This window comes from Bacillus rossius, chromosome 10, assembly GCF_032445375.1.
Source record: "Bacillus rossius redtenbacheri isolate Brsri chromosome 10, Brsri_v3, whole genome shotgun sequence".
In the NCBI taxonomy this organism is placed as follows: Eukaryota; Metazoa; Arthropoda; class Insecta; order Phasmatodea; family Bacillidae; genus Bacillus; species Bacillus rossius.
Window position 1 is genome coordinate 57,642,524 of NC_086337.1, and position 57,077 is coordinate 57,699,600.

General features: G+C 39.2%; 1 protein-coding gene across 4 annotated transcripts; it reads right to left on the reverse strand.

Moving 5' to 3' along the window:
• Positions 1 to 2,950: 2,950 nt before the first annotated feature.
• Positions 2,951 to 44,492, reverse strand: LOC134536260 (uncharacterized). 4 transcript variants are annotated; one of them, XM_063375970.1, is made up of 6 exons: positions 23,122 to 23,224; positions 18,409 to 18,537; positions 14,426 to 14,533; positions 12,522 to 12,725; positions 9,284 to 9,420; positions 2,951 to 4,461 (listed from the first exon to the last, which is right to left on the reverse strand). In XM_063375970.1, the coding sequence occupies exons 2-6, from the start codon at positions 18,532 to 18,534 to the stop codon at positions 4,404 to 4,406; spliced, it is 633 nt and encodes a 210-aa protein (XP_063232040.1). In that variant the 5' UTR covers positions 18,535 to 18,537; positions 23,122 to 23,224; the 3' UTR covers positions 2,951 to 4,403. The 4 variants fall into 4 exon arrangements, with proteins under 4 accessions (XP_063232040.1, XP_063232043.1, XP_063232042.1 ...); XM_063375971.1 differs by lacking the exon at positions 23,122 to 23,224 and adding an exon at positions 44,261 to 44,485 and having other exon boundaries at positions 2,957 to 4,461; XM_063375973.1 differs by lacking the exons at positions 9,284 to 9,420; positions 23,122 to 23,224 and adding an exon at positions 44,261 to 44,492.
• Positions 44,493 to 57,077: the final 12,585 nt, after the last annotated feature.

Below are 57,077 nucleotides of genomic sequence, written 5' to 3' on the forward strand. Positions count from 1 at the left end.
TGCAAGAGGGCTGCAAGAGGGCTGCAAGAGGGCTTCAAGAGGGCTGCAAGAGGGCTGCAAGAGGGCTGCAAGAGGGCTGCAAGAGGGCTGCAAGAGGGCTGCAAGAGGGCTGCAAGAGGGCTGCAAGAGGGCTGCAAGAGGGCCGCAAGAGGGCCGCAAGAGGGCCGCAAGAGGGCTGCAAGAAGGCCGCAAGAGGGCTGCAAGAGGGCTGCAAGAGGGCTGCAAGAGGGCTGCAAGAGGGCTGCAAGAGGGCTTCAAGAGGGCTGCAAGAGGGCTTCAAGAGGGCTGCAAGAGGGCTGCAAGAGGGCTGCAAGAGGGCTGCAAGAGGGCTGCAAGAGGGCTGCAAGAGGGCTGCAAGAGGGCTGCAAGAGGGCTGCAAGAGGGCTGCAAGAGGGCTGCAAGAGGGCTGCAAGAGGGCTGCAAGAGGGCTGCAAGAGGCTCACCATGATGACGTCGCCGACGACCTTGGAGCCGCGGTTGACGAGGTTCACGGAGGACCCGAACAACTCCCCCGGCAGGTCCAGGCGCACGGCGTTCCGGTCGAACTCAGGGATGTCGTCCGTGGTGTTGGCCGCGCGGTCCTGCAACACAGCGGCGTGGCAGACCAGTACAGTGGCAGACCAGAGCAGTGGCGTGGCAGACCAGTACAGTGGCAGAACAGAGCAGTGAACAGAGGGACTCAGGTCTTCAGCACAACTGAGCAGTGTCGCACTCGGCTTCAAGGTTGTTCACACCGACCCTCTGTAGTCTGCAGTGTAGGGTCCACACTGGGTGTGGGCAGCAAACTTTCCAAATCGTAACTGTGGTGCAAAGATAATTATATACGTAACCATACATTATGTCAATAAACGAATGTCCCAGTTATAAAATTTAATAGCATCAACTGCAAACGTTTTAGTGTGTTGGTTCAAGGTCACAATTACAAAGTAACTTAATCAGTTTTAGATAAGTGTTTTTTTTTTTGGCTTGTAACGTGGGAGAATGGTCAATGTATTCTAGAAGTTGCACCCTCTGCCTGTAGATGGCCTTTAATATTAAAAACGGTTCATACCATTTTATTGAAATTTGTTGTGCTTGTCGCCAGTCAAACCCAGCATGTTACTATATGTTAACTCCCTGGTCTTGATATGTGTAGTAACCACGTAATGCAAAATTCCAGGGGTCATGTAATAACAATTTTATAAATTATTAAAATAATATAAATAAGCTCATCACTGATCACTGACTGACTCTGTAACGCTTTATGAATTCTGTCTTCGTACGCTTACAGTGTAACCACATTTTCATTGCTCTTTGCTAACCTGTTCCTCCTAGCATTTCTGCCGAGTCCGTGGCACAGTGCCCAGAGCCACAGTGGAAGCATAGCGTCGTATTTTGATGAGGCCGATAGTTTCAGTAGCGAGCCGTGGCTTAGTTCGCCAAGTTTTGGCCGCGTATATATGTTAAATATAGTTCAAGTTGTTGGCCTCCATTTGCAAATATGAATCTACCAACCACTGTAGTGTCAATTTTCCAGCACCAATGATAGGATTAAATTAATCGCGAATATATATTGGGACACATTTGAACTGTAGCATGCTAATGTTGTTGCGAACTCTATTCAATTGAGCACTTTCATACGAATCGCTCTGCCAATATGGTTGCCATCCTGGTGTATATTGAATAGAATTCACATCAAGGAAGATTATTGAATGACCACAGACAATTAACACGCATTGTAGTTTTTTAATGAGGTCCTTTATTAAAAACAATTTTTCCGTCAAATATTTTGCTTTCGTAATACATCCATCAGAAATAATTTTAATTTACACAATATTTAAATAATTTTAATTTTTAATAAATACTTCGTGTATTTAAACTTAAAGTGTTTATTATACTTATAATTTTCAACAGCCGCCATAGACGTCTTACAATTAACTAGCTGTAAATGTCAAGCAACTCGTTCTGATCTCGTCAAGGTCTGGAAAGACGGTACTCTACCTTGGGCAATATCCATTTAAAATTACTGCCAACCGAGTTTTTATTTTAAAATAAATTGGGTATTTCTATGTTCACTGCAGAACCATATGTTGTCAAAATATAATTTCTCCGCACGATGCAGAAAACTGAAATACGTGAAAGTTTTTTCTATTCATGTAATGGATTGTAGGATATCGGTACCAAATAGCTACGTTTACAGTGTTCTTAAGGATGGATCTCTATAACCATGCTGGCTATATCACATTATTCTCATCACTAGTACTTGAAATCTATTCCTGCATATTTATCTCGATAGTTCTCCTACATCATATCTTAAGTTGCAAATTTTCTTACCAGACTTTTTGCTAATGCGATTTGCCACCCTAAAAACTGGAAAACTTTATACAAACACTAATAATGGCAAGTTTAAATTGAAGTGATAATTAAAAAATACGTATCTTCAACGAAAAAGAAAAGTGTCCGAAATTAAATTTGCTTTATTAATAACGCAACTATATTATTTACCGGAATCAAAAAATAATTCTATTAACTTCAAGCACTAAATTTCATAAATTTCATAGGCCCACGGCTTTTGTAGAATAATGCTTCCCGTGAATTATTCACGATTTTAATTAACATAAATACTTAGGTAGTATTACTTTAAAAATGGTAAAAATCCTCTATACTTAGGACAACTGCAATGATACTATTTTTTGTAGACACGACGTAAAAATTATACATTTTATTATTTAAAAAGTATCAATGCTTATAATTTTTGTGATATACAATAGTCATTACTGTCTCAAATGATCGAACAAATATAATTAATAACGACTACAAGATCTTTACAACTTAGAAAGAAGTTGTGTTATTTAACCTATGTTCTTACATATCTTTAGAAAGTTTATGATTGATTTGCAAAAAGGGTTCAATAAGTTAAATTAAATAATTTCAATACAAGGTTTCGCGATTAATAAACATAAACACTGCATGACAAGTTTTGAAAGTACTTTATTGTCACAAAGGATATTTACATTGTTTACCACAATAAAATAAAAGAACAAAGGTATATTCAAAACCTAAAAAAAGGTTGTTTCAAATTGTGGCAATATCACATATAAATCGTTTAGAAAAATACATATGAAACAAATTTATTTTCAATCAATCAAAATCTTTACGTACATAATATTTAGGTAGTTGGCAGTTGGTATGAATAACTTAAATTTTTTTTGTGGATTTGGCTAAGCACACCCAATTCAATCTATGTGCTAAGTAGGCCTGCTTTGAACAACTCGACACAGGAATACAAACGTCCAGAAAGTCAACCCCCCTGTTTTTAATAACAAGGCGCTTTAATTTAACCGTGACAGGTATGAATGTCAAAAGAGTTTGCTCAGCAAGGAAAACAAGTTTTTTTTAGCAGGGTAAAGTATATTAGTTAAATTTAATACATTATTTTGTTTCCAATACTTTTCAGTACACAATCTACAGAAATCAGAACATGAATAAATTATAATGGAAAAATAATAAAAATATAAATTTAGGCACTAAATTTAAACCCTTTTAGTTTTTAGTGGTATTTTGCATCAATTACATTTTAACTTAAATCTCAAAGTAATAAAGTATTTAGTAGTTTTTCAATATTTACAAAAAAAAAGTACAGTTTATAAATTAACTTTGCCCCCTTCCCTTCCCAAACAAAAAGCATTTTTAAGAACCTCTGGTATAAATAATAATCTTGACTGCTGTATTTCTTAAAGAATATTTTGCTGTGATAATAAACGAAAAAAAGGATTTTTTTTTTGTAATTGAAACCTGATGTAAGAGGAATGCGCATAATAAAGTTTTGACTGTGATTTATGTGTGTATGATATGTGGTTTGTGACCTTGGCTCCTGGAACAGGTTGTCACGTGGATGCAGTTAATGTGCCTGTCATGATCCTGAGTGGCAATATAATGATTTGAGGCCCTAAGCACTACCTTAAAATGCAAGCGTATCAAACTTTTTAGGGCTTATTTCTTGTTTTAAGAAAAGTTATAAAAGCCAAAAAAAAAAACGGCAGGTGAAAAATAAAAAAAATATAAACATATTTATTAAACAGTTAATCATCAATCACAATTGCTCAGTATTAGCAAAGTCTTTTAAATATAGATTACAGACAGGTTTTTACTTAACTATTTACAGACTTTTATTTTTTAAATTACTCCAAATTAAAGTCTTTTAAAGTTTTTGATTATCGCTTTGCGTGGGTGTGTCTCGCAGTCTTGTGACGTCATCACAACCGCCGCTGCGCTTTGTGAAACGAGCACAACTGCGCTTCGTGCCAAAGAGGTTCGAGCGCTGTCGACTGCGGGCGGCGGCATGGCTGACTCTGGTGGACTCCGGCCATGTCGGCGCGACACTGGGTGGCATACAGGACTCCCTCAGAGTGGACGGGCAGGTGTCATTGCCACGCGCCGAAAGTCTGGAAGGATGGCGCATCACCCAAAGAGGGAGACGCCCTGTGGACCAACACAAAAAAAAACATCCGAATGCGTCTATGATTATTCGAAACTAATACCTCAATAAACTAACTATGTAAACACAACGAATTCATTGAATTTAGCTCAAGATGTTTTGAAGGTATTTCATTATTCAATAAAATAAAATCTTTAGTCTTTAAAAAATTTAAGCCTGTAACATTTAAATGGTTATGTCTATATTTTGTAATTCGGTCTTCTTTTGTTGTCTTACGCTTAGATGTTTATGATATTAATTTAAAATAAAAAAATATAAAATAAGGCAATCCATATTTTTGTCAAAAATAATTTATTTGAGAAAAAATTATTTTTTAGAGTTCATTTTAATATTTCATTGCAGTCAATTATTTTTATTTCATAAATTTATTTTGTTTTGGCGATTTTGCAGTCAATTATTTTTATTTCTTAAACGATGGAATTTATTATGTTTTGTGCGATTTTTAAATTGAAGCACTGTTAGAAGAAAACGGTTCTAAAAAAACATACAAATACTTACGAGGTTCATATTGTTCATATGTACTTCTAATATATTTTTTCAACCACATGTGGTATTATATCCAATGGGGAAAAATGAATATTGCTGTATTTATTAATTTGTTTATGTCCCTTTGTTATTGGTGTTTATATGTTATCTTATTTAATCTATTCCTCTACTTCATAAATGTTTTCAAATTTTTGAAAACTGAATAATATATTCCTACGCAGTTAAGTGCATAAGTGCGTCTGGTTATAAAATCGAAATCGAACTGAACTACGAGACGTTGATGGACACAAATGTTTGATAGTTATTACCTTTTTGCTAGGTTGTATGTACAAATTAAAATTTAAAGGTAGGTTCTCAATTTAATTTACTAAACTCATCACTATTAAACGTTTTAATCAAGAATTATTTTCTTGGTAAAATTTTAAAAATAAATATGTACACATCCATGAACTTTCGCGATAGATTTCCAAATTAAATTGAATTTGTTGTTTAATTCACGAAGAGTTTGGCCAGTAAACCGGAACTACTTTTGAAATGTACACGCTGCCAACTGAAAATGGCTGTAACAAGACAAAACCAAAATTACAAGTATGGAGAATTTTGCTGACAATGACATCAGTAATGGTATCAACAGGAAAATTATCGCGACACTTATTATTTTAACTATAAAAACACTGAAATTGTTATTAATGAAAAAATCTTCAGCACAACAGACATAATATCGTTAAATAATAATCCTACAGAATTGAACAATGCTTACTTAGTATCAATAAAAATTAATATAATATTCATACTTCATTTAATACTAACCCACCCAGCTGCAAGGACAACATATAGTACAAACATAAGTCCCGTAAATACAGCACAGTCGGTTTATAACTGAACTATCATCTATCATCTGCAATGTATATACACACACATATTAATAGATATTGGTAGAAATTTTTATCAAAATATAATACAGAAAATTAGTGGAATTATTTATTTATTGCTATACTCTACTTAGGTTAATTTCGTAAAAAAGCGATAATTTACAAATTAGCACAGAAACTCATTTGTAAAAGTTAAACAAAGTAAACAGGAAGTTTACGGAAAAAAAGACAATATCAAGTGGACACGTTAATCGGCCAGAAATGTAATCTTCGCCACACACTTTATTTACATTTTGTACCAACGCACCAAGGAATAAGAAGTAAAACATTCGATGAGAAAGATATATCTTGTACGCAGATCTAACAAATTTGCTATATACAATGAGCTTATTGGACAATCTCGGACAACATTAGAGCTGTTTTGGTGAACAATATAACTAAAACAAGGTTTAATATTAAGTTTACAGAATTATCTATTCTACAGTCATATTTACAACGCTGTGATACAGTTTTGAACTCAGGGAACCTTATGCATGCAAAATCCCACTCAACGAGAACAAGACTACAAAACGTGCTATAAACTATGGGTAAAATAATCAAGCAATTGAGTGTGTAAATATGTCCGGTCAGGACAGATTTCACGACATGTTTGACTGTATTTCTTGTTTGAGTCGACTAGAAATTTTTTATAAATATAAAAAATAATTTCCTCGTTGTATAATTTGTTTCGCTGTTTTGATTATATCTGTATTAACAAATATTTAAGTAATTTTAACAAAAATGTCGACACTAGCTAATTTTTACTAACCTACTTTGTTTTCGACTATTGAAAATATCTTAACTCATTGAGCCAACTCTTGAAAAACGTGTAAATAGAGGGAGGAGAGAAATTAATCACTCTGGAAACAAACTGTTTTACATTCATCACGACTTTAACTGAAATTATAATTCCAACGGATTGGGTTGCGTAAAATACCGCAGAAGGACAAATGTGTCCACAAATGCACTGTCGTTTTACACCAGGTAAACGAAAACCGTGACTGAAAGAAAATAAATAATAATTACTTCGTGTGGTGCTACATAATAAACAAAAATAAATAAATGTTAGCAAACTTAAACATCTCTCCCAAATGACAGTAATTTTTTTCCGACCGCAATTCTACGCTCACTTTGCGGGCAATTATTACAGGTGAAGACTAGGGAATTTTGCGAATAGATAATTCATTTGTCCAACCATATTTCTTACGCTTTGAAGTATTTTATGTTTGGAAATCAACATTTATTTAAAAAGCAATGAGTTATCCAAAATGTCAATAAATCGAAACATAATAATTATTACTGTACAGTGTTTCACACAACTGAAAAAGAAAAAAAATTTGCATTATCAGAGAAAAAATAACAAATTATTGGCATTTTAAAGCATTACTAACTTAAATATTATGCGAAATGTGACGTGATTTCTGGGTAGCTAATAATAGGCTATTTTCTGTCATTTTTCAAGGCCAAATGAGCGGCAAAGTCGTAAAAGTGGGATCAAGAAGTACACAAAGTCATGCTGTACGTGGTATTAATGTAATATCTTGCCAATAATTTCCTTAATGAGTGTAAGACGAGTAATTAGCTACTCAAAGAAAAAAGTTATCAATAAATGTTAATTCTGTAAACCAGTAAGAATAACGGCATGGTAATAAATATATTGTTTTTTTAAACAACGGGATGTTACTAATTTTGAAAAGTATTACCTGAAAATGCAATTATAAAAAATAATAGAAAGTATCTTCAACGTGATTCATAACGGATGACAAAAGTAAATGTGAAATTTATGTTTTCTACTCAACTGCAAGGGAAAGCGACTTTCAACAAAATTTAAACAACGTGTTGGTTTTTGGGAAAATAAATTTCTGATCTTTCATTGTTCCCAGAACCAATATTGGATGTTTTGACTCCCGGGCTGAGACTAAGCTTGCACAACATTCCTGGTGTCTGGTCACAGTCGCTTTAAGTTGTTTTTAACTTTCCATTTGAACTATACGTTGAGTAGCGTCGATAGTCTAAGACATGGTTTCAAGTATGACGCAAGGAACACGTAAAGGATATTGTTTTGGCACCCAGGACAATGTGTTTCTGGGCAGAGGCTCTCTAGAGGCAGTCACGCGCGCGACGTCACGACCTCCGAGTCCAGGGGCGAGTTGGCTCGGCGGTTTCCTTCCTGGCGAGGCGAGGGATCCTCCCGCGACCAGCGCTGGTCGCTCGACCACTTTCCCGACGGCAGACACTTCCGGCCTCGCTTTCCCGGGCGGCGCGCCCATCAGTAGTGGGAGCAAGCGGGTTCTGCGGCATAGACGAGGGGGGGGGGGGCGCCCTCTTGGACCGTGATGTCATGACCGGAGTCAAGGTCAACGTCCTCCCAGGAGGTGGACCCCGGAACCCCACTCCGCCCAGCTGCGAGCACTACTTCCTCGTCGCCCTTACGCTTCACAGATGACTGATTACCATCCGATGGCGCGCGCACGAGTTCCTGCTATCAGCGCATTAAGGTATAACCTATCACATCAAGCTAGAATTCCACTAGCGTATAAAATTTAGCTGTCCGTGAGAGTAAAATGTTCCAGAATTTCCTAACCAAGAGCCGACAACGGACTGTATTCGTTGAACTTTTGTTTACTGGTCTTCCCTCATTGCTTTCTTTCTTGTGATCATTCTCGCCGTACACTAGGGCCTCGTTAACCCGAATCCACTGGGGCCGAAAATACGAGTTATCCGGAGAATGAGGAGAAAACGATAAAGAAAAATATGTATATGTACCTACAGAAAATACTTTTAACGGGGTTTAAAAATCATAATCGTCTCACTTTCACCTAATTACACATAATATGTATTTACACTGTACCCGATTTCAGCACAAACCAGCCGGTAATAAAAAAAGGCATTGTCCTTTTGCTGCCTCAGTTTCGTGCATCGCTTACAAGTAGCGCGATCTCGCATTTAGCAGCTCGTTTGGCGATGATTCACCCCGACTCTCGGAATAAACCTACAACTCAACAGTTTCTGCGCAGTTACATCAGCGGTGGAGTGCCCCATTAGCGAGTGAGTTCCAACAATGTGCTCACTGAGAATAGTCTTTTATCTCTGTGAAACATATTCATTTACTAACAACTTTTTTTTCCCCCAAATCTTTTCTGGGTTATTCGGACATCCGGATTAAAGAGCTCCAGGTTAACGAGGTTCTACTGTATTTACAATGACCTTGCTACCACCCGCTCTCGGTGGTGTTGCCGAACACGTGCAAGCTGGGAGAAGAACGCGAGCGAGACAGAAGACGATGAAACCCGACATCCAGCGTGCAAGAAGAGAAGGTGGGGTGCGCGGGAATGGGGCATGCATACTACCACCTACTACCATCGCTTGGACTACCCAACCCCTCGCGGTGTCTCCAGCCCACACTTACCAAGGGATCTGCTGGGGGTAGCCTTGCCCCAGGGACAGGCTGCTCTGTGCTTGCCCAAAAGCTAGATTGCTCTGTCCTTGCCCTAGAGCAAGGCTGTTCTGTCCTTGCACCTGAGCTAAATATCCCTGTCCTTGCACCTGGCAAAGTACAACACTGTTATCGTTTACTGTCCTTTCCTAATCGCACAAACACACATACATGTCACTTACCCTTCGGGTCAGACATGTCTCTGGAGACTGGCAGGCGGAATGCTTTGTCCTTTTGGTTTCGAACTTTCGTTAGTTTGCTATTGGTAGGGTTAAATGAATAATTTACACTAGCAGACTGCAAATTTGCAATATTGAATGAGACAGAGAGAGTAGCACATGAATATACAGGATTTTGGGAAGGAATAAATTAGTAGGAACCAGAATTGCACCTACTGTGAGATGAATCTTTAATGACTAAAATTCCTTTAAGTGCTGTAACTATCTGGTTACAGGAGCTGCGGTAAAGTTAGCTGAACCTCCTAAAATATTATTTTATATAATTGTTTAATAAGTAATATTATAGTTATAAAAATTTATAAATACTACTACTCAAAAGTTTTGAAGATTTTTACAACCACATTGTGTGCGAGAAGAGAGGGTAGGAGGCAAGAAACTTTTCTCAGGTGAATACATAATCTGGTGGAAGCAGCAATCATTTCATAGCTTCGTCAAGTGACCTTGTTATCCCATCTACACCCTTCCACCCTTCACAGGTTGTACTGGCGAATGTGCGAATGTGCGAATGCGTGAGGAGGACAGGAGAAGAGTGGCCACAAGCAAGTCTCTCGAACACTTTAAGCTAAATGGGATCGTCGGTGTTCATGGTCTGAGGCCGAGTGCAGTTGATGAGCATGCTGCCAGCCAGAGATCCGAGACATGTCTGCCTTCACACTCCCTTCCAGTATGCACACATTCACAATCAGCATTTAACACATGGCCACAAGAAAATGCTATGTTAAACATTTAATCAGTCAAATAAAATAAATCCTATCATAGGAAAAAAAACTATATTTTCTAGAATTAACGTTTGAATTTGATATAAATCTTCTTTAAATTTTTTAAGTAATTTGGCGAAAGGAAATAATGGCACATATTATTTTTGAATCTTAATTTTGACAATATACCTACAAAAGTAGCTTTTCATGTCAGAATGTCAGACACGTTATTATAAAGACTATGCCGAGAGAGATATTTTGCCATGAGTGATAAGAAATTATTAAGATTTAGAGCAATGAACAATTCACCAAAATTACTGGAGTTGTACGACTCAGAATTTCTGTGATAGATGGATTCAATTAAAAAACAACAAAGTAAACTTATATGAGAGTAGGATGCAATGAACATGATACTCTGTGATAAGAGGAAATACTTGGGCTAAAAAATTATCAACAAATAGTAGACAAAGTAAACAAGATGGCTGATAGAAGACACCTAGCATTTAATGGGTCTTGGAAAGTAGTTAATGCAAAGATATTAGGGTTGGTTATGTTTACTTGTAGAAAAAGCTGTCATGTCCTCAAAGTAGTTTTTACACTAAAGTTAAAAATTAAAGTTGCAGTGAACATCACCAGTTATACTCAGAATACTTGCAATGATGATACCTACAAGACTTCAGAGAATTCAACTTTCACACTAGGCTTACATGTTGAGATTGTGCTGGAAGTTTTTTACTGATAAGATTGTCAACTTCCTAACTTGCCTCACCTCCTAAGTGCTAAAGAGCCATCAATAATAATCTAAAATCTATGATTATCCAGCAGCTAGACAGAAAGACCAAGTTGACCAAATTTATTGAAACATTCTTTTTAAACATTGCTAGTGTACACTGTATGTAATAGAGAAACCTCAATAATGGACAAAAATGTGAATGCACAAACACACCAAAATTAAAACCAAAATAAGCTGACTTCAACTTATTTGGCTTGTTTCTGTGTTTTTGAAATAATTTTTTTTTATCCATTATCGAACTTTCTCTATGACATGCATTGTAAACATGCAATGCTGTACGTACTGAAGAATATCAATCTTCCATTATAGCAAGATTCATTCAAAAATATATTAAAGGAAATGTTAGTTTGTCTCCCACCACATTTATGTTATATTCAGAGGAAAGGTACAGGCATTGTTCTATGTCGGGCAGCTGCGCTTCGAGGCCTACGACAATAGGATCTACATAGTTGCAGTTGTCCAGAGTCTCTAGAGTTGCTCATTAATTGCATATTGCTGAAGGATGAGATAGGACTTTACATTCTCATGTATAGAGGTTTGTGGTGATCGGACCTTCAAGGCTATAGTGGGCTCCGGACCATTTGGCTAGAGACTCACTGCTCATGACAGGCTGTTGGGATCGTGCCTCCGACATTCGCCACACGAGCGTGACACCTCAGTGACATCGGCCGTCAAGGACTCTGCAACTAGCGGACTTATGATGCTAGAGAATGGCCCTGCCTCTAGTGAACTCTTGATGCCAGAGAAAGACCCTGCCTCTAGAAGACTGCTAGTGCCTCTAGAGGCCTGCTAGTGCTAGAGAGAGTCCCTGCCTATAGAGTACTCCTGATTACAGAGAAAGACCCTGCCTCTAGAGGACTCTTGATGCCAGAGAAAGACCCTGCCTCTAGAAGACTGCTAGTGACTAAAGAGACCTGCTGGTGCTAGAGAGAGTCACTGCCTCTAGAGTACTCCTGATTACAGAGAAAGACCTTGTTTTTAGATGACTCCTGATGCCAGAGTAAGACCCTGCCTCTAGAGGACCCCCGATTCCAGAGAAAGGCCCTGCCTCTAGAAGATTGCTAGTGCCTCTAGAGGACCCCTGATGCCAGAGAAAGGCCCTGCCTCTAGAAGACTGCCAGTGCCTATAGCGGACTCCTGATGCCAGAGAAAGGCCTTGCCTCTAGAGGACCCCTGATGCCAGAGAAAGTCCCTGCCTCTAGAAGATTGCTAGTGCCTCTAGATGACCCCTAATGCGAGAGGAAGTCCCTGCCTCTAGAAGACTGCCAGTACCTATAGCAGACTCCTGATGCCAGAAAAAGGCCTTGCCTCTAGAGGACCCCTGATGCCAGAGAAAGGCCCTGCCTCTAGAAGACTGCTGGTGCCTATAGCGGACTCCTGATGCCAGAGAAAGGCCCTGCCTCTAGAAGACTGCTAGTGCCTCTAGATGAATCCTAATGCCAGAGGACATGAAGCCGTGGTCCTGGAGGACCTCATCGTACCGCGCCGGCAGACAGTCCTGCAGACGCGGAGCCGGAGGACGACGGTGCCGGGCCCGAGGGGTAGCCGGCGAAACCCGCCGAAGCCGTCACCGACGCGCCGCCCCTCTCGCAGTCCGAGGCCAGCAGGTTCCTGTTCTTCTCGATGTTGAGGCGGTCCAGCTGCGCCACGAACCTGGTCTTCGCGTCGATCGCCTGGTTGATCTTCTGCAACACGAGCACGTCCTCACTCTTATTGTTGTCATCACGGCTACGGCATTGTCGGGGCTGTTTCCGAGAGATTCAACCCAAGGATATTAATTATATTTCTGAGGCTCTCTTAAATGTTAGTCATTTACTTTGTCCGGAACACCAAGAGAAGTATACTGCAAATTTAAATATTTTTTTTGTACTTTTAGAAAAGACTCCTTTGAAAACCAGTTTCCAAGAAATAGTTTTTAATACTAAAATTAATATATTGTAAATCCCTACACCCCATTTTTATTGCTCATATTTACATACACGAAATATGATTCTTAAAACAATACTGAATATTTACTGTCGCACTTACATAAATAATGGGTGTAAAGTTTTAAATTTTGATTGATGTTTTATACAAGAGTAAATATTTTCAAACACAAAAATATTATGATATTCAACTATTGGACTTTATTTTGTTTCATTATTCTTAATAATTTGCGCAGTTAATACTGGAAAGATATTCCGGTAACTTTTTATAGTCAACTTTAACAAATTTTGATACTTTGACTACACAAATCATACAGTTCCGGGCAAGAATCCAGCCCAGTTTTACTGCGAACATTTTTAGTTCGTAGCAACGCGGTTTATTTCAAGTGAATATACAATTTATCAAATATCTCTAATTTGTCATTATTATTCATTGAAGTTACATTTACAACAAATATTGATCTACTTATAATATTGAAATAACATATAACCTGACAACCAGTTAATTGTTTCTCTGAACGAAGGAAGTTTACCATTCAATTAATGTGCATGGCAGATTTTGTATATTTATTGTTTATTATAACGTTAAATTAAACCGTCTTTAACATAAATCAATTCCAGAATAAAATTATAAGTTTTTGATTTTACTTTTAAACGTATATACAAGTGTACTTTATTATTCACATTAATACGGCAGTGTGGAGTGCAAATTTAATTAGTAACTATTAATTACAATTATTCCTATAGGTTAGAAAGTTGTTAATTTGGATCATCGCAGAATACGTGAGGACCAGAGCTTCCCCCGTGTTCACGGTCAAGGCGGGAATGAAGTGTTCATGTGACTCCTGACCTAGCCACTCGCAAGGCAGGGCCCGTGTCTCCCAGTGGAGAAGCCTAAGATGTACATCAAGATCTGTCCCTGCCCCCGAACACGCCCGAATATTCACCTTAGGGCCAACCTCGAGATTTGTTTTATTTTTGCTCAGGAAAAATTAATTCAAATATTAAAAGTGGTCGGTTAGGTTAGCTACATTAAAAACACTTTAGAACACTATGGACGGTTAGTTAGGTTAGTATAGCTAGGGGCCAGAAAAATTCGCGGATTCAATGACCTCTAGGATAGCCTCAATAATCCTCTGCATTTCTCAAGTAAACACGCGTGTTCATTGGGTACCAAATTGTGAGGCGTCTCGACTGGGTAGTTTGTGATTTGACGATTCTTTGGTCGATGGTCTCTCATTGGCCCAGAGAGCTTCAGTTAAACTGCGAGCCAATAGCAGAACCAGCAGAATTGTGCACATGTTTGAATTTCAGCCTATCACGAAATGAATCCGCGAATTTTCCCGGTCTCTAAGTACAGCTACATTAAAATAAAAAGAGAAATAAAATAAACCCGAGGTTGGCCGAAGGTGAATATTCGGGCGTGTTCGGGCAGGGACAGAACTCATCGTGGTACTCACCCCGAAGATGAGGTCCAGGAGGTAGTTCTTGATGCCGAACTTGGCGCTCTTCACGTGCTCCACGGCCCTCGAGCTCCTGTCGGAGTCTGCGCCGTCCGCCAGTGACACCTGCGTGCAGGAACACCCCGTACACTCCGCGCCAGAGGCCCCGTCGTCGCCGCGCGAGATACACGTCCTCCGGGCAGACCGCTGCCCCAGGCTCCAGCGGAGGTGATCCGTCTTTTTCCCCGGCCAAGTTCGACCACGCCCGACCGCTCAAGTCGCGCATTTTCTGAATAGCTGCACGTTAAAAATTTTGTATCTTTGTTCTGCGTTTGGGTTTTATTTCAGAGATGCAAGTCTACTGTCAGCACACACCAGTCGCAGCCATCCAGAGCAGAAGCAAAACGCGTCCTGACTGGCCCGGCCAAACAGGGGCGATGGCTTCTCTCGGCGGACGGCCGCCAATCGCGAGGGAACAAACAATCTCCAGTGCGGGCATGCCTTGTTGCGGTCTAATGAGCGATCAGGTTCATTTCCTGAAAAATTACACGCGCCTGCTAAATTATTCCCCGAAGCGCTCGTATTCGCTGTAACCTGTAGGTACAGCTCGATTGTGCAGAGCGAAACTTTAAGGTTAGGTCTCACACGCCTTTCTTGATTATTTTTTTTGTTTATTGTTCATTACTTTTTTTAAGGTATATTTATAACCTTTTTAACACGATACCTCCTTTGCATTTGTTGTTTTGCCAACAGATATTACACTAATGGTATCACACAAAGCCGGCAAATGCAAGGGGGGTATAGTGATAGGTTTTTTTTAAGTAGCCCTTAAAAAAAAACGAAAAAAAATCAACATGGCGTGTGAGGTCGAGGCTAACACCCCCCCTCCCCCCCCCCCCCCCATTTTTTTCCATTCTCCACAAACACACGCGACCGAGGAGCCGCGGAGGTGAAAGTTGTTTGCGCGTGTGAGGGCGATGCTCGCGCAGGCTTGCTCAACGACGCGACGAGCCGACACTCTCCTCCACTCTCCTCCACTCTCCTCCACTCTCCTCCACTCTCCTCCACTCTCCTCCACTCCGTTCCACGCGGTTTCCCCTCAGGAACCCCGGCGATGCCCGCCGGAGTGAAGATTGCTTCGCCACAGACGGCTGCGTCGCCGCTTGCGAGACCGTCTAATTACCAGCGCGTGCTGCAAGGCCTCTTAGCAGTGCGTGAGCGCGGAGCGAGCCGGACGAACACCGATCGCAATATATTATTTACTAAATTTTGGTAAATATGTAGTTGGGCGATGTTTGCTATAAAAAAAAAACCGAATATACTTTTATTCTATGCTTTTTAACTTCCTCTTTTCATAACACCCGACGGAGATAAGAAATTCCAAATACTTTAGGACATTTGGAATTTTTTAATTTTCATCACAATACCTGTGCATTCATGCGGCCTTCATAGTTGTTTCTTGTTTACGAGTATCAATTTTTTTTTATTGGAGAATGTTGTCACGTGAACTTAGGTGAGTTTTTAAAGTTTCAAATTTTAATGTTTTATTTTTGTTATTTGTATATTGTTGCGCAAGTATAAAGTAAAAAAAAATTACGTGATATCCTACTGTTCATCCTTTGTCCCGGTTTGTTAGGTCAGGTCAGTTACATTATAAATACTTTACACCATTAAAATTAATTCATGTTATTTTTAATGTCCACTTAGTTTGAAAGTATTTATATAATGTAACTGACCTGACCTAATCGACCTTTTTAATTAATTAGGCATTCACGAACACACGGCAAAATAAAAATTGCTAAGGTCGAATGATTGCACAGGTCTTGTATTGCAAAATAATAACGGCGATATCTCCTAAAGTATTTATAATTTCTTATCTCCGCCTGGTTTTATGAAAAGACGAAGTTAAAAAGCATAAAATAAAAGTATTTTTGGAATTTAAATTTTTTTTAACAAATATTGCCCAACTACTTTTTTACATAAATTTTTATTGAAATTTCTTCGGGTGCGATGAGAGCAAAATTTCCAAGGCTGAATTTCAATGCAACGTTTTTTGTGAAAACATTGTTGTGAAACGTTTCTGATGCGAGGAGCACAGAGAATAGGTACTCACTCGTTTCTAATAATTGCGTTAAAATGGAAATTTCAATATTTTAAAGTAGTTTACCAATTTAATTGTATTGGTTAGATGAGATTATTGAAATAAAAAAATACTGTAGATTTGTGTAAACGCTGGGTTAGGTTATATTAGATACGTTACAAAAATTGTAAACAGCGTGTGAACGGATGGTTTCTTACGTTTCATATAGCTAAAATATCAACATTGGTGCAAATATCGAGAAAAAAAATTCAGAAATGTAACGGATATTTTTGGCTAGAATATTTTCATTTTGATTCTTTAAATTCATTCCTCAAATCCTATTAATATAAAAGGTATTTATTTTTTAGAAAATTGTTTTCTTTCTCTCTTTCTCCCTGCCGTTTTAAATATACTTACGAGTGGCAATTTTAATTCCCAAAGAAATTTCATTTTCCTCACGTGTACTGAGTTAAACGCACTATTTTTTATTCACTTTCGTTGTTTACACGGAAAAGTTTAATTTTCTTACTATGTTAGTTTTTGTTTTAAAACTATCAGTTCAAAGTGTTGGTATAATTGCACTGGCATTGCCTAAGATCTAAGATGCCACGTAAGTCTAATCAAATAAGAAATAAAGTGCGTTTATTGTACTAAAAATGAGAAATTTGTTATGAACCCTAGAAAATAAAATATTTTGAGTCGTTACACACAATAAAATTAGGTACTTCTTACCAAAGTTCGCGTAAATAATATCCTTACCTGCGTGTTGTGCATAACGGAATGACAGGGAAAAAATCCTTAAATTTCTTCATCTTTAGGTATGTCGTGAAATTAATGTATTCTTCTTCCTTGAGAACCATAAATAATTTCTTTAATTTTCCGTAATCAGTTTTTGCGTAAAATTACAGTAATTGCAGTTTTTAATTTTTCTTTCTTAAAAGGTAGAAATATGGAAACTCTCAGAAGAATTACGAAATATTTTACTCGTATTACTTAACCATAATACATATATGACAATTATTTTCACATGATCTTCTAACTGGTACTAAATTTTGTCCAAACATGGCAGTAAAAAATTTCGCATTTTTATATGGTCTTACTCAATTAAATTATCACAAAATATAATAATATAATAATATTATTATTTTTAATGTTCCTTATATGTTGCATTTATATTTTTTCTCTGAAAGAGAATTTTAAAACTGAAAATATAATTTGTAGTTCATTTTTCAATCAAATAAATGAAAAAGAAAGACGAAAGCAACCCAAGGTTTTTTCAATTAAAATTAAAAAAATTTATTTCTTGATTACTATTTTTAGCTTGTTAGAAAATTTCATCGCTGTCGCTGTTGAACAAATTACTTAAATTCAAAGATTACTTTATTTTCCTTTCCAGTTCATACAACATTTAAAGCACGTTAAAGTATATATATATTTTAAAGCGACATTCATTTATGAACATGCTGTATTCTCCCACAGTGCGAGCGAGAATAGTCCCCAGGCCCATGTGTCAGTGTAAGAGCGGTCCCTGCTGTGGGCCCGTATGTCAGCGGCGGTCCCTGCTATGGGCCTGTGTGTTAGCGGCGGTCCCTTCTGTGGGCCTGTGTGTTAGCGGCGGTCCCTGCTGTGGGCTCGTGTGTCAGCGGCGGTCCCTGCTATGGGCCTGTGTGTTAGCGGCGGTCCCTGCTATGGGCCTGTGTGTTAGCGGCGGTCCTGCTATGGGCCTGTGTGTTAGCGGCGGTCCCTGCTATGGGCCTGTGTGTTAGCGGCGGTCCTGCTATGGGCCTGTGTGTTAGCGGCGGTCCCTGCTGCGGGCCTGTGTGTTAGCGGCGGTCCCTGCTATGGGCCCGTGTGTCAGCGGCGGTCCCTGCTGCGGGCCCGTGTGTCAGTCGCGTCAGCGCGAAGGCGGGGCTAGGCTCACCTCAAGGCCGGGCTGAGGGGCCGCCGGCTCGGAGGCGCCCAGCTCCGCCGGGGCACTCGCCGTCAGCTGCAGCGAGGCCCAGGTCACTGCCAGGGTCACCAGCACTCGGGTCAGCAGCCTCGCCATGTCCTGCCACACACAGTCTGCATTACACTCCAGACACACTCCTTCAGTTGGAAGACAAACACTCAGTATTCAACATCAATACAAACACGTGTAAAAACTTATTATTTAGTTTAATAAATTACACGTGTTGATTTTAAATTAAATGAAAAAACAACACGTAAGTTGAATGTTAATTTAAAATATTTATAAATAATAATGTAACAATTTATATTGCAAAATAAATAATACTAACGTGAACATAAACTCACTTATATAAATTAACTTTCAAAAGTTTGTAAACACTATTATATTACTTATGTTCACAACATATATATTTTTTAGTTGTATGCAGCAGTATTCAATATCAATCAATAAAGTGTGTGATTCAGAAGCACATAATGTACATAATTTTAATTTGTGGGTAGACTTTTTTTTCTTTCTGCCAAGTTTTGTTACTAGGTGCACGCGCATCGAAAAAATTATTTCTCGTGGTTTTTTTAATGACGCGCTTAAATAAGTATAACATCAAAACTCACCACATAACTTGTATGCATGAGCCATCAGCAAGTAAACTTAATATGAAGTTCCATAACAATTTCGACAATTTGTAAGGAAATAATTCCAGCAAGAAGATGTATCGTACCCATTAATTCCTTACATATTTCCTCTAGAATAGGCACATAACTTGCCTGTGAATGCGTTTATTCTGTTTCCAACAATTATGTCATAGAAAATTTATTATAGTACTTTAAATATGGACAAAATAATAAATTGGTACATAATTTTATTTTAAATTCACTCTGAGAAAACTAGCCAATTTTCGCAGGTTTACATATAACTAATATTATTGTACTTAATTTAAAAGTAAAATGATATGTAAGATCACATGAAGTTTTGCTTTATCGCCTGCCAAAATGAAAAAAAATATCCCACAGTTATATTACTAAAGTAAATTCTTGCGTATTGTTGAATTTTTACAACTTTAAACTCGTGTGGATTTTTTGATATGATGTGGAAAATTTTTTAGATTGCAATAATATAAACTGTATAAATGTTTGCTGCATGTTTATATGTTACGAATCTTATCTCAGTATGCATTTTTTTAAAATGAAAATAAATGAAATTATCAGCAATGAATCAAATATTGCAGCATTAAACGTTTAAAATATTCATCATTATCTCAATTTCTTTTAGAATAGGAACAAAAATTATTATTTTTTCGCAAAAGCAGTTGCATTATGTCCTAATATTGCAACCCCAGCTGACTACCACAGAGTTGATTGACATGTGATGCTGTCTCTTGAACTTGACTTCCTGTGTTCATGCCCCATGTCCGGCTTAAGACATACTTTCTTAGTGCGCGATAATTTTCGATGTCAAGAACTTTTTAAAAAAACATTTCAGCCATATTATGCCATTTAATGAGAGGTGGCTTAAAAGGTAAATCCAACCTAATCTCACTGTAAAGGTTATCACAAACATTTCAGTCTTAATAAAGAATAGAGCCCTAAACACATCTCACCAGATTACTGTTGATTCAACCATTTATCAGAGACTTGGAAACATTAAGTTTCATTACTGCTTGCATAAAACAATGGAATTTAAAAGCAATATAACACAACGCGTTTTTATATGCAAATTACTTTCATTCTTCGTAGTGTTGACAAATAGCTTCCAAATTCGTTTAATTTTAAAAAAAAATTCAAAACAAGGGTTTTGAGAGTATTGATAAAATACATCTTCGCTGTTAAAGAATTTCATATAACAATTTACAATGAACGCTGGTTACAATTAATTTATCTAGGGATCTTCGGAAAACTCCAGTTATCGTTGTAATTTTACAGGTGCCGAGTTTTGCATGCTTTGAACATGAAACAAAAAAAAATATTTTATATAAATAAATAATTTAACAACGTGTTGAGTCTACCGCGAAAATCGTTTTTTTTTCTTTTACTTCTGTGTTACCTTGTTTACAAATAAACACAGAACTCAGACGTCGAAAATCTTGAGTAATTTCCACGGAGATCCCGTCATCTGAGATTACGAACATTTAGTTTCTTTCGGGTTATTTCTTCGTAGTCAAATCCGTAAATTGGCTGGAAATTCTAACAGCGTGGGAGCTTTTCGGTTCGATGCTGGTGACCTTCACAATGGTTGGCAGTCCCCACTGCAGGTGAATGTTAAATCAGCTAGCTGCCTGATAAGCCTTTTCCTGCCGGTGACTGGCTGGTGTTCAACCGCCAAGACTGCAGAAAAGTTGGTCCAGAGCAACCTCTGCCACACTGCTTCTTGCATCGCAATGAGCCTTGAGCGCTTCTTCCTCGTGACTGCATTTGATTGCGCGCGCGTTCACTGCGCCCAGCCTGGCGTGGCATGACCGGTCGCCAGCGCCCCTGGCGGGGCAAAGCCGCGTTACGGGACCGGACCCCTTCATTGCGTGGCGACGGGAGAGAAGGGAAAACACTCTCACTTGTGAGAGTGAGCGCGGGTGAGTTTCCTCGCGACTAACTCATGGGGAACGTGTGCCAAGGACTGGTTCTTAAAATACGTAACCGATGCAAGAAGTTGGAGCAAGTCAGAGGGAAAAAAAATCTGCATCAATTGAGAGTACCGGTTTACAGGATAAACAAGATCCGTTTACGAAAGAGCGCAAAGTGAAAGTTGTCAAACCTGATTACATTTTTTTTTTTAAGTGAGCACTATTTTTCCCCGTTGTCTAATATCATTGCCAAGAATTTAACTTAAGAAAGGATTTTTATCCTCCTACAGTTTTTAATTGTTATAATTGGAAGAATTCGTGAATCCGTAAATTTGCAAATTCGTGGTGTGTAAATAAATGATGATTACACTTAAATTCTTAAGTTGAAACTATCGTTTCTCACATTCAAAGAAATTAAACATAAAAATGTTCAGTTTATATTCACAAATGTCAGTTCCTGTTTTTTATTTTGGAACTTTATGTCGTATGTTTATAGATTTAGCTTGCAAGGGCCCCCCCCCCCCCCCTCTTTTCACGCTAAGCGTCCCTGCTGAAGTCGATGACGTTAATATTGTCTTAACTCATACTTAAAAAACTTATAACAAGTACAGCTGAGCAAATAATGACTGGCATAGCTAACTGGTCGTTTAAGAACACTGATTTGTGACCAAGTGGCTTGGTGACATCATCATTCTTAAGGTTTTGTTTCGTAAAATTTTCCATGCTAAGTCTCGCGTCATACACACTAATTCTTGATTAATTATACGCTCAATTTATGTGAGGTACACAGTAGCGATGCTAGAAAGATTATTCAAGACAATATTATTGGTTTTGAAAATGTTAAAATACTTATTTCTCTCGTCTGTTTGAATGAATGGTCTGTTGAGATAAAAATATTTTTGTCACGGCCAGTAATGACACATTCATTGTGAAAATCGAAGATTGTGTATAACATCTGCGTTGAAAATAACTACCAATCAGACGACTACAAAAACAGTGGTTTCTAAGCAATAAAATAAATCCTACAGCAAAATAGCTTCGTAACAAATTACTATCCATAGATTCTATATATTTGAGGACGTATCGTTAACAGCAGGGATTTTATGTCATATATGAACTCATACTTAATGACGTAGATGGTTATATCTCAACAGTTTTAGTTTACTACAGACATTATTCACATTTTCAAAAAAATCGCTCAGATCCATTTTTCGTAACGCTACACTAGTTTCTTTAACACCTCTGCACAGAAGCTGTCGTCATAGGCATCATGGTCTTAGAATACGGAATGCGTATAGCCTAAGTGTAGGCGCTTAGTAAACATCTCCGGAAAACCTTTAAGCAATCTCCGTACTCGAGTCGAAAAATGATTGGAATCTCTTTTTATTAGAACTAAACGGGCATTATTTTGTTTCATTCAATGAAACGTGAGTCGAAAATTAAAGCAAACAAGTAAAAAATAACGATTGTAAACTGGTTTAATTCCCAGGCGGCAAACTACTATGCAAAAAGTGTTAAAGAAACATGCAGCGTTGCGAAAAGTATTCCGAATTGAACGGTGATTGTGTGAAAATGTGAGTGAATTATGAAGTAAACTAAAACTGTAAATTTAAAACGTTTCTCACCCGTTTATTATTATAATTTTTTTTAATGACCAAGCGGATCTTTCTTTACGAATATACCTCGTATAAAAAAATCTCAAAATGTATTTAACAAGTACAGACTCGCAAGGCTTATCACCAGGGGCAGGCATTTATCGCGAAAAGATCCGAACACTTATTAGACTGCAACAAGGTATACCCGAACCTGTGGTTTCTTCCTTGTGATTGGCGGCCGTCTGCGAGTAAAGTCGTTGCTTTATCTGACCGAGCCATACCAGGACGCGTTTGCTTCCGCACTGAATCACAGCGATTGGTGTTGTTACAATCGGTATGTACCTGGGAGAAACTCACCCTATCACGAAACACAGACGATGCTACAGTTTTTTTAACTTTCATCTATTCTCGAAATCTTTTCGCGAAATCTGCATGGCCCCACTTATCACATGCCTTGATATGCACAATATCACACCTTGCCGCTGTCACCGGTATATAAGCTAGCTGAGCTCTGCGCCGGTGAACTTGACTTACTTGTCTGTGTATGCCCACGAGTCCTGCAGGGCTGGATGGTCACTGCACGCCGTGTGTGGACCGCCGCTGTCTACACGTCTCTGGCTTCAACTGTCTCGCCGCCGGCTTATTTCAAGCCCGGCTCCTAAATGTGGGTCGTCGGCTTCCCCCCCTCTCGCGGCTGTCGCTTGGGCGGCTCTGCGGCCGGGCACCGGCCGGGTCGGAGATGCGCGCGCACTGCGAGACGGAGCCGTGCCTCGGGGCGAGAGCCGTCTATGTCGCCCCGTCCGCCCGTTGCCCAACTCGTGCGCGCTGGCCTTATCCATCCACAGGACGGGCGCTGTGATGCTCTTTTTCTTTTCTTTTCGAAAACCAACCATGTATTAACTGTCGATCTTCTAAAGACGTCACGTGCTTGATCTTCATTTTTTAACTGCCTTCGATCTCCATAGATAGACTTAAGCAGGGACCGGAAAAATTCGCGGATTCCTTCGGCGATAGGCTAGAATTCAAATAATTATACCTTTATAATGATTTTGCTATTGGCTCACTGTTCATCTGGACGAATCACAACCAATTATAAAACCTCAACCAAAGAAGGGTCGAATCACAGACAAACCAGCTGAGACAACTCACAAGTCGGCAGCCAATGAACTTGCGTTATTTGTCCAAGTGTACAGGGGAATGTGCAGTCTATCCTGAAGGCCATCGAAACCGCGAATTTTTCCGGCCCCTAGACTTAAGTAAAAAATACCTACACTAAATTTGGACCTACTTTAGCAATAAATGATTACTATTCAGATTTTTTTTTCAATTTTCCGACCAGGAAATCGTTAAGTTTGCCACTTACACTTATAAAAAATTCTGAGTAACTGATACACTTAGCTTAATATAATACATATAACTTTTATATAATTTTTCAGAATTATTTTTTTGTGGTTAGGTGCAATCAGTTCTTCACTCTTGTTCTACTAAAGAAACATTATTCGAGATGACAGGATAGAGTTGGACTTGTCTGTAAATGTTTATTCTTGTTTATACACGAATTTTGCTTGTAAGCTTTTACTTTGTGTTTTATCTTTCAGGGACCAAAAATGTGCCGACACGGCATCAGCCACCCTTAAGAAAAGACACTAATTATTGTGGCTTTTATCTTCGCTTCAATTTAACTGCTACGGCTTCGCCCATTCGTTGACGTACAGTATTTACTTAAAGACTTCCATCAAACGGTCAATAAACATTAATTATTCCGAAAATAAAAATCTTAAATAATTTAGCTTTTATTGCTGTCTTGTATATTATTCATAAAAATGTATTGGCTGGGAACCAACTTTATTCCTAGGTCGCCTCAAAGCTTTTAGAATACAGGCACCCTTAATTAATCATAAGATATTTAGTCCAAACAATATATTCCATATTACAGACGCTAAAATAGGTGTAACCTAATATTCACAAATCAACATTCACACGTCCGAAAATTGCGTATTCGCACAACTTCAGAATTGTGATTTATAATAAGCAAACGTGTTTTCAATGTCTGACCTAATCCAACCAACCCTTCACCCTCTTAGAACTGCAAAATTGACCAAAAAGTACAATTTGAAAATTTATTTTTTTTGTGCAATTTTATGAATTTTATGTTAAAGCTTCAAAAGCTTATATTATTAACGTTTGTATAGTTTATGTTTGCTAGAAATTAGTTTTTATTCAGTAAACTTATTATTGCCTAGCTTCGTAAATATTATTAAACATTTTCTTTTTCACTGAAATGTTAAACTTATTTGCATAAAAGTGAGAATTCTATAGTAAAAAAGGTTATTAATAAATTGTTAAAAGGATAAAAAAAAGTTTAAGCTTTTTTTCTCTTTCAGAGAGCCTCTTACAAAAATTTGTTTACAGAAATTCAAGGACAACGCATTGGTGACCTTAACGGAAGATAAAGGAATTAACTTCTGCGTTCATTGAGATACGGCTGTTTTCATTGTTCGTTAACGGAACAAGAGTGAAACAATCCATGTTTTTTCGCAGGAAAAACTTAAATTAAATATATAAGAGTTATCAACAGCTAAATTTATGTTCGCAAAAAAATTTCGAAGTTAGCGGTAACGTAGGTATATTAAAAAACTTAAATGCTGCTTAATAGCTACATAGGCTAGTTTTATATTAATGTTTTATTGAAGTTATGTAAACGTATTTCTGATGTGAAAGATTCAAATCTTTTTGTACGACTTTTCTTATGTTTGGTTCTGTGGGTATAAAAAATATATTTAATCATTATGACTCTGTTAATGCATTGGAAAGCGTTTGCTTTATTAGAGATATGTTTTTCTGGTTGAATTAAAATATGTTTTGCTATAATAAACAAAACAAAAAGGAATAATGGACTTAAATAAACCGTTATGGCGTTGAATTCTAAACCATCGAGGGATCATAAAAAAGTTACAAATCTTATGAGAAAGGGTCCTGCTTTCCTGAATGACCAACTGGATAAAGAATATTTTTCCAAACAAGAGCGTGCGATCTCAACACACATGCTTGTCTGAAATGATTTGATGTAGGCTTTTGGACATACGCCATTGCTATGCTCATGTATGTCTGTAGAAGAAAACTACAAAATCACAAATGACAAAAACACAAATTAAGCAAAAAAATTGCTGTTGTCAGGATATAAACACCACTCAATACTCCAAAACAGGACACTAATACTCCACAACAGCAATTTTTTTGCTTAATTTGTGTTTTTGTCATTTGTGATTTTGTAGTTTTCTTCTACAGACATACATGAGCATAGCAATGGCGTATGTCCAAAAGCCTACATCAAGTCATGCACTCCCATTGCACAAATCTTTCAAAAATAATATTGTCTGAAATGACCGAGACGTCGAAGAGACGCTAAGTAAGCCCTCGTTCATTCATTTCCTCAACATTCTCATTGAAAACATTGTTTTTATTTGGTCTTCAAGCTGTATTTTTTTGTTTACACTTTAAAGATCATACTGATATAGAGGCTTAAATTGCACGGTAAATCAAACCATAAGAATTTTAAAGGACATTTTAAGCAACAGTCCGAAAGTTATCAGTTATGATAAAGTATTTAAGTTAAAGAATAACTTCGTTTCACGCAGGGGTTTTCTGTTTTGCGGTCGTGCGGACCGCCCTGCGCTGCGCCAGACGTCCCGGCGTGGAAAACAGTGGCTCGCCCAGGAAACTGTCCGGCAGACGTGCAACTCGTGTGACAAGTCTGTCCTTCGCACGCAAAGTATTGCCTGGAGGCCGGAAGAAGCAGGTGCCTCCACCTCGTGAGCGAAGGACGTCGATGAAGTGGTCAAGCAAGTTACAATACCACGGCACTGCCGACAATAGTAAAACATGCAACAGCTCAAAAAGAAAATTTTCTAATAATCACCCTTTCTTATTACACAAACAATTAATGTCCAGAATAGAAACAAAAAAGTCACAGTTTAGCCTTACGAGAGGTATAATATACAACCATCTTTACAGCTATGCCTCGATGTTAACCTTATTACTGTTAGAGAAATAATGTCATGGTTCTTATGAAGTTACGTAATAGAAAACTGTAGAACCAAATATATATTTGTTACATTTTATTTTATTGCTAAAATCAAGCGTTGTTATACGATATCATTGTCATCATTTTATAATTTTTACTTCCCAGTAAATTGTAATTAGCGGATATTCTGTAGATATATTTGTAATGGATATCACTCATATTGACAAATGAGAATTGAAATAAATTTTGCACTTATATATATACTTATATATATATATAAGTATATATATATATAAATGCAAAATTTATATATATATATATATATATATATATAAAACCTTGGCTAATAAATACGTTGGGAAGTTCGAAACTATCAAGACAACGGGACGTGAGGCTGAAAACTGTTAATTTTAAATTTTGAATTGTATTGAACAGCGTAGGAACTCACGCACGCACGCAAGATAAAGGAGGATTGTGTTCGTCAGCGGTGATACTGCCGGACCTGACACTGGGCAAGGTAACAGCGGTGTGCGCACAGAGAAAAATAAGTTTGTTTGAATCAAACAAATATTTGTTCATATATGGCGAAACAAATATTTACTTGGTGGAACAAAATATATTTTGTTAGTTTAACCAAACTCGGTAAGTAACAAAAAACATTTGTTACACTTAACCAAATATACATTTTAGTCGACAAATTCATTTTTTTTGGGTCAACAGAATTTTTCGTACTACAAAATATTTGTTTGAATTAACAAAATATGTTTATTTCGCCAGATGTAAACAAATATTTTGTTGGCGCAAACAAACCTTTCTCCCAGTGTTTGGCTCCCGAGGAACTGAGAGTCGAGCTCGGGGACGCACCACATCGCCGAACGTACAATAACGCCGAAAACCATAACGCCGAAAGCCAAATTGACTACAACGCCGGCAGCTAGAAAACTGCTGTGTACCACAACGCCGAATTACCACAACGCCGAAATACATTAACGCCGAAAAATGTCATTGCAGGACTTCCACAAAGATTAGGTTAGGTAAGGTTAGCACACAAATTAATTCAGTTGTTTTTTCATTATGCTCCTTCCCCCACACCGCAGCAACATTTTTCAGCGTTACTGTATTTCTGCGTTGTGGTACACAGCAGTTTTCTAGCTGTCGGCGTTGTAGTCAATTTGGCATTTCGTCGTTATGGTATTCGGCGTTATTGTACGTTCGGCGTTGTGGTATTTCGGCGTTGTGGTGACGACCCGTCGAGCTCCCCTACACCGGCAGCTGCAGGTCACTTTCACACCGCAGGGGTCGTTGACCTCTCCCGGGCGGTGCAACGCGCCGCTACCCGCCGACATCACACGCCTGCCGCGGGCTCTCAGAATCACGGGATATTTCGGCAAGCACGTGTTCGGGAAGATATTCCGACGGGCGGGTGAAGTCAAGTCGTAACTCGCTCGGCTGGATGCGTTGCTCGAATATTATTATCGTAAAACTAAAAGAAGGAAGAAAAAAAGGGGGTTAAAGTCTGTAAAGTCTGTTTACGGACGATAATCTTACGTGATAACGTCATAAGAAAACATTGATGAAAAATTGCATACTTTTTTTTTTTTATTTTCGAATTTTATTTACAGTTTTTTTGTAAATTTAATTATAAATAATTTGTTTAAATATGATCACGAAACAATTAGTTAAAAAGCCCGCCTTAACCTGTTTGATGTTATAGAAGATTTTCTCGCACGGTGGTTGGCCGGTACTTGCACGCTCGCCTCGGGCGGAACGTGACAATTTTTCGTGCGTGCAGCCGATTTATTAGACGTTAACACGTCAAAAAAAGATTTTTTTTTTTTTACTGTTGAACACACATATTCTCAATGGTGCGAGTGTAGACACTGGTGCTGTGGCCACTATCTTATTTTATTCATTTTATATACATATTTATGGCGAAGTGAAGGCATTTACAATTTTGTTACACTTATCCATTACTACAGCAAAAAATAATGTTACTTAAAAACTAAAATACTGGAATTCTCAAATACAAAATAGCTTAAACAATCATACTGATATAATAAACTTAGTCAAAAATTAGATTAGGTACTTATATTGACAGAAATAATTGAATAATAAGACAGATTTGGAATATAACAAACTCTAGATGATGTAATCCCTCCGGTACGAGGAACAAACTTCTGGCGGCGTCATGAGTTATTGCGGTATAATGATCGTTCAGATTTTTTTTCCTCGCAAAAAATACACGTCTGTTCTTATGGCCTCATAAGTGATAGGCTATTACGACTGACAGGTAGACAATTTTTTATACACTTTGTTCACGTCTTCTCTCCTAGCTGGCTCTTGTCGAAAAAAAAACAAACTCTTCAGCTGTTGACTGGGCTCATTAGGACGAGTCTGTTGTTCACAGAACGTCCGTGCCACGTCCGAGACTAACCATGACTCTTTCCAAACACTTCTTGCAGGTGGTAACAGTGGTAACACACCACGCCTCCTCGCGTTGGAGTCACCTCCGGCCGTCTGGATTCTGGTTTCCCATTGCTTCCAGTAATCTCGTCTGGGAAATTCCCTGGGATGGCGCATTATGACTAGAGACCTGTAAAATTCGCGACTTCAAATCCCTAAAGGATGGACTCCATGATCCTCTATGCACTCGTGCAAATTACATCTGCTGATTGGTTACCGACTCGTAACACCTGTTGACTGGAATGATCGTGATTCGCTAATTTTTCTGTTAAAGATATTTCATTGGACCAGAGTCCTTCAGATAAACTGTGGCCCAACAATCACTGAAGCAAAATAATGTCAAAAGTATTTGGACTCTATCCTATCGCGAAATGAATCCGCAAATTTTAATGGTCTCTAATTATGACGTCCCATTGCTGAGTTCCATATGCAGTTTCATTGGCCCGTGTTTTAGTTTATTGTGCCTATCCCAGCTCCCGCCAGGAGGACAACTCTATAAGAACGCCTGTTCCAGGATTACAACCAGAGTCCCCCACACAAATATAAATTAATATTACCTTAAATATTTCTGTCAGTGTTTTATTTTATTCGAGTAAGTATTTTGAATAGGTATTTTTTTCTGAAGTTTTCTTCATTTGGCTTGTTATGAAAAAAAATTATGACTGTGAATTATTATGATGCGTGCGTACCATGCAACGAAATTTTTGCAGGATGATAAAAAGGCTACATATAAAAAAATACTACATATAAATAAAAAGTACATGTGTGATTTAAATGATATTCTTTGGTGATTTATATTGAAGACTGGTTCATATAATTAAAAACATTTATTTATTAGGAAATTAGTGATATAAATTATGTCTAAAAAAATATTTCAAGTATATTTTCAGAGTGATTGGCGGCCGTCTGCAAAAGAAGCCAATTTGTTCATTTGCCAAAGCAATTGAGGAAGCGTTTGTTTCCACAAAACCTTTTCGTAACAGTGGGCGTTTACCCAAAAGAAACGCGAAAAATCCCGAAACACAGATGATGTTACAGTGTTTTAACACATAGCTGGTTTCGAAATCATTTCACAAAAAAAAAAAAAAAAAAAAAAAACATGCCCCTATAATCACGTATTTCAACATTTGCATTACTAAACAGCGTGTTTTATGTTATTTTGTGGACATTATTTTCAAGTTTGTTCTCTCTTTCATATATATGTATACACATATTATTTTTGGCGAATCATTCTAAAATTTCTAGTAACTTCATTTTACATGTATTACATACATTTAACTTGAAATGCTGGCTTCTCTGCAGTACATATGTACAAAAAAAAGCCTCTGTTTGTATTCAGAATTTTTTGTTGGAATATGTAATGCCTTACAAACTGTTCAAGAATTGAAAAATACACTTACGTCTTACTTTATGATAAATAAACTCGTCAAATATTCCTGGATCTCGTTAAAAAAATAATTAGTCATTATTAATTTAGTTGATTATCGATTTTTTAGTGACCAAATTTATATTAATTTATTAATGTTCAAATGAAACATTCTCTATATCTACGATACCCTTTTTGGTGTTTGTGGAACATAAAAAATGTCACAAAAAAATTTATTTATGTGTTATTATTTGCATTATTTTTAACGTACGCCATTGCTGGCAATGTCTCGTGTAGAAAAATATTTTTAATAAATTTTTACCATTGCAAGAATCATCCAAAGAGCGCGCGGAATAAAACTCAACCATTTGTGTTAGATTTTTTAGCTGAACCACAAGTTGTTCCAAATCATCTACTACTCGAAACTCTAATATACTGACAAGACCGCGATAATAGCGAGAACGCGACATCTGCAGCATAGTTCTGTGTATGATTGGATTCCTGGTAAATGCATTTACCAAGGAATGAAAATAACGCAGGAATATTTAAAATAATATTTTATATAAATCAAACCCAAGAGGAAAAATGGCTTGCAAATTGGAGCGGAACTCAGAGCAGAGTATCGCAAGCAAAGGGTCACTGGTCAGAAAGTCTGGAATGTACGTCATTGAACCAGGAACATATCTAATTTCCTATCCTGTATACAACTTATTTTGTGATGAATTAAAACAATTCCGATAACAATGTTTCTTATTAAAGAAACGCTATTATCTTTGAAAGATTTGTGCAATGGGAGTGCATGACTTGATGTAAGCTTTTGGACATACGCCATTGGTAACCACATGTATGTCTGTAGAAGAAAACTAAAAAAATACCCAAAAGACAAAAACACAAATTAAGCAAAAAATTGCTGTTGTCAATATTTTTGTGCTGTCATCATTTGTGGGGGGGTTTTCGTTCTCTTAGTCTTTTTTTTTTGACCATATTCCTGTTAAGGAATATTATGTAGTGTTTATATCCTGTTGACAAAAGCAATTTTTTGCTTAATTTGTATTTTTGTATTTTGGTTTTTTTTTAGTTTTCTTCTACATATATACATGTGCTTAGCAATGGCGTATGTCCAAAAGCTTACATCAAGTCAATAAACGCAAAATAAAATTTGTATTAAAGAATTATCGTATTATTAACAATTTTTTGGGGGGATATGAATATTTTAAGAGATTCCAGTTATTTGACTTTTAACTCAAATGTAATCTTTATAGAAAAAGTAGGTGACTTTATGACGTAGAGCGTTGTTACACTATGCAAGCTTCTATTGTTCTTAGAGTACACTTTCATTGCTATAACATTGCATTTACTTATACTTTATATTTTTTTTAATTATAAATGATTTTGTTTTGTAGAAGAGAAAGCATTCTTTCAGGGTAATTTTAGGTGAAATTGTTCGTAATAAACACGCGGCCTTTCCCGCGAGAGGCTTTCTTCTCGGGAGAGAACTCGGCAGACGGGGGACTGCACGCCTAGCAGAGTCTGCGCGTGCGGCCCAGAGGCGCTAAGAGGCGAGAAGTGACGAACGAACAGAAGCGAGAGTGCCTGCCCACGCACCTGGCCGCGTGTTTTGTCGTTGGCGCCTCGGGCGACCGGCAACTCGCCAGAAGTCTGCGCTCGCCGTCGGTGTTTGTCGCGTGGATTATCACTACAGTCCCGGAAATTTCGCGGATTCCACTGGCCTCAGGGTAGAATTCAAAGTTATAGGTGTGCTCGACCCATGTTTACTTTCCCATTGGTTTATTTCTTAGCGAGAACATTTATATCATTGTTATTTGGCACTACCTGATTCCCTTACTTCTCTCCTAGCTGGGCATCATTGGCTCACGGTCGTAGAGGGGCGTGTCCAGACAACTGCGGTCCAATCATGAACACAGTGCGACAATGTGGAGGTTTGCATTCTAGCTTGCGACTAAATGAATGCGCGAAAATTCCGTGGCTCTAATTATCATTCCTGAACGAGCATCTCCCAAGGCCAGGCCCTTGTATATACAAGACAGTCGGAGGAAACGAGTCGTGTTTACCTCGGACATGCGCCACAACAAACACACACTTCCATTCGCCAAAACATCTCCAGACCACTTGCGCGTAAAAAACAATCATGTCCATCGTCTGTGTTTCGTGGCTTGGTAAGTTTTGTTTTCAGGCACGTTTCAGCTGACGACACGTGAGTGAAACGAATGCTGCGAGAAAAGCAAACACGACCTCTTATTGGCCTGGTCAAATAAGAAAACCTACTTTTTTTTTTGACGTGATAACGTCTTATAAATCGATGAACGCCGGCTGCACGCACGAAAAATTATCACGTTCCCGCTCGAGACAAGCGTGCAAGAACCGGCCAACCACCGTGCGAGAAAATCATCTATAATATCAAACAGGTTTAAGGCGGGCTTTTTAACTAATTGTTCGTCATTATGTTTAAAGAAATTTATTTAAATTAAATTTGCAAAAAACTGTAAATAATATTTGATAATTAAAGAGTATGCAATTTTTCATCAATGTTTTCTTATGACGTTATCACGTAAAATTATCGTCCGTAAACTGACTTTGCAGACAACCCCCTTTTTTGTGTATATATATATCTTTATATATTTCTTGTGTGCGTGTGTATGTCACTGAACTCCTCCTAGACGGCTGGACCAACTTTGAAGAAATTTTTTGTGTGAGTTCATGGGGATTCGAGGATGGTTTAGATTCACAATTGGATATTTTATCTCGATTCTGAGTTAAGAAAAAACTAAAAAAACACGCTTTAAAAACAAAAAAACTAAGCATTGTTGATAATTAGCCTCCATGGCAACGGGCTTTTGCATTGTTGTTGCCTTCTGCGTAAACATGGGAAATGTTTTTGGTAACGGCAGTGGCGTGCCCAAGAGGAGGGGTATGTATAATGAGAAGAAACAAAATGTCCAGCGTAGAAATACTTACCGCCATATCCATATCTCACAAAAAGTACATTTGGGCAGGACAATGTCTGTCGGGTCCGCTAGAAAGATATATAGAGATATATATGTATAAATATATATAGATATAGATATAAATAGAAAGATAGAGAGAGTTATAGAGATATACATAGAGGGATAGAGAATTAGAGAGATAAAGAGAGATGCTTAGTATACGTTTAAAAAATTACAAAAAAAAAATTGATTGAGGCATTGCAACGCATGCCGGGCATTATCTTGTATATATATATATATATATATATGTGTATATATATATATATATATATATATATATGTTTCTATCTGTATCACAAATTATCTCGCTATCTTATTCCCTACATATCTTTCAATGTATCTGTACATGTCCCTCGCTCTGTGTATATCCCTATTCCTATATAATGTACCTCTTTCTATCTCTCTTTACATTTCTGTGTGTCTCTATCTCTCTATGTATATATTTTCCTTCTATTTCATTATATTTACAAAACAAGAAAAAAAAGTAAAAAATTTTTTTTACCTATCTATTTTTTTAACTATATTTTTACCTGTCACAGGTGTGATATAGGTATATAAAAACACGCGTGTATTTGAAAGCAAAGATGTTTCTAAATTTTTAAGCAATCGGTGTAGAACTTCTGAGATTTAAGATTTAGAACAAACTAACATAAATGTTTTTATTTATATGGACGTGTTTTTCCTTCAACGTAAAAATGATTACAGCAGATTTTTTTTACACGATCTCAGTTCTAGGTATGGAATTCGTTGTAGGTCTAAGCAATAACTTTGAAGCCATATAATTTGATGAAATTCTAACTCATTATTATTTATATTTATTACTAGCGGAAATACCCGACGCCAGTTCAATGGCCTGCGCACATAATCGGCATGAGTATTAATGAGTAGTCCAATGTTTCTGTATTTCCCGTCTCGAGGCGAACACCTGAACGTATTTTTCGTCGAAGATTGTTTTCACGAGTAAGTAAAACCCACGTTCACAACTAGTTGCCCTTTGCGGCTCCGTCCTTGACTCGTGCGCACGAGTGAGTAGGTGCATCGCTGCTCATAGGGGTCACTTTCTACCTTCAGGCTCTGCGAGACACGCTCGTAACCGCAGTGCGGGTGACGCAATCTCACTGAACATCACGCATTGCACCTCAAGCGGTTGCACATTCACGTTACCCTCCAATAGGATTATGAAAACAACCACTGGTAAATAAGCCACGTGAAATTATGTTGGCTGCAATGCTGACAACAAGTTTTAAAGAAAATATGGCGTCACTCGTCAAACATGGTCAACATAGCCTACGTAATGAACGGCACAATGATGCTCTAACTGTTGCAAAATTTTGTTGGATTTACGATTTGAAAAAAGCTAATCTAATTGAAATTGTAAGGTAAAATACTCCAGACTGACTTTTGTTAGGTACTTAATGTGAGTGGTGAAAATATTTCGTGTCATATTAATCCGCAAATCCTGTGTCTTCTCATTAACAATAACTAAAATATGTAAAATATTTTTTTTTACCCAATACTACTGTTTCAAAGCCAAGCAGGGATTTTCAAAAAAAACAGCAACATCTTTAGCACTGGCCTAGTCTAGTACAAAAAGTTAACAGTAAGTAACCAGTAAGTAAGTTATAGTCAAAAACACAGCCATAGCATGTCGAGGTCTATTCTTTCGTCAAATTATTGCCATAAATACAACTTTATCTTGTAATGGTGAGCAAATAATTTTTTTATTCAATTAGCATAAATTAAATATGTAATGGATATAGGCAATACTTTATTCATTCTTACTTTTAACATAGGATGATTTTGGATTTTTTCTGTGTGTTTGTGTACTCATGTTTCTTGTCCATTCTTGTCCTTTAACGTTTAGCATATTTATATATGTTCATCATTAATTGAAATTTAATTTGATTATTTTACTAAAAAATAACGAATTTTATACATGTAGTTGTATAAATATTGAATACTAATTATTTATTTAAAAAAAAATATTTGAAGAAATTTAACTTAAGCGACCGTATATATAACTTTTATTTCTACTACTTTTACTACGTCAAGTATAACATCTAGCGCGCGTCCATATGTATACGTACCCATTTGTGATTTTCTTTTAACTACTATACATTATTAATAAAGTAATATAATTGGGAAACATTTACGCTAGCTTAATTGCATTTAAATCTGAGTGATGAGTTTTCTCACCAGATATTTACTAAGCGTTATTTTCCAGCTGAAAATGGATACGCAAATGAACACTTTCGTGATATTTAAAACTTTAATATATTTTATAGTGAACCACTTTTGTGATAATTTTTAATGGAAATCATCATGAAAGTGAAGCGTCGTGATTAATTCAAAGGACAGGCCCTCAGACGACAGTAGGAACCATTGGTCATAGCCCAGGGATGCGCTCAGATCACTTCCTGAGAGGCCGAGTTGCGCAGTGCGCCCTTCCCTCGCCCGAGTGCCTGTCAGTGCCTGTCAGTGCCTGTCAGTGCCTGTCAGTGCCTGTCAGTGCCTGTCAGTGCCTGTCAGTGCCTGTCAGTGCCTGTCAGTGCCTGTCAGTGCCTGTCAGTGCCTGTCAGTGCCTGTCAGTGCCTGTCAGTGCCTGTCAGTGCCTGTCAGTGCCTGTCAGTGCCTGTCAGTGCCTGTCAGTGCCTGTCAGTGCCTGTCAGTGCCTGTCAGTGCCTGTCAGTGCCTGTCAGTGCCTGTCAGTGCCTGTCAGTGCCTGTCAGTGCCTGTCAGTGCCTGTCAGTGCCTGTCAGTGCCTGTCAGTGCCTGTCAGTGCCTGTCAGTGCCTGTCAGTGCCTGTCAGTGCCTGTCAGTGCCTGTCAGTGCCTGTCAGTGCCTGTCAGTGCCTGTCAGTGCCTGTCAGTGCCTGTCAGTGCCTGTCAGTGCCTGTCAGTGCCTGTCAGTGCCTGTCAGTGCCTGTCAGTGCCTGTCAGTGCCTGTCAGTGCCTGTCAGTGCCTGTCAGTGCCTGTCAGTGCCTGTCAGTGCCTGTCAGTGCCTGTCAGTGCCTGTCAGTGCCTGTCAGTGCCTGTCAGTGCCTGTCAGTGCCTGTCAGTGCCTGTCAGTGCCTGTCAGTGCCTGTCAGTGCCTGTCAGTGCCTGTCAGTGCCTGTCAGTGCCTGTCAGTGCCTGTCAGTGCCTGTCAGTGCCTGTCAGTGCCTGTCAGTGCCTGTCAGTGCCTGTCAGTGCCTGTCAGTGCCTGTCAGTGCCTGTCAGTGCCTGTCAGTGCCTGTCAGTGCCTGTCAGTGCCTGTCAGTGCCTGTCAGTGCCTGTCAGTGCCTGTCAGTGCCTGTCAGTGCCTGTCAGTGCCTGTCAGTGCCTGTCAGTGCCTGTCAGTGCCTGTCAGTGCCTGTCAGTGCCTGTCAGTGCCTGTCAGTGCCTGTCTGTGCCTGTCTGTGCCTGTCTGTGCCCCTCAGAGTCTGTCAGTGCCTGTCAGTGCCTGTCAGTGCCTGTCAGTGCCTGTCAGTGCCTGTCAGTGCCTGTCAGTGCCTGTCAGTGCCTGTCTGTGCCTGTCTGTGCCTGTCTGTGCCCCTCAGAGTCTGTCAGTGCCTGTCAGTGCCTGTCAGTGCCTGTCAGTGCCTGTCAGTGCCTGTCAGTGCCTGTCAGTGCCTGTCAGTGCCTGTCAGTGCCTGTCTGTGCCTGTCTGTGCCTGTCTGTGCCCCTCAGAGTCTGTCAGTGCCTGTCAGTGCCTGTCAGTGCCTGTCAGTGCCTGTCAGTGCCTGTCAGTGCCTGTCAGTGCCTGTCAGTGCCTGTCAGTGCCTGTCTGTGCCTGTCAGTGCCTGTCAGTGCCTGTCAGTGCCTGTCAGTGCCTGTCAGTGCCTGTCAGTGCCTGTCAGTGCCTGTCAGTGCCTGTCAGTGCCTGTCAGTGCCTGTCAGTGCGTGTCAGTGCCTGTCAGTGCCTGTCTGTGCCTGTCTGTGCCTGTCTGTGCCTGTCTGTGCCCCTCAGAGTCTGTCTGTGCCTGTCAGTGCCTGTCAGTGCCTGTCAGTGCCTGTCAGTGCCTGTCAGTGCCTGTCAGTGCCTGTCAGTGCCTGTCAGTGCCTGTCAGTGCCTGTCAGTGCCTGTCTGTGCCTGTCTGTGCCTGTCTGTGCCCCTCAGAGTCTGTCCCGCCGGAGCGGCTCCAGCTGTAGACGCCCTAGCGGTCTCTCCCGGTTCAGACTGGGGCTCAGTCAGACAACAACACCCCAGCAGCTGCCACTGCGGGCCTCCAGGTCCGACTGACGGGAAGCCTACGATTCACTCGTCCTTCTGGACATACCCGAATACTCACGTTGGCAAGCCTTCTTTCAACAGACGAGAGAGCCAAACGCACGATCGTGCATCTTAGGTTTTTTATTTTTTTATTCATTGTAAATAAATATACAACTCATGATAAATAATGGTCAATTAGGTTAGGTTAGCTACATTATAAATACTTTAAAACATTGTGGACGGTTGATTTGGTTAGGATAGCTACATTAAAAATAATGTGAAATCATGTAAAAGGTTTCCTAGCGCTGGATAGCTACATATTAAAAAGTTATTTGCTAAGCAACCATAAAATGATTTTACAGTATTTTTTATGTAGCTATACAATACTTACCTAATATAACCAACCATCCACAATGTTTTAAAGTATTTATAATTACTTCTTGCTAATTTTAAGAATGACATCTTATAAGTTAAACCCGCGCATTTGGAGAATAAATGACCGCGAATTTTTTTTCCCCTCTAAATAAATACACCTGTTGTGGTACGGAAAAAAAAGCGAGCATGAACTTGGGGGACATCGTGTTTGGCTATCTCGTCTGTGAAAAGAAGGCTTGCCAACGTGAGTATTCGGGTGTGTCCAGAAGGATGAGTGAATCGTAGGCTTCCCCCGACTGACGGGCCCGGGCATCGAGCCACGTGCGCTCACAGAGTTCCAGGCCGCGGGTCAACAGCCACTGCGCCCCTCCAGAGGTTCGCTCCTCCACTCGTGCCCTGGCCGGGTGAAAGTGACTCGCTGCCTGTGAAAGTCCATAGCGTTCTCAGACCGTCTCCCAGCGATATCAGCCTCTGCTCCAGGCTCGTTCTCATCCGCCATGTTGAATCGAGTGTCTAGTATGAAACTTTGTCGGATTTTCTTTCTTCTCTAGTTCTAGGCGCTGATTGGCCGCGGAGTGAGTGGTCGGTGTGGCCACTCACCGCCAGGGTTGCGAGCGCCCCTGGTCATGAACCCAGCGATGGATAAAAACATAATAGCTGGAGACCTGAAAAATTCGCGGGTTCATTTCGTGCTATGCTAAAATTCAAATAATCATACCTTAGTGCTGCTTCTGTCATTGGTTCAATGTTAACCTGGAGGACCGAGGGCCAATTAGAGACCCTCACTCATAGAAGTGTCGAATCACAGGCCACCCAGTCGAGACGACTCACAAGTCAACAGCCAATGAACAGTTGGCATTTGCCCGAGTGTGTAATAGATATTGGAGTCTATCCTGGATGTCATTGAACCCGCGAATTTTTCCGGTCTCTAATAATAGCGGACTATGGGTCCAAGTTTCCCAACCCTCCCGCATTGTAGAGTCTCTTCTACTCTGCCCATCTCTTCATCTATACCATCCTCTGAGACCTGTACACTCCTACGCAATCACTGCATTCCCTTACATCCCGCACGTCTGTGCCCAGGGTTTTCCCTGTGGCTATGCAGGTTTTACCTGGGCCCAAAGTAGGGGAGTTATTCATATCGCTGACATGGCTGGCCAATCCCTGCGAAAAGGCACACGATGCATGCGACCCTTCCCTGAACGGCTGGGAAACCCCTGCATGACTAGGCGTATAGGCTTCGGCCTGGGATGCCCCTAGGTACCTACCTAACCCGGAGGGACCTCCTACATGTAAACAAAGTTTTCAGTTAGGTTGGGGAAAATAACTGGCTGTTTATATTTCCTTATCGCTACTATCGTCTGCGGGTTTGCCTTCGGAATTCATCACGATAGCTCGCTTGCATGCAAGGTTTCGTCCGAAATTCTCTCAACAGATATTTGTTGAAAACTCACGAAGTTGTTCATTATTATGATACATCCTTTGAACGGTTCATGCTTAGGATAATTTTTATTTAATACGATTTCTTGGACATACGCCATTGCAGACTTGTCAATATGCTCGAAATTATAGAAAACACGTCAGACGTTTTTATACAAAAAAAAAAAAATTATATGTCGCGGACCCAAACTGCCCCTTTTAATTGGATTATTATTATTATTTAGGAATTCACGATTTGTGTATGTTGTAATTATATCTGCTGAGTATTTAAAGTAGGCTACTTCATTTATTCGAAGACATGTTAAGTGAACCAGCAAAATATTCAGTTTTCTTTCAACATATGTATACGTAAAGAAATCGCCCGTGGGTCCGTAGCGAAAGTGTTTGTGTGATGTGGCAATCGCCTTGACTCGCCACAACGTAACGCAATGTTGCGAAGTTCGCCTGAATAATCGATCACACAGAGAACCTTTTTTTCCTTCTTCTAATGGCTCGTGTAATCCTGTGCTGGAATCGTCTTGTCTTTACGACTGCGACCTTAGCCCCCACCGGTGAAACTCTATGCACTTTTTTTTAATGCATTACTTTCTAAAAGGCTTAGCTAATACCTGGCGGTGTCGCGGAGTGGCGATAAATACGCACCTGCAGCATCATTAGCCATTAAGAAACCATATCGCACCGTCGCAACAGAAGGAAAAAAATTGCGGGTCGTAGCGTTAATTTTTTTTCTTTCGCTTGAGCAATACGTGACTCGGCGTGTCATTAAATCTTTAAATGATGCCAGTGGCTTACTTACTCGAGTTACCACATGCTTACAGCAGAGTTCATGGAGGGGGAGGGGAACGTGAAGAGAAGGATTTCTAACGAAGCCACAGACAGCTCCATCCTTTGAACTTTGGTAATCCGCTGGCTATAAATCTTCCAAGAGAAAGCTCTTGTTATTTACAATGGGTTAAAATACTACGCGGTCAATCTAACGCGAAATGTTTGTAACCATTGTCTTTACATCTGTCACGAATAAAGTAGCGTTCTTAAAACAGCATTAAAATATGGCCCTTGGATTTCTAAACTAACGAGAATTCAAATAATATATTATATTTCTAGGTGGACTTCGAATCTTTCTAAATTTTTAGTTATTTTGCATGTTTAAAAACAATTAATTTAACAGGCTTGGAACATGTTTGGCCAATAATATAAAGGAACAAATATTTCAACCAAACATTTGAGCAACGCAGTTTAAAGGAATGAAATAATTGAATGAGTCTCAAGAGAGCAGTTACAAAAGTGTTTCAAACGTGCAAGTATTCTAAAATTGGTTCTTTGAATAAATTTTCCGTACTGAGCAAGTCAACTATTTTTGCACCGTATTTGAGTTTTGATACAGCTTCTCAGACAATCTGTTTATTATTTGAACAAAAACTTCCAAAACAATAAATATATAATGGAAATTATTTCTCAAAACCGTTGTATCTTGTGAACTTTGTGTGCAAATGATGATAGCCCATGGTAATGCATGCAGTTTTCCAATCAACTGAAGACAATTTGCTGAGATGTGACTTGCCAAAGGCTTATTCTTCTACCAGTTTCCTTGTCCATTGGGTCGTTTCTCCGCGTCTGGAAACTTCCATGCCGTCGATACGTAAAGAGATTGAATAAAGTAATAATGAAACGTCTTTGATAAAAAACGAAAGTGACTTGAAAAAAAAACACAGTTTGTTCCCAATTTTCAACCAGGCATTTTATTAAAATACTATTTCATCTTGTTGAAATTCATTAAAATTCGTTATATTCACTGAATTACTCCTACCAAATACAATACACCGAGAGGTAAGATGTTACACGTCAAAAAATTCCTGTCACCACTCGGTTTTTGAATTTTTGACGTGACAACGTCTAATAAATCGATGAACGCCGGCTGCACGCACGAAACAGTGTCCCGTTAAACACATTGTCCCGTTACGCTGTGTCCCGTTACGCTCATTGTACGATTGCGCCGGATCTATCTCTCTTCCACTCGATTGGAACAACCATAGATTTGACTTTTTCGAGGCACATTAAACTTGAAACACTCCCATTCGTTTCCTACTTTTCCTATCATCGTCCTATCCTGAACAGTATAACACAGATTGGAAGAAGTTAAATAGCAAACATGTATAAAAGTTATAGTTAAAATAATCTCTTCGTTAAAGTAATAAACTTATTTAAATTAATGAGTGAAAATAAAAGTAAATTTATCAATTAAAATGTAGATTTCATTTCACTCCTTCTTTGTATCGATGCTAAATAGTGATAATTCAATAAAAATTATTCAATTTTATTTACAAAAGTATGGAATCATTTCATCAATGTTTTGTTATAAAGTTGTCACGTTAAACTATTGTCCGTAAACCGACTTTACGGACAACCAATTTTTTTTTTTTGCAGTCGCGTCTGTCGTCGGCGCGAAAGTCGCGGTGTCGCGAGGCAGCTGCCGTGTCACAGGAAGGTCATCGCCGCCTGTGTACTGGTGTTTACCTGGGAGTAGCTCTTGGGGCGAGTGCTTGTGCAATCTCTTCTCTCGCCCGTGTCCATGCAGACGAAGCCGGACATCCCACAGCGAGAGTCGCGCCAGTAGCGGCAAACACACCAACTAGTCTTGTACTTTATTTTCCATCAATTTGCTTAACCACGCCTTTTCAATTTACGATCAAGAGACGTTGAGGCCGGACCCCATCAGAGTCCCAAATCCCACTGCAAGCATCAACTCTTCTTTGTCTATGGTTTTTGTGTGAAAGTGCACTGTCTTTGCCACACACAGCCGTAGCCTATCTATGAGTCGTGACGTCACAAGACGTCAGTTCATTCCTACCCGCTAACATGAAAGGCAAACTTCTTCATGTCCTTAAATGTTTGTGTGTAGAATCTTAAATTACCATCTCGTGACCATACACGGTCACAACGTTCACGAAGAAGTCTATTCAGAAATCATATTATTTACATATATATATATATTTTTAATTTGTGAGAAACAGATTCACATACACAAATTAAATACCATCGTTGACCGATGTGTGTGGAACCATTCATTTAGATAACGTACATACGTCCATGATATATAGAAATGACCGTAAACTGTTATCACACAAATTTAAATCTCTTCTGTTTGAAATGTGAGCATAAATATACAGATTTTCACATAAAAACAACCACAAAAAATGTTTAAACAAACATAGCATTTCGAAAATGATTTACTACCTAAAAAAAAGGTATTCTGAAAAGAATATGGAAAGTTTAGGTGAAAATAAAAATGTAATATGGGATTCCCAAGTAAGCAGATTCACTTTTCACAGGTACTCTTAACTAAAATTGTAAGGAAAGAAAGTATTTACCGCTTTCACTTAACCTCATGCAACTATTACAGCTAGCTGTCATGACCCGGGGTTGGCTAATTGGATTTGGATTTCAGTATTTTAAATATTTTTAATGCTCAGACATTTCGATTTTGATCTTCCATAGTTTCCCAAAGTCACGCCAGGCAAATAATGAAATGGCTTATTACTGTAGGAAATGAAATGTTTTTGTCTACAGTTTTCCTGACTTGTATTAGTCGTTGCCTCTTTGTGACTATCAGCATAGAGAAACTTAATATCCAAAATAAAATAAAAAAGCCCGCACAGACGGCAAGCCATAGTTTTACTCGATTAAACAAAAACCAACTATCTTGGATTTTGGAGGTCGCAGTGGTGGATTGTATCGTATCCGTATTGCAGCAGGCACCTTAAAGGTTGAGAAGTCAACTGAGAGGTAGAATGTGGTAGGTCAATTACTATTAGACGCTGAAGATGCCTGCTGCAATGCAGAGTGAAACTTACCGTATTATTTACCAATATTACACGCCTCAAATTGGAAAGCCCAGTTTTTTCTCCTCACAGTAATCTACTTTATGTACAAACAATGGTAAGGGTAAATGATGATATGTAGAGACCTGTAAAATTCGCGATTTTAAATCCCTAAAGGATAGACTCCATGATCCTCTATGCACTCGTGCAAATTACATCTGCTGATTGGTTACCGACTCGTAACACCTGTTGACTGGAATGATCGTGATTCGCTAGTTCTTCTGTTAAAGATTTTTCATTGGCCCAGAGTCCTTCAGATAAACTGTGGCCCAATCACTGAAGCAAAATAATGTCAAAAGTATTTGGACTTTATCCTATCGCGAAATGAATCCGCGAATTTTACAGGTCTCTAATGATATGTCGTTTTTAGCTCATTACTGTGCGTCGTGGCACACGTTTATGTTACGAAATAGTTCACTATAAAAAACACCGATCATATTTTTTATTAGGATTTTATACTTGTGACAGTACATACATTCGTTTTGAATACAACGCGAATTACCAACAAACAAGAGGGCAGAAGATAATTATTGTAATTACTTTCTCTCTTATTCCCAACCAAATTTTCCGTTAGCTCCAAAGCATGTGTTTTCACTTCACCAGATTTAAATTGATTTGTTACTGGTTGTATTTCGCAAATAATTTCCAGTGTTGGTAAAACAAAGCTAAAAATACGCCCTTGACAGCCGTGACGTCACTATGCTCTTACTGAGGCAGCGTGATTCTGCAATGGCTTGCCATTACCTTCCGCGGGAAGAAAGTGACAGGGAAATGACAAACACACAGTCCTGGGCCCAGGGTGAAGGCCACCAGCCAGACGCTGGCCACTAGACCAAGCGGGCTGGTCAGATGGCCCAGGCGGATCTGTTGAAACGGAAGTTACGAACACACCCCGCTTGGAAGCTGGAGCGCCCAGTGAAAGGTACTCACCACACGTGAGGCGACGACGGTAACACGGATGGATCTCTGGCACTCTCCCGCGCCGGAAATTCGAGAACGCTTTTATTTTTTTTTCCCCACCGGGAATTCTGAGAGTTGTACTTTTACGACCCGTTTTCGAACGTAAGTTATATATTTTTCCCTTCCACGCGAGCCCGCACCGTCCAAAAGCAAGCGCGCCCGGAAACAGAAGAGCGGCGAGTCGCGACGCGCCGTGGTTGGTCGAGAGAAGGGGGGGGTATATATCGAGACAAGTGAGCGTCGGGGGGTTGGGCGACTGTGGCGCCTCGCGGCGGCCGGCCGGGGAAGCGGACCCGGACGCGCGGACAGCTGACAGTCGAGCGGAGGATAACGGAACTACCTCTCGCTTTCACCGGCTCTTCCTGCGTCGCCCCCGGAGCTGTCTCTGGGGAAGCCTTCATTTCACAGACGAGAGAGACACACCTGAAGTTACCCGAAGTTCATGCTCGCTTTTTTTTCCGTTCTATCTCATTGCATAAACCGGTGTGGCATTAAATTTTGCGGTCGATTAGGATAGGTTAGCTACATTATAAGTACTTTAAAACATTGTGGATGGTTGGTTATATTAGGTAAGTATAGCTACATTAAAAATACTGTAAAATCATTTCATGGTTGCTTAGCAAATAACTTTTTGATATGTAGCTATCCAGGACTAGGAAACCGTTTACATGATTTCACAGTATCTTTAATGTAGCTATCCTAACCAAATCAACCGTCCACATTGTTTTAAAAGTATTTATGATGTAGCTAACCTAACCTAATTGACCATTAGTTATCATGAGTTGTCCAAAATAAACATTCACGGACACAACGTTTCTTCAATTAGGTATTTTGCTCTAAAAACGATAATTACAAATAAATACAGTTGCCTTGTTTATGGTCTTTCCTTTTATCAACACCGCCATATTTATTTACAATGAACAAAAAAAAACCTAAGATGCAAAATCGGGCGTTTGGCTCTCTCGTCTGTGAAAAGAAGGCTTCCCATCAGATGTACGTCTTTCCGTGGGAGTGATCTCGCGAATGGCGTGGCACGGTGTGGCCATGCGCGGTGGATGGACACAACACCAAAGTTCTCACAGACTAAGAGAAAAAAAAGGGGATTATCTGTAAAGTCGGGTTACGGACGATAATTTCACGTGATAATGTCCTTTTATAAACAGTTGACAAAACAGTTCGCGTGTAGGTTGTGTGCTGCCGCTGTCTCTCTTCTACTCGGACGCATCGGCCGATGGGGTGGAAGAGAGATAGATGCGTCACAAGCCGATCGTGCCTCTACATCGCTTGTTCCGCGCTCTCGCTTGCACGCTCGGCTCAGGCGGAACGTGACAATGAGTCATGTTTTTTTCGTGCGTGCAGCCGGGTGTTCATTGATTCATAAGACTTTATCACGTCAAAAAAAACTTTAAAGTATTAACTGTTTGGTAAGACTCATCAAGACAGGCAGTATTTCAATAAAAATTCACTATCGAAAATCAGGCCCAATCCGTTGTTCAGAATTTTTTCAAGTCCTTTTCACTTTTATCGAAGCTGTTTAGTTACACAGTTTAAACCTTAGAGCTCTGCAAATAGAATGATCCGAGAGTCCACGTAGCAGCGAATTCTAGCGGCGGGCTCGGAAACTACGTGTGTTTCGCGTCCAAAAATGTAGTTGGAAAAACAATTTTCGTACGTTTTTTACACGCTCGGCATTATTTTAAAGAATTGTTCGTTAAATTTCAGTGTCCGAGTTTCATATTATATTATAAGTTTATTTTCAACGTGAAGAAAACATTAATTTGCTTGTTACCAAGGTTAGTGGTTACACATATCTGGAAAGTATAATAGACTAGTTCACAAATTTTTTTATCAAAAGAGTTTGCATGGTCCTTTCTACAAAATTTTTTTTAGTTAAGTCTTGGTTTCACACGCCATAATAGTTTTTCGTTTTTTTTTTCACTTACTTTAATTTAAGAACATTTTATAATTTTTTTTTACTAGATACCTCCTTGCATTTGGTGTTCTCTAACAAATATGATCAACGGATAGTCACTTAGTGTAACATAATAGGAGTAAGATAGCGTTCAGTGTTTGTAATTATCATCGCTTGCGTGTCATTTTACAACCACGACACTACGATATTAACCTCAGTAAATATCTGACAATAATATTTGAAGCAGAACTACAAATATACGTGAGAGGTATAGAGTCGAAACTTCATAAATAGTCCTTGCATAAAATAATGGTGAAAACACGAAAAAATAGGTTGTCTGTAAAGTCGGTTTACGGACGATAGTTTAACGTGACAACGTCATAACAAAACATTGATGAAATGATTGCATACTTTTATGAATCAAATTGAATCATTTTTATTTTAATAATAAAAGAATAAATACTTAAAATTATACTAGTAATCAAATTTTTTTAAATGCATGAATAATTAACTTTTATTGCCGAAATTGTTGTAATAAGCAATGAAAACCACATTAAATTTTCACTTCACTTTATAAACAGTCGACGAAACAGTTCACGTGTAGATGACTTGTAATTAATTTTAAAAACTGGCGTTTAGCTATAAAGTTTAAATATAATTATGAACAAGTTTTCATATAAATAAAATGTAATCAAATATCTATCATCAATTATATGAATTACCATAATTTTTTAGTCAATTGTAACATAACCTATTATTACTGCACTCGCCGACAGATGCTACTTTTTTTGATAATGAAAGAATAAATACTTTAAATTATACTAGAAATTAGATTCATTTTCTTATGTACATTTTACGTAGAAATTATTTCATATTACACATTTATAAACAAAGTTTTAAGTTTTCACTTCTGTCGGTGCGGTGCAAGCGCACAATGAGCGTAACGGGACACAGCGAAACGGAACAATGAGCTTAACGGGACACAGCGTAACGGAACAATGTGCGTAACGGGAACCTTTTTCGTGCGTGCAGCCGGCGTTCATCGATTTATTAGACGTTGTCACGTCAAAAAAAATAGCGTGTTGCAAGATGAGATTTTTCTATAAATGCATTTTATCTTCTGGGCCGAGGTCATGACCGGGGGAAAAAACGTTGCACCTGATGTTTCGGCATGCCTTGTTGAAGCCATCCTGTATATAGTTACGCTCATCACTGACCTGATGATAGCGTAACGCTGTGAGACAGCTTTATTTGGTGATATCTCTTGTTTTCCAACTTATACGTTCGTTTAAAAACGAAAAACCGCATAAGCAAGAGGCCAGAGATTACGGATCAGTGATTTTTTTTTGACGTGATAACTTCTTATAAATCGATGAACGCCGGCTGCACGCACGAAAAAAAATTGTCACGTTCCGCCTGAGAGCGTGCAAGAACCGGCCAACCACCGTGCGAGAAAATCTCCTATAATATCAAAACAGGTTAAGGCGGGCTTTTAAACTAATTGTTCGTGATTATATTCAAACAAATTATTTAAAATTAAATTTGCAAAAACCCGTAAATAATATTTGAAAATTGAAAAAAGTATGCAATTTTTCATCAATGTTTTCTTATGACGTTATTACGTAAAATTTTCGTCCGTAAACCGACTTTACTGACAAGCCCCCTTTTTTGTATAGAGACGTGTGATGCCTGCGTGAAAGTCAGGGAAAACATTGCGGTGTGTTTCGCTCCGACAATCCGGCCACACTCGTGCCTGGCTCGTGTGAGAGGCTGGTAGGGGGGGGGGGAAGGATTGCAAAAGAAGGGACTGCTGGTGTGTTATGCTCGTTTCCTGCCTCATGTCCTGCCACAGGAAGATGCCCGCGAGGAGACAATGGCGACTGCGGCGCCGGTGGGGAGGGACTTGTTCGTTCCAACAGAGAATGTCCTGAAGCTGATGGCATTTCTTCTGAAGCCTTCGTCTCACTCGAAGACGACAACCACTTCCGGATCAGAATTACTTTTGCAAACCGTTACTGAACCCACTGAAACAGAATAAATTTAATTATGTAGAGTGCATTATTTTTTTTTTTAATTTGTACTTCTTTAGGAGCGTTACGAAAAAAAATAATTATGAAAGTGAATTTTTACGTTGCGCACGCATAATGCAACAATGATTGGCACGATGACAAAAGGCTACATAAAATAAAAATGAAATATATAATTTTAAATCATAAATTATTGTGACCAATATTGAATACTGGTCCATATAATTTAAATATATATATATATTCACAATATATGTATATATATACATATATTGTGAATATCAGTGATAGAAAATTTGTTTATAACTTTTTCAAATGTATTTTTATTAGTGAGTTTGTGTTCCCGTATGTATGATTTATTTTCATTGGAAATTATTTTATGATTATTTAAAAAATAACCAAATTTAATTAACTAGAATAAACATTCAGTAAATATTTTAATTTAAATCTATCATGATTATTTTATCAAATGTAATAAATAATTTTATGCACATATTTATATTAAAATATAATACTGAGTATTTATTTCATTACTTTTTTTCTCAATGAATATGTTACTTTTCTTTGTCTTGAATAAAATTTTGTCGTCTGTAAAGTTGATTTACGGACGATAGTTTAACGTTACAACGTCATAATATAAAACATTGATGAAATGATTGCATACTTTTATGAATACAATTAAATCATTTTTATTGAATTATCAATATTTTGTATGAGTACAAAGAAGGAGTGAAATGAAATCTACAATTTAATTGATAAATTTACTTTTATTTGCACTCATTAATTCAAATATGTTTATTAGGTACTTTAACGAAGAGATTATTTTAACTATAACTTTTATACATGTTTGCTATTTAACTTCTTCCAATCTGTGTTATTCTGTTAATGATAGGACGATGATAGGACAAGAAGGAAACGAATGGAAGTGTTTCAAGTTTAATGTGCCTCGAAAAAATTCAAATCGATGGTTGTTCCAATCCAGTGGAAGAGAGATAGATGCGGCGCGAGCGTACAATGAGCGTAATGGGACACAGCGTAACGGGACAATGTGCGTAACGGGACAATGTGCGTAACGGGACACTTTTTCGTGCGTGCAGCCGGCGTTCATCGATCTATTAGACGATGTCACGTCAAAAATGATTATAACTTACACCGTACGTATTAATTACACACGCCCTTTTTTTGTTAAGGTACTCATAGCGTTACGATGGTGTATTGTCGGATCACTCGCCAAGTCGGTTTCCTCACGAATGAAACACCCTCGAAACGTTTCCATAGACAAGAGTAGAGCAATAAAGTAGTTGAATGTTCTTCCTGCTTCGACCTGGCTAACCACGGACACGTCAGGCGGTCCAGAGATGGCCAGGCTCTTTGGGCGCACCTTCCCTTGTGACGCACACTCCACTTCTCGGCCTTGCGTCACGTGACAGCTGCCCGCGACAGGACTGGCGGGAGTGATGACCCGGGATAGCATTTCCCAGGGCCGGTCGGTCCAGCTTTCGCTGTTACGTGTTCTCCCAGCGTCCGTGTCCGTGTACAGCTCCGGTGCTAGCCTGGACAGCTAGGCCTCCACCGGACCACGGGTTCACTGGGTCCCAGTGTGATGTGGGCGCCAGCAGTGCTGATAAAGTCTCAGGGCTCAGGACACAGCCAACTGTCCTGGTCAGCTGAGTGGAGGTTACAAGGGCTGAGGCGGCGACTATGCTGGGTTGGTGGTCCCAGCCGCTGGTCTAATACCCTACCGATCAACAACAGGGAGCGATCCCTAAAAGTTCTGTTCCTTTAAAAGCTCTGGAATGTTATTGTAAGTGAACTGGAAGTGAACTAGGTTAGGTTAGACTAGGTTAGGTTAGACTAGGTAAGGTTAGGCTAGGCTAGGATAGTCTACGTTAAGTTAGGTTAGGTTATATTACGCTAGGTTAGGTTAGGTAAGGTTAGGTTTGATTTTGGTATTTCGGCGTTAAGGGGCCCGCCTCGTCAGGGGTGTGTGTGTGTTAGCGAGGCGGGATGATAAGCGCGACGCTCGCTGGTGCTTCTAGCGCGGTGTCTCCTCTGGACTGGCGCGCAGTCTTCTAGTCGTGCACATGAGCGGTGACCGTAACATGATATTGCGGAGAAATTAAGATAAAGGTGTAATGCGAGTCCCTCAAGTGCTTTCAAGAATCTGTGCTGGTTGTTTTATGCCTAAAAATTACTCTGAAAACACGCGTTTTAGGCATTTTAACGCTTATAAAAATACAGTTTAAAAACTTAATCCGAAATTAAAAGTACTTTTCGGTCCTCAGCGAACTCTTAAATGCTATTCGTTAATAGGCCCCACTTGGATATATTGAGTAGTTTTGAAATCGCGTTGTTTTTCCTGAAGCTCTGCACACCGTATGTGTGTCCATGTAGGCGGGCCCCTTAAGGTACATTTAAGAAACACACACAAATTCATTCAGTTGTTATTTCGGCGTTGTGGTACACAGCAGTTTTCTAGCTGTCGGCGTTGTGGTCAATTTTGACATTCGGCGTAATGGTATTTCGGCGTTGTGGTAACGACCCATCCCACCCTACCCTATTAGGGCGCATATGTGGGAGGGTAACGTGGGAATGCCGGCCGTAAGGTCGGAATAATCTGTCCGTGTCCGTGCGTCGGCGGCGAAGGAGGTGGGTTTCTCAACCCCCCCATTCGCGCCTTCCGGCACGGACCCACCAATCACCGGCTTCAAGACACCAGCTCTATGCGTTCATTGGGTGGGCGTCGAAGGGCGTGGATTCGACCCGAACACTTCTGTGCGCTAAGCCGCACGCCCAAGAGCTTTTGCTGTGACGTCTCACACCTCCTGGATAGCAATGTTGCAAGGAAAGGACGAGGAATAATCTGCGTAGAGGGTTGACCGGGTAACACCCCTTCCTCTCTCTCTCTCTCTCTCTCTCTCTCTCTCTCCCTAGCGGAGAGCTGATCCAAAGGCCAAGTACTCGCAATCGATTACAACACGACCGGGTCGCGAGACCGGCTTCACAGAACCACTTGGCTTCACTTTCACTGACACCCGCACACTCCCTGCACCAACTTTTCAACGACCGTCACCCCTGAAACTCCACACCGAACCCATAGAGTGTGTCACGTCTAGCGAAAAACTGCCATAACCCAGTCACCACTTTCAGACCTAATACGGCGTTACGATAGCTGTATTAAATTTTTTTTAACAATGTCATCGTGGTTTGATATGACTTTGGCCAAACATCAGTTTTAAAACAGACCACCTAAAACATGTCTGGCCATGAAATTTTCTTAGAAATTCATCTTTGACGAAGCACGATGAACTTCGAAAGTTTGCATTATCCCATAACTTTAAAACTTTTAGATTAGAAATCGTGTCCAGAGCTTACATACAGAGGAATTTGGTTTTGACAAGACATCGACAAGTGGAGTTATGGTACTTTCTGTGCTTCTCAAACTAAAAAACTTCGAGGGTTCAATAGTGGGACTAAATCAGTACACAAGGTTCGCTGGTCACCATGAATGACAAAGTGTTTGTTGTTGTTGACGAAGGGGGAATGTTTGGTATTTCCCAAAGTGTTAGTGGTGTCTCTGGAGGTAATGCGCGGGGATTCAGCCTGACTCCTGGAATTTCCCGCCTGATTCCGTTCGCTGAACTCAACTTGTTTTCGAAACACTCCCGTTCACTGCTTGAGGAATTCAGGTTACAGGAGTTTGTTTGCCCGTGTGTTCTCAAGACGCAGGGCTGACGAAACTGGCCGAGCGCTCCAAGGCGGGTCGGAGGACCCAGTGTCGAGTGTTGCCTCAGGGACCACTTCCCCCTCCTGGTGGTTTCTACCCCCGGGCTGTCCTGACGGCATCACCGTCCTCATTAGAGCCCAAACTCTCTATCTAACAATCGCGCTTTCACACCCTTTGCAACATCTCCATAATTTTACCTTCTTTTTTTTCTCAAGATCCGTACATGTTTAGGTTGCTCTGCATATGTGTTCGAGCCATTGTTATCCTCACAAGACTTTTACGTTGTTTGCAAATATGTAACGTGCATAAAGAAACCAGCTGAGTTAAAAAATTCAATAACTTTACAATTCAACTTTATGATTCCTCAAAAAAAAATTAAGTTCAATAAAGTTACATTTAATACAGCTAACAAAATAATTTTCCTTGTTTATTAAATATTGAATGGAAACATTGTATGCAATAGGTATTTGGAGCAAGTATTTATGCAAAGTCAGAATTTAAACCAAATAAGATAAGAAAATTTGCAACAAACAGTCTAGAGCAATTCTTGGTTCTCGTAAAAGAAATTTCCAATAAAACATGCCGCCTAAATTAGTTTAGTATAAAGATTCTTAGTAGCTTAAAATTTTCTCTAGGTAACTCTTAAATGCTCTTAAAGGCTCTTAGAGGTACATGTGTGGCTTTAGAGTGGCTCGTGTTTTATAAAGCCACTCAAATATCACTTACAGGGTATTCGAAGTCTCTTAATAGGCTTTTAAAAATTTTAAATTGTCTCTTCAAGGCTCTTAGAAGCTCTAGAGTGTTTATTAGGCTCTTTAGAGCTGCTAGAGGTTCTAAAATAACACTCTGAGGCTTAAAGTGCTCTTAAAAGCTCTTATTAGTTCTACATTTTTTACTTGTAGGCATTATAATATCATTAGCTATAATCTTAGAGGCTCAAAAAAGCTCTTAGACACTCAATAGTGGCTCTTAGAGGCACTCAGATGCTGAAGAGTTGAAATTAATATCTCTATGATGGTGCTGAGGCACTCTAGAGAGCCTTTGAGAGACTTAAGTCTGCTTCTGTGGGGCTCTAATTGGCACTGAGAGGTTCTGTAGTGGCTCTGAATTGGTTCTAAGTACTATAAATAAGCCCTTAGAGACTCTAGAGTGGCTCTTTGTGCTCTGAATACCTCTCAGACACTCTATGTTGGAAATGAGAGGCTCAAAATAGACAATTATAAGCTTTTCGAGACTTATAGAGGTTTATAGAGGCTCTATAATGGATCTTAGGGGCTTCTTAGAAACTATAAGGTAAATATTAGATGCTCATAAAAACTTTAGAGTGACTCTTAGAGGCTCTGAGTGGTCATAGGACACTTAGTGACTCATTGAGGCTTTAATGTGATTCTTAGGGATTCTAAAGTACCTCTTAGAGGCTCTTAGAGACTATAGAAAGTTCTTTAAATGCTCAAAAGTGAAATTTAGTTACTCTTAGAGGCTTAATAGTGTCATTTTTAGCTCTAGAATGCTCTTAGAGTCTCTAGACCGGATTTCAGAGACTCTGTAGTGATTCTTATTGGCTCTAGAGTGGCTATTAATAACTCTAGAGTTACACTTAGTAGCTCTTAGATTTTATAGTATGGCTCTTAGAGGATGAAGAGTGGGAATAAGAGGTTTCTCAGAGGTTCTACGGTGGCGCTTAGATGCTCTTAAAGGCCATAGGTTGGCCTTCAAATGCTCTTAGATGCTAAAGATTTACTCTAAGATGTTTAGAGTGTTTCTTAGAAGCTCTTAGAATCTCTTTAAAAATCTTGAGTTTTAATATGGTAGATATACCTATCTGCTGGGCAGCAACTGATGCAAGTGGCAACTAGAGATGATGTAACTCGTGTTTTTGGCAGGCAGGCCCAATCGCCTGCATCCAGGTTGCTCATGCGATTCCCCGGGTGGGATATCTGACACCCGCCCCTGACTGGCATGGTCTTCAGGTGTGTCTGTGGCGTGTCTCCATGCCAACAACCTCCATGCATCCATGCCTCTCGCCTCCTTGCCACCATGTATCTATGCCTTCATGCCTCCATCCACTCATGCCTCTATGCTTCCTCACGTCCATACCTCAACACCTCTATGCCTCCAAGCCTCGATGCTTCCATGCCTCCATGCATACACACCTCCATGCCTCTATGCCCCCATGCATCCACTCCTCTTTAAAGCCATACATCGTTGACTACATGCTTCCACACCTCCATGCCTCCATGTCTCCATGCATCCGTGTCTACACACAATCTCGCATGCATTGTGAATCTTACATTTGTAAACTGAGACCACTGTTTACCAGTTATTTTATTCACACTGAGCATTAAACTGGCACTTACTCACTGGAATTTACAGCAAACAAAAAATAATGTGTTCTATGAGTTCATACTTTTTCAGAATGTGTGATATTAAATTAATGGGTTCTGGAGTCATATTTATTATATTGAGACGATTATTAATAGTTAAATGTAAAGAGAAGTGGGCTTGGCATTTGTGCTGAAACAGAGTCCTAATGCTAAAGTTACTCAACATTTTGCTGCGCCTGAAGTCAGCTTTTTTCAGTATGACATCAAACTACTGAGTGCACAGATTTATGTCTTACAACAATTCATGTTGATATTCTAGTATAGACTGTAAGGAAAGGTAATTTTCATTTAAAAATGTATTACCTGCCAACAAGAAAAAGTATGTTTCTCTCATAATGCTTTGTTATTTATTTTTTAATTTTATATTAAAATAAACAAATTCGCACGATTGAAAAACTTATTGCCTTTGAAAATACCTAACTACTTCAGTAGCATTCGTTACTAATGATATACAAAATTGATTTAGTGGTATTTAAAAACTGTAAATGTACGCATAATAAAAGACAGCATTGCATATAGACGATAGTTCTGTATTCATTGAAATAATTTTAATAGTTTATACTTAAGTGAGGTGTTTAACTTATAAATGTATAAATGTTATGGAAGTTTTAGGGAAGAAGAAAGTGTGTTATAAGAATTTCATTTGAAATAAGAGGTAAGAGTAACAACTTTAAAGTAATTTAAATGTTGCTTAAATGTTGCACAGTGTTTTATTAAACAGTATGGTATTGTAGGTTTGAATGAGTGTGGACGAGTCAATAATAACATTATACATTGTGATATTATTTATTACTGTTACAAAATTAATTTACAATACAATAACAAATAATTACACATATATGATATTATATTAAAAATAGTGTAATGTACACAAATATTTCACACTAGTATCGATACATTTCTTAAGTTAATAAACAGTACAATATGGCCTTGCTATAACTACAAGTTTCGTTATTTTATGTACAAATCTCGTTTTCGTTTATTGATTGGTTTCTTGTATCACACATTACATTTTGTAACATCGTCATACTCGCATCTTCAAAACAGCAAGATATCGTCATATTGGCGCGAAGAAAAATTGTTCTTATCATAATTAAGATATTTTTTATATTTACTAAAATATTTTTTATATTTACTGAGAATACTTTTACATAATTAATTTTATGTTTCTGGGAGACATGTCAACCTAAGAGAAATATAGGTAGGCATAAGTTATACTTACGTGGACATTAGCAAAAAATAAAATAAAATATATGTGTTTTATATTAACTAGAGATATCTGAGTTCATAATACAGGAATACAGGTCTCTGATAAGAAAAATATTTTGGTTCCTTTCAGAGAAAAGATAACACATTTTTTTTTAAATATAATCGTTGGATTACAAAACACACAGCTGAAAGTTGCATATAGGCTATTATTATATGTTCGGGTTGGATAAAAAAAATGCCGACAAGTTCTGGAAATAACCAATATTAAGGCATATATTTCTGTATGACTTATCGGCTCAGTGTCAGCCGACTGCAGCGCAGTTGGTTGCCTGCCGGCTCTCGATATGCGGGACTATGGTTTAGAATCCCGGGTTAAGCATGTGTGTACATTTGTAAGTGTCCAAATAACTCCCAGCACTTGTCCTCGACACTGAAATGGTCGAATAAAAAATTAACCTTGTCACCAATTAGTAATTAAATAGGGGATGTTTGACTCGTTTGCAAAAAAAAATAATTACCAATGTGCCAGTAATTTTAAGTATGATAATTTAAAAATATTATTAAAAATAAATAAAAATGTGGCTAAAGAGCCTGCCTGGCGCGCCTAGGATCCCTGGTTCAAATCCTGATCAGGACGGGGAGTTTCTCTTGCTTAAAATTTCATTCCCGTGATGTGATGTCCCTTCGCCACTTTGCTGCGAAAGGCAACGGTAAAACACCGCATAATCACGCTGCCATGAAAACCCCAGACGCATATTATCTTGTGAGGTTCCCACATTGAAATATCAAACAACTGGAAAAGAAACACTTCGTGGGTAGAAATAATTGGAGCAAGCGAAGACATGCATTGGTTTGTAAATAATGTCTCGAGGAAACAGGCAAGGAAATACAGTAAGTATGGTCACAGCTTTAAAGTTGGAACATATTCGTCCGAAAAGGCTGGCGAGCTGAGGCCCAGGTGAGCCGAAGACAGAGTTAAGGAGGCGCCTACGCTGTGGTTGCGCGCGCGGCCGGCAGATGGCAGCGCCTACGTGGTGGATGCGCGCGCAGCGGTCAGATGGCAGCGCCTACGTGGTGGATGCGCGCGCAGCGGTCAGATGGCAGCGCCTACGCTGTGGTTGCGCGCGGCCGGCAGATGGCAGCGCCTACGTGGTGGATGCGCGCGCAGCGGTCAGATGGCAGCGCCTACGTGGTGGTTGCGCGCGCAGCGGTCAGATGGCAGCGCCTACGTGGTGGATGCGCGCGCAGCGGTCAGATGGCAGCGCCTACGCTGTGGTTGCGCGCGCGGCCGTCAGATGGCAGCGCCTACGTGGTGGTTGCGCGCGCAGCGGTCAGATGGCAGCGCCTACGTGGTGGTTGCGCGCGCAGCGGTCAGATGGCAGCGCCTACGCTGTGGTTGCGCGCGCGGCCGTCAGATGGCAGCGCCTACGTGGTGGTTGCGCGCGCAGTGGTCAGATGGCAGCGCTTACGTGATGGTTTAGCGCGCGGCTGGCAGATGGCAGCGCCTACATGGTGGATGCGCGCGCAG

What these genes read in the sequence shown, in the direction of transcription:
- LOC134536260 (XM_063375970.1), bottom strand. Translation starts at nt 18,534, where the DNA reads ATGGCGAGGCTGCTGACCCGAGTGCTGGTGACCCTGGCAGTGACCTGG. An exon ending in TCCTGGACCTCATCTTCGGG is followed by an intron (nt 12,726 to 14,425) that starts GTGAGTACCACG and finishes CTCGTGTTGCAG; the next exon opens with AAGATCAACCAGGCGATCGA. An exon ending in TACCCCCAGCAGATCCCTTG is followed by an intron (nt 4,462 to 9,283) that starts GTAAGTGTGGGC and finishes GTTGGTCCACAG; the next exon opens with GGCGTCTCCCTCTTTGGGTG.